The sequence below is a fragment of the Chinchilla lanigera genome, unplaced genomic scaffold, assembly GCF_000276665.1.
Source record: "Chinchilla lanigera isolate Chin_1 unplaced genomic scaffold, ChiLan1.0 scaffold00017, whole genome shotgun sequence".
Classification (NCBI taxonomy): domain Eukaryota; kingdom Metazoa; phylum Chordata; class Mammalia; order Rodentia; family Chinchillidae; genus Chinchilla; species Chinchilla lanigera.
In genome coordinates this window covers 1,923,379-1,986,256 of record NW_004955418.1, presented here as the reverse complement: position 1 = coordinate 1,986,256, position 62,878 = coordinate 1,923,379, and the positions used below count along the sequence as shown (strand labels likewise).

The 62,878-nt window shown below is 42.6% G+C and overlaps 2 protein-coding genes across 4 annotated transcripts in view; both read right to left on the bottom strand.

Annotated features, from left to right (window-relative positions):
* Positions 1 to 12,015: 12,015 nt before the first annotated feature.
* Etf1 (eukaryotic translation termination factor 1) lies at positions 12,016 to 43,024 on the bottom strand. Of its 3 annotated transcripts, XM_005382097.2 has the most exons (11): positions 42,838 to 43,024; positions 42,574 to 42,677; positions 22,853 to 23,028; positions 22,402 to 22,541; positions 18,964 to 19,102; positions 18,571 to 18,761; positions 16,886 to 17,015; positions 16,074 to 16,229; positions 15,629 to 15,693; positions 14,547 to 14,694; positions 12,016 to 14,291 (listed from the first exon to the last, which is right to left on the bottom strand). In XM_005382097.2, the coding sequence occupies exons 2-11, from the start codon at positions 42,657 to 42,659 to the stop codon at positions 14,209 to 14,211; spliced, it is 1,314 nt and encodes a 437-aa protein (XP_005382154.1). In that variant the 5' UTR covers positions 42,660 to 42,677; positions 42,838 to 43,024; the 3' UTR covers positions 12,016 to 14,208. The 3 variants fall into 3 exon arrangements, with proteins under 3 accessions (XP_005382154.1, XP_013368418.1, XP_005382156.1); XM_013512964.1 differs by lacking the exons at positions 42,574 to 42,677; positions 42,838 to 43,024 and adding an exon at positions 42,380 to 42,545; XM_005382099.2 differs by lacking the exons at positions 42,574 to 42,677; positions 42,838 to 43,024 and adding an exon at positions 37,194 to 37,217.
* Positions 43,025 to 55,239: 12,215 nt separating this feature from the next.
* Hspa9 (heat shock 70kDa protein 9 (mortalin)) overlaps positions 55,240 to 62,878 on the bottom strand; it is a 15,033-nt gene continuing 7,394 nt past the window's right edge. Inside the window, exons 9-17 of the mRNA XM_005382096.2 lie at positions 62,665 to 62,757; positions 60,692 to 60,901; positions 59,444 to 59,671; positions 57,949 to 58,053; positions 57,436 to 57,553; positions 57,121 to 57,215; positions 56,632 to 56,724; positions 56,329 to 56,469; positions 55,240 to 56,007 (exon numbers count right to left, since the gene is read on the bottom strand). Coding sequence (XP_005382153.1) covers positions 55,930 to 56,007; positions 56,329 to 56,469; positions 56,632 to 56,724; positions 57,121 to 57,215; positions 57,436 to 57,553; positions 57,949 to 58,053; positions 59,444 to 59,671; positions 60,692 to 60,901; positions 62,665 to 62,757 — 1,161 coding nt within the window. The 3' untranslated portion in view covers positions 55,240 to 55,929. The remainder of the gene's footprint in view (positions 56,008 to 56,328; positions 56,470 to 56,631; positions 56,725 to 57,120; positions 57,216 to 57,435; positions 57,554 to 57,948; positions 58,054 to 59,443; positions 59,672 to 60,691; positions 60,902 to 62,664; positions 62,758 to 62,878) is intronic.

The following is a 62,878-nucleotide window of genomic DNA, read 5'->3' as shown; positions in this document are numbered from 1 at the left end:
CCCACCGGCCCGGCGGAGGGAAACGCGGGACGGGCCGGCCCGGGAGTCCCTCGAGGAGGCCCAGTGCCTTCCTCCACCCTCAGAGGTCAGAGCCCCCCGCAGTGGTTTCATATTTTGCCCCATTTTCTCCCTCCCCCAGCGCAGCACGCCCTCGCTGGAGATCCTTCGGTGGCTCGCAGCTCGGGCCCTGTAGCTAACGCGGTGACAAACCCTGCCGCTTCTCGATCTACCCTTCCTCTTGTTGCATTTGGCAGATTGGTCTTTGGCGATGTCTAACTGCTTCTATTTCTCTCCTCCCTTCTTGCCGTCTTTCGTTCGTCCTTGCCCCTCTGACTCCTTGGAGACAGGGTCTCGCCCGATGGCCCAGTCTGGCCTCCAACTCGCCATCCGCCAGCTTCAGCCTCCTGCGTGCCGGGGTTGCAGGCTTGCGGCCCCGCGCTGGGCGGCTCCTCCTTGCTTTCACTGAAACTGTCCTCTGCCTCGAGTGCCTTTCTTACCTCATTCGGGTAGCATGAACGCATTTGCTGCTCATCCTTTACTCGGTTCAGACTTCCTGTGTAAATCACCCCACTTTCACCCTGCAGACCTGTGCGCCCTGCGGGCCCCGCTTGGTTTTGGGTACTCCGGGTGGTCTTATCTTTGCATACCTACTGCCCACTTGAGGAATGGTCACTGTTATGATTGGGGGTACAGGCACAGGACCCTGTTGTCAGGTCTCCACTGTCCTGTTCATGTGGGGCAGGGGCCCGTGACTCTAAATCTGGTCCTAAGCGCTCCAGGGGCCGTGGCACCCGGTGGCCTGGAGGTTCAGAAGCCCAGACCCCTACGTGAGTACTTTGGAGAAGCGGGGGCACAGCTGGGCCAGATGTTCAGAAGAGGTGGGACTCTGCCCACTAGATGCCCTCGGGGCACTCGAGTGTGAGCTCCTTCAGCCTGACAGCTCTGGTTAGTGCACCACGGCCAGAACCAGCAGCCGCGCGCTGCCCTCGGCTCCACCGCGTGCTTATCTGATCTGCCTGGAGCAGAGGTCGGAGAGGGGCAGCACCCGAGGCCACGCACAGCTGTCTTCAAAGTCCGACTTTCTGACAGCGGGCGAACAAAACCCAGCGTCGCCAGCCGGACGGGCCTGGAGCCCTGCTTGTTCCGCCTCTTTATAGCGGAGATCCCGGGAGAGACAGGCGCAGCGCTTGGGGATGCTGGGAGAACGTGCCAGAGAGGGGCCTTCTAGTGCCAGTAGACTCTGGGTTTGCTCCAGAATAAAATCACTCACAGGCGTTTGGTCTCCAATAGCTTGCACGCGCGCGCGCGCACACACACACACACACACACACACACACGGGCACGCGCACGCTTTGACTACAGATAGGAGCAACAGTTAAGAAACAATTCCTTCTCCTCTCGCGCCCCAGCCTGACCGAGTGCCTGTGCACAGGGTTCGTGGAGAGGTCGCAAAGGTCCAGGAGTCAGGAAGCCCTGGGTCGCAAGCTCTGCACCCGAAGCTTCCGGCCTTGCTTCCCTCCTAGGCCGCGGGCCCCCAGCGTCCGCTCCCGTGGCCTACCATCTAGGACTATGGGTAATGTAGTCCTCAGAGACGGGGTTCTCCGCGGTGCCTTCCGCCCTCTGCTGGCCGCCGCGCTCTCCGTTCCAGGCTGAGGGCAGTCAGGGTCGGGAGGCGGAGCTTGCTTGCGGGGCTGGGAGATCCCAGGCTGGGAACCCGCTAGCTATTTATAACTGAGCCTAGCGTAGGGGAGGACATGAAAGGAGGTGGGGAGCTCCTCCAGGCTGCTACAGAGCCTGCTGGAACCTCGGCTCCTGCTTGGGCAGACCTTCTCTTCGGGGTGAAGGGGCTTTGAGCCCTTGAAAGCCCTGAGGTGGCAGGGGTCCTGGGCTGCTCTGTGTTTTTTAAGAAAGACTACAGAAGCTGAACAGGAGACTGAAGTAGGAGGATTGCTGCTAGTTCGCGGCCAGTCTGGCCTACAGAGTGATAACCTGTAAGAGGAGTAAAGAGAGAAAAACCAAACGGGGTGTGATAGGGAACATGTGTGATCCCAGCACTTGGGAGGCTGAGGCAGGAGGATCCCTGGGATTTCAAGGCCAGCTTGAACTACATAGTGAAACCCTGGGGAGAGAGAGACACATAGAGAGACAGAGACAGAGAGATAGAGAGGCCAAACCTCTTTCTTATGGCACCAGTCGCTCCCTCCCAAGCCCGGACTGAGTGCCACTTTCATCCCTCCACCCCACAAAACTTGCGCAGGACTTTCTGCATTTCCCTTGCCTGAGTTGGCCACTAGATTGGTGCTCCTTTTTTTTTTTTTTCTTCTTCTGGAGCCGGAAATCGAACTCACGACCTTGCACTTGCCAGGCAGGCACTTGTGCTGCTGAGCTATATCCCCAGCCCTGGTGCTCCTGACTGACGTGGACTTGTCTGGCTTGGCTTACTGCAGTCCCATTTCGTAGCACAGTAAACCATTGTTGAGTGAATATAAATTCTTAATAGCTAATATGGTTTGTGGAGTGCTTGATACGTACTTCATGGTCATTTTTTGTTTTTTTGGGTACTGGGGATTGAATGGAGGGCCTTTGCACTGAGCTGCATTCCCAGCCCTTCTAAATTTTATGTAGAGACAAGGTCTTGCTAAGTCACTAGATTACTCAAACCGGGCTTGACTTTCTAGTCATCCTTCTGCCTCACCCTCTGGATTGCTGGGATTATGGTGTGTGCCAGGCCTCTCATTGTCGTATTTAATCAGTGTCATACCAGCAGCAAAACAGCTTTGGCCCGTCTTTCATGCTGATCTCAAGAGGCAGAAAGCTGTGACTGGACCTGGTGTGTGACATCAGAGTGGTGCTGAGCCCTGGCAGGTCCTGTCCTCATGCCCCACCTGCCTGACCCATCAGGTGTCAGGTGGGCGAGGGGAGCAGGCATGGGGCAACTTCGGGAGCTTCCCGTGGGCACATCTTGTGGTGTGAGTGTCCCCTGGCTGGCTCCGCGATGCAGATAATGCAGACAGCCAGGAGAGCTGCCAGGGAATCCTCTAAGAAGCTTACTGGGGAAGCCCTGCTCTCGTCTGCCAGCAGGGAGTCCTGAGGCTGTGGGGCCCAGCTGGCGGCCAGACTTGGAGGGCTGAGGAGCAGGGACTAGGGGTGCTGCAGCTGTTACCGGGGACTTGTGTCTCTCAAGGCTTTTTCATCTTTATCTTTCCTAATTCTTAGTAGTGTGCGACTTCTATGCAGTCATCTTTTCATGAAGCCTTCCACCGTGGCTTCCATATCTGTGCGTGTGTGTGAGTGTGCTGAGGATGGGACCCCCGCCCTGTGCGTGCCAGGCCCGCGCGGTGCCGCCGAACCACACCCCACATTGTCAAGTCTCAGTGGTGAAGTGCTGGTGTTCTTCCACCTCCCCTGCTGCTCTTGAGCCTCCTCTGCTTGGACATTAAGTATTCCTGAGTGTTCAGCTCCAGGCCCCTTCTCACACAGCACTGTGCCGCGAAGGGCCTCTTGGAAACGCAGGTCTGACACCAGCAGCCCTGCTCACGGCGCTCACATCTGGTTGCAGTCTGAAGTTCTCAGCGCTGGCTCGGAGGCTGTGCAGCTCCACCTCCACAGCCCCTCTGATCCCTGGGCTTTGTGCAGTGTCCGCCACCTACCTCACTGTGCTTACCGCACTCTGCGCTGCTCTCATCACCTGGCCTGCTTTTTTTTTACTAGTACTGAGGAGTGAACCTACAGACCACTGAACCACGTCCCTAGTCATCTTTTTGGTTGTTTTGAGACAGGCTCTTACTACATAGTTCAGACTGGCGATCCTCCTGCTTCAGCCTCCCAAGTACTTGGATTGCAGTCATGTGGCACCACACTCGGCCCTAGTCATTTTTATGTTGAGGTAAGGTCTTGCCAAATTGCCCAGGCTGGCTTCAAACATTGCAATCCTCCTGCCTCAGCTTCCCAAGCAGGTGGGATTACAAAGTGTGTGCCACTATGCCTGGCTGGGATGTTCTTTCTCCTGTCTGCCAGGTCAGGTTCCCTTGTGATAGGCCCTCTTGTGTGTCCCTCCTCCTGAAGTTAGGATTTCTCAGGCATGGGAGTGACCCTGTAGTGAGGAGCCCCTGGGGATAGGCCCGCCTTCTCTTTAACTCAGAACCATCTTCTTGGGGCTAGCACAGCATGGCTGTAGGAAGCACTTCTTTTATATAACAAATGAAATAGTCACTTAATTTATTTAATACAACTTAATTTATTTAATAGAACATTTAATAAAACTTATTTAGGTTTTTTGAGATTAGTTTTTTTGTAGTTTATGTCTAAATCTGAACTTAGACTGGCCTTGAACTCAAAGTCCTCTTGCCTCAGCCTCCTGTGTGCTGTGCCACCATCCCCTCATCTATTTTAAATTTGAAGAAACTGAAAGAAAAATACTATGCTCAAGGCCACAGAGCTAGTAAGTGGAAGAATTTAACTATTTCCCTAGACAGCTGGCCCCATGGTCCCTGTTGTTAAACTCCTGCACTGAATTGCCCCTCCATCCCTTAAATGCTTCTTGAAAAAGGAAGGATTGAGCCGGCCTGGTGGGCATACCTGTAATCCCAGTACTCGGGAGCCTGAAGCAGTAGGGGACTGAGGCAGAGGGAGAAGTGAGTTCAAAGCCAGCCTGAGGTGCATAGTGAGACCCTGCCTCAACAAAAGACAGTGCGTAAGGGACAGGGCATAAGCAGTTGACAAAGTCAAAGCATAAAAAATTCAAGGCATAAGCAACTGATAAAATAGGATGACAATTTTTGATTACCTAAGTGAGTCACAATCCAGAATCCAGTCAAAATATTTAAGGGGTGCCATGAAATAAAAGCAAACTCATAGCTCCTTCCAAACATCTCAGTGGGGCCTCAGGGCCAGGGATGTAGCTCAGTGGCACAAGCGCCTGCCTGGCAAGCACAAGGTCCTGCGTTCGATTCTTGGTACCAAAAAAAAAAAAAAAAAAGGCTTGGCTTATTGGGGCCTCCAAGATGACATAGGGGAAAAGCTAGATGCCAGATATGCTGAACTGATGTTCCCTGAAGTCAAGGAATGAATTCTCAGGAACAGTGGAGGTTAACAGTAGCAAAATGTATTGGGGAAAAGGAAGGGGGAATAGGAATAGCTCCTGAGACGGGGGGTCTGGGATGGGTGGCCACCCTGTCTCAGAACAACAGTAACAAACAACAGTGAAAGAAAGCTGTCAGGAAGGCAGAGGGGGCTATTGCTCTTTCCCATCATGGAAGCGCAAAGTTGGAGATCAGAAAGATCAAGCTTCACCAAAAAAGATATCTAAATTGCTAATAAGCATATGAAAAGATGCTCAATAGCATTCGTCATCAGGAACATGCTACTCACACCCAGAATGACACCAGAAATGAACAATCTGAAGAAGCAATTAAGAAAACAATTCCATTTTTAATACCATTCAGAAGAAAATTTACATAGGAATAAATTTAACCAAGGACGGAAAAAATTAATTTATACCCTGAAGACTACAAAACATTGCTGAAAGAAATGAAGGCCTAAATAATGGACAGACAGATTCTGTTCATGGGTTGGAAGACTTCATATTCTTGAGATGGCACCATTACCGCCACAGTCCGCAGTTAAGGCAGTCCCTATCAAAATTCCAATGACTTTTTTTGGCCGTAGTACTGGGGATTGAAACCAGGGTCTTCATACTGAGCACTGCCATTCTGTCCCTTCCATTTTGAGGCAGGGTTAAGCACTAAATTACTAAGTTGCCCAGGCTGGGCTCAACCTTTCCTCTGCCCCAGCCTCACAGCGTGTGGGATTGATCATGGTGTGGGCCGCCATGCTTGGCTCCAATGGGATTTTTTTTTTTTGCAGAAATGGAACAGCTGGTCCTTCCATTCATATGGAATGGTAGGGTGTTCTAAAGAGCCACAACAGTACTAAATAGAGTGACTTTGGAGGACTGGCACTTCCATTCGTTCCTGGAGTACTGAGGATCGAACTTTGTGCAGGCAGAGTAAGTGCTGTACTGCTGAGCTGTGTTCCCAGCCTTCTTTTCAGTTTTTATTTTGAGACAGGGTAGTCTAAGTCTCTAAGTTACCCATGCAATTCTTCCTCTTCCCTCTCCTCCTACTCTTCTTTTTTTTTTGCAGAGCCAGGAAACTGAACCCAGGGCCTACCCCGTGCTGGGCAGGTGCTCTACCACTGAGCTACATGCTCAGCCCCAGGAATATGACAGTATCTCAAGGCACTTCATCTCCTCCTCCCGGGAGCACCCTTATGGGGCCCACCCTCCAGGTGGCTCACCTTGTTCCCCTTGGAACACCCTTGCCTGTCTGGCTTGGAGACTCTCTGAAGTCTCTGCCCTCCTGGCTTCCCTGGCAGGAGGGCTGACCCTGCCTCTTCTTTGCGTGGGGCTGGAGAAGGGGCTGAGACCAGGCAGGTGTCTCAGCATCGAGGGGGAGGGCGCTGGAGTCGCCGGTAGCTGTCGGGAGCCCTTGCCTGGCTAGTGTGGAAGCCCAGGGTGGCAAGTTACTCTACACACTGAAGCCAAGCCTGACTCACAGGGATGACTGCAGAACAGCCTTCCTAACTCGCCTGGCTGGTGGCTACCTTTCTCCTCCCGGCTTCTGTCTTTGGCTTTAGGACACTCACTTGTTTGCTCTGAGCCTCCCTTTCCTTAGCCGTAACACTGGAGAGAACAGGGCTTAGGTGAAGAATAACGCGGTCACCCACGAGCACTGGTTTTGGCGTTAAACATCAGTCAGTCATACTGGCTCCGCTCATTTGCAGCATGAGCAGATTAGGTCATTCATTATGTTGCTTTCTGGGCTTCCGCTTTCCACTTTCTTCAGTGAGGCTTTTAGGATGAGGTTCAGGGCTTTTTTTGAGACAGGGTCTCACTGTCTAGTTCATGCTGGCCTTGAACACACTGTGTAGCCCAGGCTGGCCTAGTACTCTTGGCAATTCTCCTGCCTCAGCCTCCTGAGTGCTAAGATGACAGGTGTATGCCACCATGCCTGGCTTCAAGGCCCTTTTAGGGGCTGTGTTTATGATTCCTTAAAAAATGAAAACAGTAGGACACTGCAGAAAAGAGGTATATAAGGGTATGGCTGTGCAAGTCTAAGATTTAGGCTACAGTCTAAGACTCTCATCCTTTCTTATAGTTCAGGCTGCCCTTAAACTCACTATGTAGCCCAGGTTGGCCTCAAACTTAGGGAACCTCTTGCCTCAGCTTCTTGAGTGTACCACATCTGGCTGACTTTTATAGTTTCTGAGAATGGGCTCAAAGATCCTACGAGCAAGCTTTGCTTTCTTCCTCGCCTGCAGAGTTGTTCACCTTCTAGGGGCCAAGGGCCACCCAAGGAGCCCTTGCTCTTCACCCTGCCTTATCTCACCCAGCTCCAGACGGATCCCATGGCTGATTCTGTCTCCCGGCCCTGACTCCGGCTCTGCTTCCTTCCAGCCTCAGCCCCGAGGCCCACTGGTTGACTCAGAGTAGGGTTTTCTCCTGAATCTCAAATCCAACAGAAAAGACTAAAAGTTTTTTTAAATTTTGTTTTTGTCTTTTTGAGATAAGGTCTCATTATAGTTCATGCTGGTCTTGAACTATGTAGCCCAGGCTGGCCTCAAACTTGTGACAATCCTCCTGCCTCAGCCTGTCAAGTGCTGGGACTATAGGCATGTGCCACCACTTTCAACTATGACTTCTAAATACTGACCTTTGAGTCAAACCCAGATTGTGAGTCAAAACCAAACCTGCATGAGCAATCAAACCACAGATTTAAATGTCTTGCAAACCAGGTAGAACCCAAACACTACTGCACTGTTCTCTAATGTTCATGATGACCCTAAACTGTTCGTTATACAATGCTATGGTTTTGTTCTATATCCCTGACATTTCAAAAATTCAATGCATATGCCTTACTTATTTTGAATTTCCTGTTATATCAACATATATAAATTTCCTAAAGGAAACCAGTACTCTTATGTAACCACAGCAGTTGCCAAACACAGGAGATTTAACATTGATACTTTTTTATCTTTTTGAGACAGGGTCTCACTATGCAGTTCAGGCTGACCTTGAGCTCACTTTGTAGCCCAGGCTGGCCTTGAACTCACAATGATCCTCCTGCCTCAGCCTCAAGTGCTGGGATTACAGGAGTGCGCCACCACGCCCGGCTTAACATTGATACTTTTAATGTACAGTCCACATTTCAGTTTGGGGCACAGTAACTTGTGCCTGTAGTCAGTCCTAGCTACTTGGACGCTGAGACAGGAGGCCTGCCTGAGCAGCATAGTGATGCTTATATCTTAAAAAAAAAAAAAAAAAAAAAAAAAAAGGGGAGGACTGGGGATGTATCTCAGGGTGGAACACTTCCCTTGCATACATGAGACCCTGCATTCAACCCCTAGCAATGCCCCACCTCAAAGAAAAAAAAAAAAGGACAAGGACTGGGGATGTAGCTCAATGGTAGAGCACATGCTCAGTGTGCATAAGGCTGTGGGTTCATTCTCAGGACCACAAGAAATTAAATTAGCTCTTTGTAGTGGCACATGCCTGTGATCCTAGCTACTTAGGAGGCTGAGGCAGGAGGATTACCACGAGTATGAGGCCAGCCTGGGCTACATAGTAAGATCAAGGCTAGCATACACTACGAAGTGAGACCCTGTCTTAGAAAAAAAAGGGAAAAAACCCACCAAAAAAAAGCCAGGGCATACACTTTGGTATCTATAAAATTCCTTTGTACTTGCCCATTTCTCTGTGAAGATGTTGGAGAAATGACAGGGGCCCTTTCCAGAGTCCATGGGAGCACCTTCTGTCCATCCTCAACTATGGCTGTGGCTGAGCTAGGCTGGCCAGTGAAAATGCGTGTTAGAGGGACAGAAATGCTCATGGGCGCCTTCTGGATGCAGCCCACGATGCTGGTTGTCTTTGAAAGTGCTATCTGTGGTCGATAAGGCTAGTTCGCCTGTTTTATAACCCGTGCCAGCAACTGTTTTTTTGTTTTGTTTTGTTGTCTTTTTGAGACAGGGTCTCGCTATGCAGTTCAGGCTGGTCTTGAACTCACTTTGTAGCCCAGGCAGGTCTCGAACTTGCAACAATCCTCCTGTCTCAGCCTCTCGTGTGCTGGGATTACAGGCGTGCGCCACCATGCCCCACAGCAACTGTTTTCTCTGAGTGAGGAATGACCTGCATTTGCACTGGTGTTGGAAACAAATTGATTTGAGCCTCAGATTTTGCTACTTAGTAACTTGTGAACTTGGACAGGGAGATATGAACAGCATCTTCACCTCATTTAGTTTTTCCAAAGATTACAGAACCTTCAACAAATGTCAGCAACTATAGTTATTTTACAGATGGACAGCTGAACTGAGACTTCAGAGTGCTAACATAACTGGGCAGGGCTGACATGAGATTCCTAAACTGTCCTCTGTTCACTCATTCCTACTTTCTTAGGGAGACTGCCCTCTCCATTTCTGTAAAATTTAAGTGCAAAGCAAGTTGTCCTGAACTCCTCTTAGTACTTGTCAGAAATCTACCCTCCTAGCCTGCTGTAGTGCTACACATCTGTGGTCTCAGCTATTCAGGAGGCTGAGGCAGGTGGATCTCAAGATGAAGACCAACCTGGAAAACTTAACAAAACCTTCTCAAAAGAAAAAGCTCAGTGGTAGAGCACTGCTGGGTTCGACAAAAGCACCAGCCTTCCATTAACTCCCTTGTCCTCTGCAGCCAGTATCCTTGTGGTCTAGCACCACCTCGTGGTCATCAGCACAAACTTGCCCTGGCCTCGTTTTAGACACCAGGGTTGGTGCTAGGGAAACCCTATTAGGAGCCCTCACCAACTGGACAATACATTCCATATGCCATTCTCTAACCCTTACGGAGAAGGCATCATTACAGGCAGGAAAACTGATGTGCAGGATATGGGTTGATGTGTCGTTTTCCCAGCTAAAGCGAGCTTTTCAATCCCAGATGTGAAGCTTCTGCTTCCCACTAAACTAGCCTGTTAGCTCCACATCTGGACAGGTGTCCAGACTTTGGTCCTGACTTACAGGAAAATGGCTAGTAAGGGACTACCTGAAGTTACAAGCCCAGCTAATGGCAGAGCCAGACCCCGGCCCCTAGTAACTTACTGTCCTAAGCTCTTAGCAGAGCCTACAATAGAAGTTTCTGGAAGTACCCCTGGAGATGGCTCTACCTCAAACAGTTCACCAGACAGGGCTTACACTTACACAGAACGCTGGAGCTGCATTGTCTGCACGTGGACCTCCACGTTCTTGGTGACCTGTGGCACCCAGTCGGCAAGAAAACAAGTCACTGTGTCCTGGTCCACTCACTGGCTCTAGTGTGAGGCCTGTGCACCTCTTGGCTGGTCAGTTCCTATGTTACTCAAGGCAAAGTCCCATCAGGGTGGGACTTGGCAGATGGGAGTCCCAGCTGGCGCTCAATCAAATTGGCTGGGAGAGAGAAGCTGGCACGGGGCTCGAATTCCTCCTTGGCACTGGGCCCTGAATCTCCTGGACCTGTGTGGGAGCATCGTGGCATGGGAACTCCAGCCAGAGAACAAAAGATGGCAAGCACTGCAGGCCCAGGCAGGCCAGCACTGCACCCCGCACATCCGGCCCTCCTGTGCCACCTTTCAACAGTTTGGCTCCAAGAACATCACCCAGGGATGCACTAGGAAAACTTACACCTCTGCCTGCATAGGCATGCTTGCCCCTTTCCAGAGGGTGCATGGTCTCATCAGGCTATCTACTGGATCAGAGGAGAAAATGGGTAAAAAAAATGCTGAAAAAAGAAAGGACAAAAAAACCAAAACAAAGTGCCACATGGTTCCTGAAGTAGGCTTCCTAGATTATGGAATGTAGAGTCCAAGTGGGCTTCCTAGATTATGGAATGTAGAGTCCAAGAAAGCAACAGGGAGATGTCCTCTCTACCCTGGCACACAAGCCCTGTTCTGTGATACTCTAGGATGGTGCTGCTACTCCTCCCCAGAGCAGGGTACACAGGATGGGGTGGGGGAGCCTATGCTCTTTCATCTGATCCATCCTATTACAGGACTCAAAGGAAAGCAGATGTAGAAGGAATCAACTTTTGAATTACGCATGGGATAAACTTTTGGCTTTATGTTCCCTTTTTTTTTTTGGTACTGGGAATTAAAACTCAGGACCTTGTGCTTACCACGCAGGTGCTGTGCCACTGAGCTATAGCCCCAGCCCATACACTTGGCTTCATCACTTTTAAGCTGCTATTTAACCTATTTTTTTTTGGTACTGGGAATCGAACTCACGACCTCATGCTTGCCAGGCAGGCACTGTGCCACTGAGCTATGTCCCCGGCCCCTACTTAACCTATTTTGCTGTTTGAAAAAAAAAAAATTTTTTTTTAGTGATGTTGAGGACTGAACCCAGGGTCTCACACATGCTGTTAAGAGCTCTACCACTTAGCTATACCTCCAACCCTCACCACCTATTAGCTGGGGCTACAACATCTGAAATGTGGAGAGCTGTGAGGTAACACACTTGAAATACCTTTCTAAAAGAAAAGAAAAAGTTTCCTTTTGAAGTGCAGTGTGGAATGGGAGGACATACACATCAGTTTGGCCTCAGCACTTGGAGAAGTTTAAGTCCAGCCTGAGTAATTTATTGATTTACTGAGACCCTGTCTCAAAATTTAAAAAATAAATAAATAAATACAAAGGGCTAGGAATGTAGCTCAGGGCAAAGGCCCTGCATTCAGTACCTGGTACTGTAACAAGTCAAACAAACAAGCAAATACCTCCAAATCAGTTTGGCCCTGGCAACTGAACCTTTCCTCTAACAGAACCTTTGGATTGTGACCTTAGACATACTGTGCATAAACCCTGACATAGACGAGTGTGGTGAAAACAACTTAAATCTAAGGCCAAAAAAACGTATCAGCCGTGACTAATCTGACATTTGCTTTGGAGAACTTGCATTGTTCTCCACAGTTCAGACTTTTCTAGGAGCAGTCCTAAAAAATCTCAAGCACACAAAGTATATTCTTAAATATGGTTTAATACTCTTCTCCATCTCTGTACATCACAACGCCAAGACTTTGCTGCTTGGGAATCTCTCTGCAGAGGCTATAGAGAATGCGAAGGCTACGGTTTCACCCCCTTACTGTGTTTGTATGTGTAAGTGTAATACATATCAGTATATATTGATACACACATCAATATATAATGCAATATATATCACCGAAGAGAACACATTGATTAAAGAAATACAAAAATTTGGCATCATTTCCAAACTTAAATAGTAAAAATAAAAACTACAAAAGGAGCTGCATACCCTAAATGTATCATGTGTAACAACAAGCATATTCAAAAATGTAAATTTACATCCGATTTCTCTGGTCTTGTATCACATCAGACCCATTTACAATGGCAAAACCCTAAGGTACTGCTGTGAAGAGAGCATGTTCAATTGCTCTTGGGTGTTCTGCAAACAAACAGCAGAGCCCAAAGCAAAAGCCTGTTCTGGTGAAACCTCCCACGTGGGTGAACACCAAAGAATCCACTCTTCTCACTGGGGTTGAGACATCAGGTTACACATTGACAGACAGTAATTTGGACCTCAGAGTACAGTGTAAGAACCAGAAGCTTTACATTTAAGACATACTCCCTTCATTCAAGTGAAACAGGATTACTGGAACGATAGGCAGGTCTGTAACCTGGGAACAAGGAGCTGGTTCAGACCAGTAAAGCTACGAGTGACTGAGTCAAGTCAGTGAAGAACAGCAGTCAGGCACTAAAGTGTTCCAAGTACCCAATTTGAAAACCAAATACACCCCACCACCCTGCCGGTGTGGGGCTGATACCAACTGACTTTAAAAACCTTTGGTCCTTCAAAGTCCATTTGGTATGCACTTTTCCCTTGCTATCACTGGGGACATCCTACATGCTTTGCTCACTGTCACCACCTCGAGCACACCGTGACCTTGCACGTCAGCTGGTCCGACTTGTACCCAGCTGTGAAGCATAAACTTCAGGTCAACTTTTGGATCCAACACGGTTTTAGTCCATGGTGCCAGAAGCTGTGTCCCATCCCTTTCCCGCCCCTGCCCTTCCCACCCTCCTCCCGTCATTCTCGTATGAGAGGTGCTTGTTAAGTCCCACATTTGAAACAGATGCCCCAACCCCACCAGGGGTTCATAATCACATGCACAGTCATACATGTCTGTTGTTCTTGTGAAAAACCTTGTAGTTCATTTTAAAAAATCAAAACATTCACATAATCTCATGCTGCCCAACACAAGGAAACACGATCACCTCCCTTTTATCAAAGATACACCCAAGCAAAATAAAATAATCTTTAAATTTTTTTTGCTTCCACTTAAATTGCATGTTTTATTTCTCCCAATCCCAGTAATAGCACAGAAGCCCCATCATATCCATCCCAAACCAGTGTTTAGTAGGCTGAGATTATGGGGACCCTTGTCAAAGCAAGTGGGTGATACAAAGGGCTCCCAAATGCTGGGCACAAATGTGTCTGCCAAACAGATGGAAGTAAACAGTGCCCTGGCACCAATGCTTCAGGAGTCAGCTCGACACTGCAACACAATCTGCACCCTTGCAACTGACAGTCTGGGGAGGGGTGTGAGGGAGTGAGGTTGAGATTGCTTCCTATTAGCTCACCCATTCAACATCAAACAGAGGCCAGGAGAGAAATGGTTCCACATTTCACCACATATATTTCTTCTTACGCAGTCTAAGCTGAGAATGCCATGTAAATGGGTCACTGCGAATGCAGCAATTTAATTTTTCTCTAATCAAAATCAGAAACAAACCAGAATGATCTCACTTCTATTAACTTTTGAAGGTTTACAGCAGTTAAAGTATTTTTGCTTCTATGTATGAAGGTTAAAAAAATCATTTTTTTTCCATAAAATACAAGAGCAACCAATTTCACCATCAAGTAAAAGTAAAAACTGGGATTCTTTTTTAAATTAGTCCAAAGTGGCATTTAGGAACTTAGTTGTAGGCTGCTGTGCTGACACCATGACAAACCAAAGTGCAGGGCTGGGTCTGGTTTTGTTTCGGTTTTCTTTTCAGTATCCAATGCTCACGGATTAAGTTCTGGAAATGTTCCAATTGTAAGGCAGGGATCTATTTGGATTCCACCACGGGTATGCTCCTTGGGTTGGATGCTGGAGGGTGAGGCACATTTTGCCGGACCCATGTCGACTACCTAGTAGTCATCAAGGTCAAAAAATTCATCATCTCCTCCTTGGTATTCCATTCCCTGGAAATCTACTCGGTACCGCAAGATACCTGGAGAAATAAACCAAAGGGTAAACGGCTGTGTTCATGGAACAGAATGCGAAGGGGTCACTAGTAAGGGAAGGCTATTCTTGTGCAAAAAAGGAACCACTAAAAACTGGTCCAGATAAAGAAATGTGTAGGCGGTAGGCGTCTGGTGCTCTAACCACTTTAAGTAGAGGATGGGCACACCTCACTTAAGGGAACTTATTTCAGGCTGGCCCAAAATCCTAACCTAAGACCTAAGTTTGATGATATGCTTCTTACCTCCAATTCCACCAAATCCTTTCACAAACTGAGATCCTTCTTGTGACTTATCTGTGACAATTTCCAATGTTGCTCCAAATTTTTTATAGTTGTTAGCGAACCATTCCAGAAGGGGCATACTTTCAATCAGCTCATGTTCCTGTCCTGTCTATAGGAGACCATGAGATAAAAAAAAAATGGGATTAGGCTACATGGAGGCCTAGCCAGTCCTTTCAATCCCCTATCCACCATCACTCCTACTGTTCCACTCATACATGTGTGTACAATGAAGCGAATTCTGGTTTCTGATAAATGAACTGGAATAGCAAGATGAATTCTGACTGTCAACACTCTAGCCTTAGTAATGAAATGTCAACACACTGCACCAATGGTTTACAACTTATGATTCCTATTGTTGACTCCGGAAATCAGGCTGTTGTAGTGGTTCTGGGTAACACTCATTCAACAGCTCAGAAGAGACATGCTACATCTGCTTTTGGAAGCAGCCTCAACAAAGGACAAAGTCCTCCAGCCAACTCAGAATTTGAGGAAACTACCACTTAAAGCCATCTTGTATGGGATGGTAACATTTTTAACTGGTGATGGATTTAGACTAAACTAAGAGACACCACTGCGCTGGAAGAACGGAAAATGAAGAAAGCAGAACAGGTTCAGCACAGAAGCACTACTGAAACCTTCCTCTCAGTCAGGTATGGTCGTGCATGCCTGTCATCCCAGTTTGAGACCAGCCCTGGCAACCTAAAGACTCAGCGAGACCCTATCTTGAAATAAAAAAAAACAAACAAAAAACCAGAGGGACTGAGGCTGTAGCTTAGTGCGAAGGCCCTGGGCTCAATGCCCAGCACCACACAACCCCTTCCTCTCTATTATTTCAGTCATGAGAGTATTTTCAGGTTGCTTAACTACTTTAACCATGACTTCGCCTCCTTCCTCGGAATCAGGTCACTGAGTGGCACATAGGTGCTGCCCCCCTCACTAGCATGAGGTCTGGTTTTAGGCTGATCACTATGCTGCTAGTGCTCTAACACATGGACTTAATTAAGGCTTCTTGTATTTATTGTCAAACAAAAACAAACACATACCTCTTTGTCTGTAAAATGAGATTTATCCTTCTCTTGTTCTGGAGTTAAATAGAGAATTTTCTCCTCTGTAATATTAAAAGGGAAAAATGTGTTAACCTGGTTCTTATACACTAATAGGTAAAGCCCCGTAAGATTAGATGAGAAAGGTCGAGGACTCATTCTATCAACCCCCTTTCTACAACTATCTTACTTAGCATGCACCAACATCTACCAGGTACACTGCTCCCACTATAAGGAAACATCAAAGACACCAAAGATACAGTCCTAGTCCTCAGCAAATAGAAGACACTGAACAGGTCAAGCAGAAAAATCTATGCAGTTATGTCTTCCACACTACAGGTAGGAACGTGAGGGTGTTCCTGACTGCTCCTGAAATTAGCCAGCCCTCCCAAACGTCCACCCCAGGCTTCCCAAACACACAGGAACTGTATTTTCTAATTCTTACCTTCTGTGCCTTGGCAATGAAGAACGTATCTCATTATATCCAGATTTTCATAGACTATTAGAATCTCTACAGCTCCCATTTCCAAAGCCTTTAATGTATCTTCAACTCCAAAACAGTACTTGCCTGTGTCCTGGCTAATTTCATCAAAGTATCGTCCTATGATTAGGTGAAAGACAATATAATGGAGTTGGCTCTTGTATTCACAAATTCAGCCTACTATGGACTGAAAATATTCAGAAGAAAGGTCATATTTTGCTGATATATACTAAGTAGTTAGGCCCATGTTAGCTGCATCTGCACTGAACATATGCAAACATTTTCTTGATGTTACTCTCCAAACAATACAGCGATTACTAACATTTGCACTGTACTGGTATTATGAATAATCTGGAGATAAATACTACATTACTTTGCTTCAAAGGACTTATCATACATAGATTTGGATATTCACAGGACACTGAAATCAACCCTCTGAAGATACTGAGGGATAACTATTATATTTTCTCTTGTAGGCACACATTTATTAGAGCTAATGACTAAAGATTGAAAGTAATTCCATGGAGGCAGAAAATTTAAATTTTTTTTTTCCCTTAAGAAAAGGGCTCATGTAGTTTCAGGCTGGCCTTGAACTCAGAGTGATTCTCCCGAGTGCTAGGATTACAGGTATGTGCGACCATGGCTCACTAGAAAATTTTAATGAAAATGTTAAATCTGCATTTTAACTCTTCCACATCTGTTTTATACATATAATCATCTTCATATCTATATATACACACACACTCTTAAGTAAAATAGTTACATTTTACTGATACCTATTAATTTCTTCTCTTGAATGAATTTCACGTTGGAGAGTACTTCAGTAGACAACTCAATAGCTTGGTTGAATCCATTTTCACCACCATATGATATATCAACTAACTTTAAAACTTTCGATTGCAACCTCTGACACAAAACAAAAACAAAAACATCAGCAGTTCAGAACACCTTTACAAATACTATCTCTTAATGGCAACAAAGCTCAACTATATGATCACTGAAGTCTAAATGAGGAAGGAACCCAGTTTGTTCAAAAGCTGCTGCTTGAGTGAACAACACTACCACAGCACACTTTCACAGCTAATTATACCACACAGTCCAGCCGACCAACCACCGAAGAATTCATCACATGAAACAGTAATACATTTCCTCTGAATGAAATGGAGAGCAACTGGCTCTGGCCAATAAAGGGTTTGAATACTTGGGAAATGTGTTATGGCTGTGTCCATGTCATAAAACTGCTTGGCCATACTGCTAAGTGTCACTGCTTATTTATGTCCAGGAATAAGTCATCAAAGACAGTAAAAAACAACTTCTTTTTTCTCTGATACTAAAGCACTTTATAGCCAATTACAGTAATCCACTAAAGCAACTACCTCCGAAAGGGCCCATAAGGATCCCAACCTAAAAATGGCTGAATTCAAAAAAGGCCAAAAAAGCACAAGACAGTGTTCCCTAATGAATACCTACAAACCTACACAATTTAACTTAGGGCTAGGTTTTTATCCCCGCCCCCAGAGATCAAGTTTGGAGCCTTGTATATGCTAGGCAAGCACTTTATCACCGAGCTATATACCCTTGGCCTGAAGAGCTAGGTTTCCTTGGGATGCCATTACTATTTGGTTTTACTATGACCTACATGTAATTTTCATTTGAGAAACAGTAAATATATTCTAACTTTGAAAAGTAACGGATAAACTTTGATGTGCACTATACGGAACTAAGTCTTACTACTTTCCCCCACACCAGGGATCATAAACTCATTCCCACATTCAGCAGTCATTTATTGAGAGCTCACTATGGGTTAAGCAGAGTGGTAGGTATTACAGGCTGTCAATTGTGTATCTTCTAGAAATTTTATTGAGTGAAGCTTTTACTTTTAAATTTGGTTGATTTTATGACTCAACATAGACTTCAAACCAGAAATCCCTGAATGAACAGAAAAGACACAGATAATTATGATTAATTAATAAATTTTATACCTTTTGGGATCTGTATTTCAGTGTTCCTACAAAAGCAGTACCTTATTCACTATTTGAAATATTGTTATTGCAAACCAATTATGAAAATGACATGAGTGACTCTAGAGATGCCCTAGTTTTTGCTCAGATGTAAAAAATGAATACCTGATGTTTGCTCACCTATCTATACAACTAGCAGCATCTACAATTAAACACTTAAGAGCTTAGTTTTTTGAGACAGAGTCTCACTATGATGTTCAAGCTGGTGTTGAACTCACTATGTAGACAGGCTGGCCTCAAATTCTCAGTGATCTTCCTGCCTCCACCTCCCAAGTGCTAGGATTACAGGCGTGTGCTACCATGCCCAGTAAGAGCTTACATTTTTATCCCAGGGAGTCTATCAGTGTAAACTGGAGATATGCATTCCCCAGGGCTCAGACTAAGGACTGACTTTCTCTCATTTAGGGACTTATATAATAGAGCATCTACTTCTCACTTACCTGATCAAACATATCAGATTGACTTAGTTCAGTTTTAAAGTCAGCTGATCCAGCTAAAACAAGACCAGCCACATTCACTTTGTCCCCAGAAATAAACAGCTGTACAGCAGTCTCGGCTACTTTCCGAACATAGTTATGTCGTTTTTCCATTCTTAAACGGGCAAAACGCAAGGCTGACTGACCTCCTCTACCTTTGACACAAAAGTGGTGAGAGAACAATTATTAAGAAGACGTCTTGAGAATTAAACATAATCATGCATTAACGAAGAAAAGAACAAAGAAAAATCATCATCCCTTCAACTAAAAGTTTAGTATAAACTGCAACTTATTTTCAGAGACTGACTTTATTACTAGACAGAAAGTAGAAGGGCTTGAACTCTCCTCCCACCTTACCATGTTTCTTTGGAAGATCCACAGTGAATTTGTGCAGGACTTCTCTTGTATTTCCTTGGAGTGTGCCAAAAAGTGCACCACTACCATCTATTACAATGAAGCCAAACTTGCTGTCGTCTGAAAGTAGTGCTGTAAGAGCCTGAGAACAAACACAAGTACCACATAACAAACTCCAAAGCTCTGCTAAGATCAAGGCAAAACCCAAAAGGAAACAGGAGTCCTTATGCCCCACATACTGGAGAAAAGGCATTTTTTATGGAATAATACATAGAAAGGACTCTTACATAGAAAGGTGGTTGCCAGGGGCTGAAAGGAAGAGGGAATGGTGAACTACTTGTTTACCACATTCTCTACGGGCCCGCAATTTGTATGTCTCACTGCCAGGTGGCTGAGATTTGAATGTGATATATTTCTAGAAGCTTGAACTACTCGTGGTATGTGCATGACTGTCTTATCAGGCCACCTAGAAAGTATTAATGGGTAGAGAATTGTGTAAGACTAAGAGTTTTTGAGGTGGATGGTGGTAGTGACAGATTCAGATCTTTATGAATACCTTTAAAACCACTGAATTATACAAATACACATGGACAAACAAACAAACCCTCTCAAAAACTAAAACTCATTATCGGCTGAACTTCTAGTCCTTGCCTTGGATTCAGTCTGTGGAGTGTTACATTCAAATTAAGCATCTAACCAGGGCCTCACGAATGCTAGCAAAGCCTCTTGCAGAGTGACAACCCAGGTCCCAAGAGTTGGCATTTTGTTACATTTAATAACCCCAGCAGTATTACACAGAATCTATCACAACAAATTAGACTACTTTGCAAATTAAATCTCTAAGCGAGTACAAAACCCATAAAAAGTCTCTACAAAGATTTTCTAGCTTTGAAATATTTCATTTAATTCTTCTGGTCTTGAGCAATATTATTATCTGGATATAAAACTGTAACAAAGGTATTATAAGCAAAAATTCTGAAGGTATTATAAGCAAAAAATCTCAGCCATTTTTATCGAGAAAACTTCTGGGTTAGCAGTATTTCCTCATATTTCCACTTCTTCAAAGAAAAACATATTTAAAGAGTCCCTGGACTCACACAGATATATTTTCATGATGGATTCTAGATACCTGCAGATTACTAATTGCCAAGTGGCAATCTCTTTAGTACTAACAAATTATTACCTGTTCAATTTTAACCAATGAAGAAAATAATAGTACCTGCAGAAAAATGTCTAGAATGTGGATTAATCAACTAAGGATCCCTCTTTAGCCAAAGCGCGTTTGATAATTACCATTAAGACATAAGTATGTGAGTATTTGCTGGTGTGGTGGCACATGACTGTATTTCTAGCCTCTCAGGAGGTTGAGGCAGAGATGACTGCCTGAGCCTAGAAGTTTAAGGCCAGCAGCCTAAGCTGAAGACAACTTAGCGAGACTCTGTTTCAAAGAGAATTTTTAGCTGTGTAGTAGCGCACATCTATAATCCTAGCACTCGGGAGGCTGAGGCAGGAGGATCACCATGAGTTTGAGGCCAGCCTTGGGTACATACTGTTTTTTTTTAAAGGGATAAGGAATCTCCAGTACTGGGTGTGTGTGTGTGTGTGTTGGGAAGACATAAATATTACCTGTTTAAAATACAGCCGTAACTCAGGCATGGTGGTTCAAGGCTGAGGCAAGAGGACTGTGAGCCCAGGCCAACCTGGGTTACATAAGAAAAACCTGTCTCAAAAAGAGCAAAATCGCCTTACGGGGGTGGGGTGGGGGGTGGGGGTGGGGTGTGTGGCTCAGTGGTAGGTATTTTAATTATGCTTTTCTGGTGAGCACCCTTATCAATCTGGCGGCACTGGGGACTGAACCCAGTGCCTCAAGTACACTTCTTATTCTTCTTCTCTCTTTCAAGAATATGTGATTAAAAGCTGGTGTGGTAGCGCCCATCTGTAAGCCCAGCAATCTGGGGCTGAGTTTGAGCCCAGCTTGGGCTACCTAGCAGGACCTTGTCTCAAAGTGTAAAAAAAAAGAAAAAGACATGGGGATGTAGCTCAGAGCAAAGACTCTGGGTTCAATCCCCAGTACTGTTACCAAAAAAAAAAAAAAAAAAAAAAAAAAAAAAAAAAAAAAAGAATAATTAAACAGGAAATAAGGGCCAGGGATACAGCTCAGTGGCACAGCACCTGCCTGGCAAGCGCAAGGTCCTGAGTTCAACTGCCAGGGCCAAAACAAAATGGAAAATAAATGATATACTGACATCAGTGTAGCCAGCAAGATTAATAGGCACCTTGGAAGGGGACTTAAGGTTTATAAAAGCCAATGATTTTAACTTAATAAGTGAGCTAAAGCCAGACAATACGGGTACCCGGTACTGTCTACATTAATAAGATTCAAAACCGGCATTTCCTCCAACCAGATTCAGGTAAATGAAACAGAGTGGCTGAGAGTCTCCCTAATGAAGTTTCTGCCAGTAGACTGGCAGCTAAGAGAAAAACTGTGGATCATCCATGCAGATGACCAATATTCAACTGGAAGTGAGCTTCTTGTCAAGTCAGCAAAAATCACCCATTGTAAACTGTGTCGACAAATGTCAGTTCTAATTCTACTGTAGAGGTTTTCTCTAGGTCGATGAAAGGCAAGAGACTAAACTAGGAGCCAGCTGTGAATTCCTGATTGTTCTACTGTTGACTGATTTAGGTCACTCTAATGAGGTTTCCTTTCCATTAAAGTTCATCTTATGGCAGCTCTGTCACTCAAAAGTTTTCATGGTGAGAGGAAAAGAACCTCCTGCTACTAAAAATCTTACAATCTGAACTGAAAACTAAGGGTACAAAGAATATAGGCAAGTGTCCCTGGCAAACAGGAAGAAATGAAGATCAACCAGCCAATTAGTTCCTCGTCTCTAGATAGCTTTCCAAATTCAGTTTAGCACTTTCTTCAAACAATGACTAGCATCATAATAAATATAAGTTACTTTACTTTTTGCAGATAGTAAGCTATATAAAATGGTACCATTTCCCATGGTTTGGAAAACAGTGTGACAATTTCTCAAAAAGTTAAACATAGGTACTATGTGACTTAGCAATTCTACTCTTAGATTTAAGAAAACATGACCCACAAAAAAAATTGTAGATGAATGCTCATAACAACATTACTCATAACAGCCAAACAGTGGAATCAACCCAATGTTTATCAACTGTTGAATACATAAAATGTGGCATATATATACCATGGATTGTTTGGTAATAAAAAGGAATGACTGCTGATGGGTATGAGGTTTCTTTTTGGGATGACGAAAATGTCCTGTATTAGGGGCTGGGGATTTAGCTCAGCGGCACAGCGCCTGCCTGGCAAGCACAAGGTTGTGAGTTCAATTCCCGGTACCAGGAAAACACCAAACCTGCCCCACCACTGCCCCCAAAAAAGAAAATTTCCTGTATTTAAACTCTTACCTCTGTATGGAATTTGTTGTCACACAAATACAATGATGTATTAATTGGTTTGAAAGGCTCAAAGTCAATGTTGACTTTCTTTTCTTTTCCTTCTTCTGTTACAATTGTTCCACAGTAAACAACCAGACCATTTGGAGGTACTGCAAAGAACACAAATAGCTTCATTTTAAATGTTCCCACAGTCATAATTTAAACAAAATGGAAATATCCTTAAACAAAATTCTAATTTCTTTCTTTTTCTCTCTTGCTAATTTCAAAACTTCCTGAGGAGTTTATTCCTTTAAGATATGGTAGATATTTCTTTAAAAAAATGCTAACACCCAGGGTAAAGAGACATTTATGACAGTTGGCTGAAGAAAATATTACAAAATAAAGCACCGAGGCAGGATCAAAATGGAAAATATAACCAAAACAATGTGGAGAGAAAGAAAATGATCGAGTTGCAGATTACCTTTGTTATAAAGTTTGAGTCTCTGCTGTACAGATGTAATGGCTCCCAGGACTGAAAGGCGGTTTACTCGTGACTTAATGTTAGATGCAGTTCCAAACTCATCTGCTAACATTTTTGCCACTCGTGAAATCTGGTCTTTGGGAGGAATGATCAGTGATATCATGCTGGTGCCATTGCTGTGGAAGAGAGGATAACTTCTTAGAGGTTCAAACACCGCCTAAGTGAAGAATTTAAATTCATATTTATTCTTAGTAAAATGAATCAGGGTGAGAAGCCCTTTAAATAGAAAGAAGTCACTCTCTCTCTCTTTTTTTTTTTAAGAAGTCACTCTCAATATGATCAGGATGTACAGTTTCATACCTAAGAGCTAGGAAGTGTTCAAAATATAGTAGATGCTCAATTATTTAGATGAAGGGAAAAGCTATGATGAGGAAGGCCAACAAGTTGGAATTTGGCAGTGGCTGAAGCCCATCTATGCCAGAGACTTGGAATTTGGTGCCTCTTCAGTGGGAGATGCTATGCCAGGACAATACAATACATCACTCCAAAATTGAAACACAATACCAGTATTAGTTGGGCAAGGTGGTGCACATCTGTAACCCCAGCACTTGAGAGGCTGAGGCATGAGGATGACTGTGTGTTTGAGACTGGCCTGGGCTATGAGAGTTCAAGGCAGTCTGAACTACACAGTGAGACCCCGTCTCAAATAACAAAATACAAAACAAACAAGAATACCAGTATTATCTTTTTCTCCCTTTTTAATATTTTCAGACAGGATTTCACTAAGTTGCTAAGTTGCCCAGGCTGTGCTCAAACTTATGATCCTTCTGCCTCAGCCTCCCGGAGTGCTGGGATTATAGGCCTGTGCCACTGTGCGCAGCTCTTCCATTTCTTTTAATTCCAGGGTTAGCATGAACATTTATAAACACAAACTTAGTACCCCCTACGTGCTTTGATGATAGGAAATGTCAGCAGTGGGATCCACAGACATCCCAATTATGAAATCAATTTCTCTTCTTTCATGCTAAATAGCAATATATCACCCCACCCCCACCATGGGAACTCAAACTGACACTTCATGTGTGTTAGACCAATACTGCCACTGAGCGGCACCTCCAGCGCTAAACAACAATGTATTTTATATATCAAGCGCATTGATTTGATTAGAAAGACCAATGCACTCAGAGCCCTATCAACTCTGGGTGCCCAAACTTCAAGTTTCTAGAACAACAAAGAGACCAAATTCTGAAATATGGAGAATACCACTAATGCCCTGGCAGATCCCTTCCAGTGAGTTGAGCAACACGTTTTTTCCACTTGTACTCTTTCAAGACACTTATCACTGCTCTTTATATATCAGTGGGCTGGGGTATGGCTCAGAGTATAGCACATGATGAATATGAGCAAAGACTTGGGTTTAATCCCCAGCACAACCCCACAAAACAAGTGAAAATACAACCCACAGAAGGAGAGAAAATATTTGCAAATCACACATCTGATAAGGTTCATGTGAAGAATATCTAGAATATATATAAAGAACTCTCCTACAACCAACAGATAAATTAAAAATGGGATCAAGTCTGAACCGACATTTCTCTAAAGAAAATATAGACTGTGGAGAAACTGAAACCCTTATTTGCTACTGGGGACGTAAAGTGGTACAATCCTGTGGAAAAGAGCCTGGCAGTTCCTTAATTTTTAACGAAGAGTCACCTTAGAGCCCATAGGTATATACCACACATAGGTATCCGCCTAAGAGAAAAGAAAATACACGCAACACACAAAAAGTTGTGCCTGAAAGCTCAGTGACGCACTCATTACTCAATAAAAAGCAGAAACAACCCGTTAAGTGCAAGGAGTAAGTAGACAAATAAAAGGTGGTATACTCATATAGTGGGGTTACTCAGCAATAAAAAGGATGATGTATATGTTTACTTACACTACACTATGTAAAACCAGTGACTATGTAAAAGCAAATGACTACATTACTGTATAATTTTTAAAATTTTGCCTTTTTGAGATAGGATCTTGTTATGTAGGGCAGGTTGGCCTTGAACTCACTTATGTAGCCCAGGCTAGCCTCAAACTCATGGCAATCCTCCTGCCTCAGCCTCCGAAGTGCTGGGATTACAGACACACACCACACCTGGTGTCTAATTAATTAATTCATTCTATCCATCTACCTACCTACCTATCAATTAAATAATTCTATTTATATGAAATGTCCAGAATGGGTAATCTAGACAGATTAGTGGTTGCCAGGGAATAGGAAGAGGGAGACACAGTGTGACTGTTAAATGGTATATGTATGTAATTTCTTTCCCAGGTGACTCAAATATTTTAAAATTAGTGGCGATAATTGCATAGCTCTGAAAAATTGAGCAACTGGACACTATTTTTCTTGAGGTACTGGGGACTGAATACAGGGCCTTCACAATGAGCTATATTCCCCACACATTCTTTTGAGACAGTCTAAAATCATTAAATTGTCCATGCTGAACTCTTGAACTTGTGATCCTCCTGCCTCAGCCACCTAGAGTGCTGTGATCAAAGGTATTTACCACCATATCCACTTTATTTGTCTTTTTGAGAAAGGGTCTTGCTATGCAGTTCAGGCTGGCCTTCAGCCCTGTTTATAGCCCAGCCTGGTCTCTCGAATTTGCAATGATCTTCCTGCCTCAGACTCCTGAGTGCTGGATTACAGCCGTGTGCCACCAACCCAGTTTACACCATGCCCACTTTAAAGGGGGTACATTTTACAATGATATAATCCTTAGGAAAACAGCCTGGTAGTTCCTTAATAGTTTAAGCAAAGAGTTACCCTATGCGTTAATTAAATCTTAATAAAGGGGCTGGGGATTTAGCTCAGCGGCAAAGTGCCTGCCTGGCAAACGCAAGGTCATGAGTTCGGTTCCTGGTACCAGAGAAAAAACAAAAAACAAAAAACAAAACAAACAACAAACAAACAAAAAAATCTTAATAAAGCTGCTGTAAAAAAACAAAAAGCAGGGGCTGGGGATTTAGCTCAGTGGCAAAAGCGCCTGCCTGGCAAGCGCAAGGTCGAGAGTTCGGTGCCCGGTACCAGAGAAAAACCAAAAAAAAACAAAAACAAAAACAAAAACAAAAACAAAAAACAAAAAACAAAACTATGAATACACGCCTGTAATCCCAGCACTTAGGAGGGTGAGGCAGGAGGATCATGGTGAGTTCAAGGCCAGCCTGGAATACACAACACAGTGAGACCCCGTGTCAAAAAGACAAAAAAACAAAACAAAACAAAACAACACACACACCCACACACACAGTGGGAAAAATACAAACAGTACACAAAACAGAATATTTGTTAGGACTTCAATCTTACAAATTACTTTAGAAAAACCAAAGCATGTTTTCCTGAGAAATGTTTTCACTAATTACTGTAATATGGTATGTCATGAAAACTAGATTACTAATTTTTTAAGGAAGATGACTGGTGAGCAGAATCAAATCTTCAATACACAGAAAATTAAAAGCCCTCAATCTGCCCTGACCAGATATAGAGGCTTGCTTTTATTACAACAGCTATCAGTATACACTGAAGTGATTTACAGTTTGACGTCAATCTGATATGAATCAAAGCATGTTAAGAAAGTCAGTATCATAGCTGAGCATGGTCGCTCATGCCTTTAACCCGACCTACTTGGGAGAACAAGACAGGAGGACCACAAGTTTGAGATCCTGTCTCAACAATGGAGCAAGAGAGAGAAGGAACTGCCTGGTTTAATAGGATTTCACATATGGAGTCCAGTGAGAGCTGGCATGGAAAGATTAGAAAGCTAGGACTGGGCTGGGGATATAGCTCAGTGGCATAAGCGCCTGCCTGGCAAGCGCAAGGTCATGAGTTCGATCCCCGGTACCGCGCAAAAAAAAAAAAAAAAGAAAGCTAGGACTGTCAAGTGAAATGGGCTCATAAGCCAAGTGACCATAACACAGGAAAAAGCACTGTGAGAGAGAGGGGAACAATAAAAAGAAACACCCTAATACTTAGCTTTGTAACTGCAGTTGCTTAAAATCTGAATTTGTCTGAAATTAGTTCCTAAGAAAGACTTTTTGCAGACACGGTCTTCATGTAGCCCAAGATGGCCTAGAACCTATGACACTCCTGCCTCCTGAAAAACTGGGACTACAGGAGTATACAACTGTATCTGGCTAGATATTTTCATAGTAAAATCAACTTCATTCATATGCACCATTATGGTTATTTTCCTCCAGCATTTACATTAGAAAGGGATTCATTTATAGGAGATACTGCCTTGGGTGTTTTCCCCTACTGGCAAATCCCACAAATCCTCTAGGTTGAGCATGTATGTCTTTACAAAGTAGATAAACTTCAACCAAGCACAGGTGGCAAAAGTTTTTAATCCTAGCACTTGGGAAGCTGAGGCAGAAGGATCACTGAGTTGTTCAAGGGCAGCCTAACAACACAGACTCTTCCTCAAAAAAACCAAACACAAAACAAAAACCAGATACATTGGTTATCTAATGTTTTCACTTTAAAAATAATAAAAATAGTTACTCTGAAATTGTCAGCCAAATTATACTTCCAAAACTAGTATTTTTTGCTGGTTCACTTAGTCTAGAAGGCTAGTTCACAAACCTTCGTGATACTTTCCCCAGTAAAGTACAAGTTGATTAATATAATACACGGGAAGAGTATCATGTGTACTTTGCTGCCACCCCTTGGATAAGGAAGCAAATATTCTAGCCAAACCAGAGAATCAAGGACATTTATGATATGCAGCTTCAGCTGACATCACAAATATATGTATAAATTTCTAGAACAAAATTTCCAAAACTGAATTTCTGGAATCCTATGTCAAACTTTACAGACCAAGGAGGAGACAATGAGTCTGCCTCTGGGAATGGCTGGAAATACTGGGCAAGTGAGTTTAACTTCAATACCCTAGGAGCTGGGATACACCTCAAGGACCAAATTCATGTGTGAGGCGGAGAGTCAACGCCTAGCACGCAAACAACAGAACCAATCTAGACTGTAGATTCCTCCTGTCTTGTATGCAGTGGGGGTCAACTCATGTACACAGAGAATTCGAAGAGCGGACAGGCAAGTTTGAAATAGCAGTTTTACTGGCTTATGTTCATTTTCTGATGAAGCAGGGTGGAATTCTATCTTCATCCTAGGGGCTCTTGGACTCTTCTGGGGCCAAAAGAATCCTCTCTTAACAGCACGGGTACAGGCGTAACTGTTCCACCAGGCAGTCTGTACTAGTGTCCAGCCTGGCAGCGAAACACATGAATTATGGCACCATCATGAATGTTTAAAATAAGTTTCTTGGGTGTGGTTGTGCACACCTGTAATCTCAAATGTAGGGAGGCTGAGGCAGGAGACTAAGCCCAGTCTGGGCAACACAGTGAGTTGAAGGCCACCCTAACTATAGAGAGAACCTGTCGCAAAAAAAAGCTGTTTTTAAAAAAGCTAACATGCTTTGATTTACAGAGCAATTTCCTAGGAGACAGAACTGGCAAACAGGTGATCATAGGGAATGGAATGAGAAGGGGCTCTAAGAATAGCAGGGGCGAAGGCTCAGAGCTGAGGAAAGAATAGACACCAAATCCCAAAGGACTGGAAAATTTGAGGCTTAAAAGAATGTTAAAACAAATCAACTGAATGAATCCAAAATGCCTAAAGGCCATCTTTAAAGCAAGATGATGATGTGCAGGGCAAAGAAAAGATTCTAAGATAAACAGCTATTTGCTTTCCATTGCAGACAGGTTAAGAAGATAAACATTCATTAAACAACTTTTGATACAGCACAGCTGGGCAACTTTACACACACATATCCATGTACTACTGTAATTCTCCAGAGAAGACAAACTAGTGAATATATCCAAGGACATAATCTTGTTAAAGGATTGCCTTTCTTAAAAGGCTTGAAATGTATAGCCAGGGACCGTACCATACACCTGTAATCCCAGCTAATTAGGCTGAGGCAGGTGGCTCACTAAATTTGAGACGGGCTTGGGCAATTTAGTGACTTAAGTGAAACTGTCTCAAAATAAAAAGGAAAAAGGGCTGGGGATATAACTCAGTGGTAGAGTCCCCGGGTCCAAGCCCCTGTACCTGGAGGGTGGGGAGGAGAGGGCACAGAAAAGCTTTTTTTGATCCCAGCACCCAGAGGAGGATGAGGCAGGAGGACTGCTCTGAGTTTGAGGCCAGTCTGAACTACACAGCAAGACACTGTATCAAAAAACAAAACACACCCGCACCCACACCCACATACCCACTTTTCCCTAAAAAGTAGATTTCTACCAAGGTGCTAAATTTGAAATACTACTTCAAAATCTTGGACTTTTATTAATTTCTTTGCAGGTTTTTCTCTGCACTCCTGTGGGGAAACATTAAGTTTCTGAACCCATTTCTATTATAAAGTCCCTGACTGATGAGAGGAAATGCAGATTAAATACATGAGCTCTGTTTTCAAAATTTAAAGGCTACTTTAATAACTGATGATGTTTGTCTGTTAGGTTTAATACAAGCAGATTAAAGATTTTTGTTTCTAAACAAGATAAACATTCATTTACCCCCCAGGCAAGCCAATCTAAGTTGTCAGACCAGTTTCTGTAAACACAAAAATTAAGGAAGCTATGTTATGTTAAAGTAAAACCAGAGCCTTTCTGTGTAAAGTGATATAAAGCTTCAAGGAGCTACTGGCTACAAAGGCAACTTTTTACAACTTTTTAAACTTTTAGTAGTTTTCCTTCACTTTTTTGCTGTCATTATATTCTTATTCCAGCTGGGGGCAGTGAGTGGTGCACACCTGTAATCCCAACAGTTGGGAGGCTAAGGCAGCCAAGGCAATTTAGTGATTCCTTATACTGAAATAAAAAAAATAGGACCTACCCAGCACTCGGGAGGCTGAGGCAGGAGGATCGCTGTGAGTTCGAGACCAGCCTGGGCTACAAAATGAGCTCAAGGCCAGCCTGAACAGTATAATAAGATCCTGTCTCAAAGGCCAAAAAAAAAAAAAAAAAAAAAAGGACCTATGGATGTAGGCTCAGTGCAAAGGCCCTAGCTTCAGCCCCCGGTACGGTAAAATGACCTGGGAGGTTGAGGCAGGATGATTGCCTCAAGTTCGAGGCCAACCTAGGCTACATAGTGAGTTCAAGGCTAGTGGTCTGAATTACATGCCAAAACCCTGTCTCAAAAAGCAAGCCAGCAAGCAAACAACAAAAAGCACACCAAAATATGAAGGTTGATTCCTTATCCAAAATCAAAAGACCTCATCCAGAAGAGACAATGATCTGGGAACAGTCGTGTATGCATGTAATTTCAGCTACTGAAGCAGCTTAGGCAGGACAATTCCAAACTAGAGGCCTGCCTGGGCAACTTAGCAAGACCCTGTCTCAAAATAACAAAATTTAAGAGGGCTGGGGATGTGGCTCAGTGTGAAAGCCTTGAGTTCAGTTCCCAGTATTCCAATGACTGATATGCAGGTGGTAAAAACCACCATACACAATGTCTAACAATGTGTCACACACAGCTCCCAGAGGCCCCTCCTCTCAGATCCCCTCTTGTTCTCACTGGTGGAAGGTACTCTCCCTGAAGAAAGTTTCCATCAATCCTTCACCCAGAGGATTAGCTTCTGAAAAATCAAATAGTGCAAGACAAGAAGAAGATGTAGAGGCAGTTGGTAGAGTTTTTCTCTCTAGGACAGAGTAGAACTACCAACCAGTTACATATCCAAGGATTCATAGTCCCTGAATACTGTGGACAGGAAACATTTATGTGCTTAGCAAACTGGCAGGACCTAAACATCTCCAAGGAAGAAGAAAACTGGAGGCAATCAGAGCAAACCCTGGGATACAGTGGGTGTAGATATGTGTTTGAGTAACTTTTTAGGCTTCTCAGGGTCATACTTAAGAACACTTTAGCAAAGTAGATGAAAAAATGTGGTTCCTTTGAGATTAAGGCCTGACGAGGCTGCCTGGGTTGCTCTCTGCATCTTCAAGCTATCAGATAATCTCTTGGTCAGCGGAAGGTAAAAGTCTTCCACAGCATCACCCCTCTTCCAAGACAGGAACCTGCTTTATTTACTCAGTGCTATAGTTTGACTGTGTGCCCCCAAATTCATGTGCTGGAAACCTAATCCTCAATGCAATAGTACTGGGAAGCAGGGCATAACAAGAGGCATTTGTCCTGAGGGTGGATCCCTCACAAATGTATTAGTGCTACTTAAAGAAGGTTTTGTGAGGTATCTTTCTCTTCTTCTATGGGAAGAGCAATGCATTCTAGGTACCATTTTTTGTTGCCTGGTAACAGAGACCACAACATTCCAGCATCTTGATTTGGACTTCCCAAAGTCAAGATTCCAGAACTGCAAGAATATTTCTCTTCGTTATAACTTAACCAGTCTGTGGAACTGTTATATCAGCACAGACTAAGACAATCCTACCTATGCAGTACAGTTGACAACTATGGTGAACGGCCAGGGGTATAGCTCAGTGGCACAAGTGCCTGCCTGGCAAGTGCAAGGTCTTGAGTTCAATTCCTAATACCAAAAAAGAAGAAAAGAAAAGAAAATTATGGTGAATGTTTAAATAAAAAATATCACAGTAAAAGATACTGTCATTAATTCCCCTCAAATTACTCCCCTTCATTTCAAACATACTTATTTTGTCCCTGTCATTCATGCCACTTTCTGAAGCAGTATAAAGTCCTCTCTCATAAGCTATGGTCAAAAATACAGTGAATGCTGCTGCCCATTGCCATCCAATGGAAAGGCAGGCTTGTAACACTGCAGTGTGTCCTCATCACTATATTCATCCAATCTGGCACGGTGAGACTTCCAGTGCCTCTTCAAAATCAAAAGGACCAAACAAAGTAAATGTTTTCATGATTCAGGACATTAAGGCACCCAGGACAGTGCAACTGAAGACACTCTCAAAAGGAAACTTCCAGAACTGCTTCAGAAAGTGTCAAGAACAATGGTATGCATTTCAAGTGTGTTGGGGGTTATTTTTTTTTGGGGGGGGGACTAATGGCAATGTGTCTTTTGCTGCAAGACTTAAATTAACATTGTGCACTTTTCTATCACATCATGCACAATACCACCACACTGAGTAACAGCAGAGATGCCCAACTTTTATAAGTCAGAATCACATCTCACTAAATGCCCTGCTATGCAGCCCAGCAATTCAAGTAATGGAACTATTTTCAGGCTATTTTAGAGACTGCTTACTACAATCCCAAACTGAGATTTCAGTTTTCTTCCCAATGTTCAATAGTTGGGGTTACCTAGGATATATGGCCAAGGTTTTCACTATTTCACCTTCTAAGCTCACATCTACTCCTGTCTCACAAAACTCAAGTCAAATTTCAGCTAGATCACTTCTGGGAAAGTCACTAAGCTAGCTGGCTCAGAACCTGACAGTCAATTAATTCCTAGTTCTTATTTCATTTCCAAAAACTGTCCTTATTTGATTCTCTGTAGGATTTCTTTTTTTTTTTGCTCCCAAATATGAAAAAATAATAAGCCAGGTGTGATGTGACGGTGCACGCCTGTAATCCCAGCGTTAAACTAAGGCAAGAAGATTGCTGCGAGTTCAAGGCCAGCCTGGAATACACAGGTAAACCCTGCCTGAATAAAGGAAAACAAATGAAGCAAATATGAAAGACCACGTTTAAACTTTTAAAGTAATGCAATCTTTTTGATATGAGTTAAATACGGAACAGAACAGGCAGAGTACACATTTTAGACATAGGCAGTTAGGTTCACAACCTATTCTGTTACTTAATGGCTATATAACCTAAAGCAAATGCTACAAATCCCTATGGTTTGTGGTTTCTACTTATTTCACAAGGTCATGAAAAATTTTTAACATTGTATACGCCAAGTATACACCTTGAATAGCAAATAGTACATGATCATTAAATAGAAAATAGATGGTACTTTAACAATGCCCTGTACCCCCCCCCAACAGTACAAATGGGAAAGTAGCAGCACAACTAGAAATGGGAGGAGGAAGATAGTACCGTCAGGTGGGCTGAAGCCTTATTTGAATTTGAGGAAGCCTGAAAACCACCTTTTCTGGGTGTGGGAGCACTTAGCACTCAGGAAGCTGAGGCAGGAGGATTGTTGCATTTGAGACCAGCGTGGGCTACAAAGTGAGCCTCAAAGGCCAGCCTAAACTGCATAGCAAGACCCTGTTTCCAAAAAAAAAAAAAAAAAAAAAAAAAATCAAGCCCAGTCAGGGCACAGTGTTATGGGAATCCTGTCTCAAAACAAAAAATTAAGGGACTAAGCCATGTAACTCAGTCTGAAGTTGAGGCAGAAGGATCATCCATTTTCAAGGCTAGACTGAGCAACTTAAGACTGTCTCAAAATATACAATAAGAACTGGAGATGTAGCTCAGTGTGAAAGCCCTTGGTTCAATCCCTAGCACCAAAATAAACAAAAAATAAAACAATAAACAAAACCTCAAAAAACAAAACAAAGAACAGGCAATCAAGAAAAAAAAAAAACAAAATAAAACCATCTAAAAAACCATGCTATTCCTTAGAAAGAAACAAACCATCCTCAGCTTTTACTTCACTAAGTTCAAACTATCGCACTATTCTTTTACCATTAACAAACCAACACTTCTGTTTTTGTGAGACAGGTCTTGCTATACAGTTCACAATAGCCTCAGCCTTCTGACTGCTGGGATTATAGGCGTGTGCCCCCACATCCAGCTACAAAGCCAATTACTTCTTATACTGTCTGTTGTCTCACGTTACTGGCACATCACCTTTACTGCTGCTACTACCTCAGGCAGACTAAGAGGTAGATGGGGCTGCTCTTTATAAGAAGTCACAGGGGCTAGAAGCTACCTGAAGTCAGCTCGAACAACTGACAGTAGGATCAGATACTACTAACAGATGGGAGAAATGAAAAAATTTGAACTTACTGAAAGAACTCAAATATCCCAACATTTTTCAGCAAAAAGCTTCTCGCAAAGATCATTTTAGTGTTTTATCCTTAAATGCACAAGGACTGCTCAGTCATCTAAGACAAAAATGTAAGTATCTGGTAGAGTATTACTTATTCTACAATAATAGGCATCTACCAAAAGAAGTCAACAAAACTAACCTAGTGGAATATTCCATCACAGAACAGCAGAAGCTGGAAAATTTCTCATGAAAGTACAAAGCCAGTATTAGAGACTCACTACCAGGGTTTTACATAAGAGCCTATAAATGATAAAATCCCCTTTCTTCTTGACCACTATGGAAGTACTTCAAATAGAGCAAAAGCCACAGCCTTCCTGTTAATTATCTTTTTAACATACAAATGAATTTCTGGAGAGTTTTAGCAACAAGTTATTTTCCTCATCACCAACTTAATGAACAATAAATGTGTTTGAGCTGGACATGGTAGCTGGCATATGCCTGTAATTCTAGCACTCAGGAGGCTGAGGCAAGAGGATCACAAGTTTGAAGCCAGCCCGGGCTACACAGTGAGTTCAAGGCCAGCATGGGTTACATGTACAGTTAGGCCCTATCCCAAGAAAGAACCAGGCATGCTGTAATCCCAGCATTCTGAGAGGCTGACGCAGGGGGATTAAAAGTTTGAGCTCAGCCAGGATGATTTAGTGAGATCTGGTTTCAAAATAAAAGAGTTCCGGATGAAGCTCAGTGCAAAGGCCCTTTGACTGGTCTCCACTATTGGGGCAGAGACACACATGTTCAGTACCCCAGTTCTTTTGGTAGATGTGCGAACAGCATGTCTGTTTTCCTTCTATCTTTGCTCCTGGGTTTTAGCACACCTGCTCTCCCTAGAAAATTAAAAAGATTTCCTTGGACAGAGTTGGAGATGTTTCTCTTCAGCAAAAACCAGTGTAGTATAAGGAGACCACAGGCCTTGAAATCTAAAGTGGTAACAGAGTCTGAAGTGTATTTTACTAGGCTGTGATGTTGGGTAGCCACTTAACTTTTTCTGTACTTAATTTTTTTTTTGTACTTCAGCTTCTAACCATGAGCCCTTTCTATTTTGAGATAGGGTCTCACTGAATTGTCCAGGGGGGCTCAAATTTTGAGCCCTTTCTATTTTGAGATAGGGTCTCACTAATTGTCCAGGGGGGCTCAAATTTGCAAGACTACTGTCCAGCCTCCCAGAGTGCTGGGACTGCAGTATGCCTGGTGGTTCTTCTTTTCTTTTCTGGTTGGGGTACAAGAATAGAACTCAGGACCTTGTGCTTGCCAGGCAGGTGCTTGTGCCACTGAGCTGTATCCACAGCCCAAGTTCTTTTCTGAGACAGGGCCTCACTGTGTGATTAGTCCATGCTGGCTTCGTACTCACTGTGCACCCTAGGCTGGCTTCACACTGGTATTAAATCCCCTTCACCATGAACTGTGCCACTCTGTACTTAATATGAGGCTGAAAGCAGTAATAACTTTCCTCACAGATCTATTATGAGAAGTAAAAAATGTCTGCCATTCATTTACTTATCTTTGGAAAACTTAAGTTTCATTACCCGATTAACTCAAGTAACCTGTGAAAACACATCTCAGGCTGGGGGTGTGCTCAGTAGAGCAAGTGGTTGGCCTACTGGCCTATAAGAGGCCCTGGGTTCAATACCCAGCCCCCAAACAACAAAAACACAACTTAGAGCTAAACCTCTAAACCTGTGTCTTTATTAAGAACCCACTTTGCTCCATTAAGTTAGAATGACTAGAAGACACAAAACAAACATAGTCCAAAACTTTTCAATAAAAAACTAAAAATATCAGAAACAGTAGTTTGAAGGTTAATATAAGTACCTTTTTTCTGTCTGTTTTTTGAGACAGGGTCTTGTTATGTATTCCAGGCTGGCTTTGAACTTAGGGCAATCCTCTTGCCTCAGCCTCCTGAGTGTTGGAGTTACAGATGTGCACCACTACACCCTGCTAGTGTATTTTTATTTCTTGCAAGCTAAACTTTATTTAGGTTGAAAGGCACCCTTGTGTTGATATGGTCTTAAATTCTGTCATGCCAACCTCACCAACAAGGCACACGTAAGCAAAATGCACTGTTTCTTCAATATTCTGAGAGTTCACCAACAATCATCAGCGAACATAAAGCTTTTGGATCTAATTTTAGTCTAGTTTTTAATAAAAAATGGGAGGCTGAGGTTGTAGCTCACTGATAAAGTGCTTGTCTAGTAACACACCAGAGACACTGGATTCAATAGCCAGCACCGGGGCTGGGGATTTAGCTCAGCGGCAAAAGCGCCTGCCTCGCAAGCGCAAGGTCGTGAGTTCGGTTCCCGGTACCGGAGAAAAACCAAAACCAAAAAAAAAAAAAAAAAAAAAAAAAAAAAAAAAAAATAGCCAGCACCACCAAAAAAGGGAAGGAAAATGAAAAGTAGGTTGAGGATGGCATAGCTTAAGTGGTACAGTGTGTTCTTAGCATCCCCTGGGTTCAATCCTCATAGCCTACCAAAAGTTAGAATTTTTAACTTTCAAAGTTAAAATCAATTATAGCTCTATTCAACTACTGTATCAAAAAGATAGCCAACCATTACTGATGCCCAAAGTAATACTGTTTGATATTAGCCTTGTCTAGGAAATATGCTAACTTTTGTCTGACTACTTATACAATCTCTTTCTTTCTAAGGACAACAGACACTTCACTTAAAACCTGATCATATGCTTGTACTAAAACTTCTTTAAAAAAAAAAAATAAACTCCCTTTTATCATGAACTATGCTCTTCTGTATTTATTAACATGAGGTTGAAAATGGTTTGTTATCACTCCAAGGACGTACAGCAAATCATTTTCTCACACACTTCTTTCAAAATGCCTAGTGCCCAAATTACAGACATTTGATGAAGCTTTTTAGCTGACTCGTTAATAGTAAAAATGCTTTCATGGGTATCATTTTTCACATAAGCAGGTATGTGGGGGAAAATTTATGTTGGGTCACAGACACAGCAGGAAGGAGCTGGAGGTATAACTCAGTTGTACAGCACTTCCTAGCATACATAAGACCTGGGTTTGATCCCCAGCACCACAGAAACAAACACATATGGCAGGAAAAGAACCTTTTGCTTTGACCAAGATTATTTTTCTAAAGGAGACCTTAGAAAATCAAATGAAAATGTGAAAATAGAAATGTACAGTCCTAATTATCTGCATGGCAAAATCCAGTTGGCAGGCACCTGAGGAATATAAAGTGCTCTGAACCTGGCAGGAAGGATTTTGAGAAGAGCAAGAAGTAGGAACAGGTCTAAAATGCGGATAAGATAAAGCTGCCATCAAGGCAGTCTCATTGTGCTCGGAGAATTGTGCCCCACTGACACATCATACTCTCATAATTTCTGACCTGCTGGAAAAGAACTTCGAACCTTCTGAATCCCTTCTGCCTGTCACTAAGACAGCAGGCAGCTGAAGAATGCAGGGACACCTACAGAATGTATCCTAGGAGAAGGTTCTATTCTGAGATCCCTGGAGGATAGGATGGACTCAGGAAATTCCTGCTGTCCACGTTTTCAGTTGGGGAGACCCAGCAGTGTGAAGGCAAATTTTACTTTCCTACTCTTCAAATAGGATCTAAGACCATTTAGCCCTGCTGTAAAGCTGACAATTTTAAGCCTAATTAGACATGTTTCTAGCATACGGGACTATGTTCTGGTGAGCATATCAGTAATCCAAGTTCAAAGAAAAAGAGGCCTCCGTTAAAAGGGTGAAGCTGGTATGTGTGGGCAGGGCGGACAAGACAATCTACAACCTATTGCACTCTGCCTTAAATGGTATTCTAATTAGGTACTCTTGCTTACCTAAGAGTGTGTCCAAAGAAAGCCTTCCTTCCCTGGAAGTGTAAGTGTATCTGCTATTACAATGAGAAGTCTGTCAAGTCTTGAAATTCAAAGACAGTGATTGTTCATTAGGTTTACAGTGCACAGAACACGGCGCCAGACTACTACAGCTCTTTGGACCAGTTCTGAGTTGACACAGGCAGCCAGTGACACTTGAAGGAAAATGAGACACTAACACATCCTGGTTCAGATATACCGTGACAGCTGTATTCTGACCCCTTAATGATGTAATTATCAGATATTTCTAAAGAATCCATGTTGGGGTACACAACAGGAAAGAACTAGCATCTGTGGGAACACTATGGGACAAATGCGATACTAGATATTTAAACTCAAAATCATGGTGACTTATCATCCAAACAAAGATTATGATCTGTAGTTTATATGCGTAGAAACTAAAATTTGGAGAGAAACATCTGCCACAGTTCAAGCAGGTACAGGGCACTAAGACCCTATTAGTTGTTTATTCTAAACTCATCTTTCTCATATAACTTAAAATATTCTAAGTTTTGATTTCTCTCTTAGAAGGTGTTTTATCTGCCTCACCACCAGAAATGGAGAAGAGGGATCCAGAACAGAGGATGAAAAAAAAAAAGCCATCTTTATTTTTCTTGAGACAAGTCTCCCTCTGTAGTTGAGATTGGCCTTGAACTCAAGGGGATCCTCATGTCTCAGATTCCCAAGCACTGAGACTATAGGCATGCACCACCGTGCCTGGTTTAAAAAAAAAAAAAACAAGCTATCTTTACAAGCTTTAATCTTAAATGGCTCGATTTGTTTTTGGTGGTGGTGGGGATGTAACCCAGGGCCTAGACTCCCCCAGCCTATCACTTTAGGTATACTTTAGTTACAACCAGCCCTTCAAAAAATTAAGAAATAGGGCTGGAGGTATAGCTCTGCAACACAGCATTTGCCTAGAAATAACAAGACCCTGGTTTCATTCACCTATATAGGGGGACATTTTCTGAGAAAGTAAAAATAAAACTACTTGAAAGTCAGTGTTCTAAGAATATTGCTTTTACGACCAATTAGGGGATAAGCAATCAGTAGTGTTCACTTGGTACTCCAATGCATTTAACATACTTTAAACTGTGTACCAACTAGTTTATACTTGATATATATACAAGGTTCCTTAGCGAAGTGAAAAAATGTCCTAACACCTACAGATACAACTTAACCCAACTTCACACTTTCTTCTCTGTTGTCACTTTCACCACTGTCCTTGGCTAGAACAGGCTCTACTTATTTTATTGTCTGAAAGCTATCACGCTTCTAATACTATTTCTGGTGCTATCTCTTGCCTGCTTAGAAAATTAAAAACAAAACAAAGAAGCCCCCCCAAACTTAACCTACCTTTCTTTTAACTTATGTTCACCTGCTTTTAATTTCTTACTTGAAACCAACCATGGTTCAACGCACATGGCACTAGTTCCAGTTTTGGCTATGCACTCATTTGTTCTCATAAACCAACCATGGAGAATATTCCAGGAACAATCATAAATACGGAGGAACTACCATCCAGTTGGAGGCTTACAATAGCAGAATTGGCTGGTTATTTTACTAGTATGCATAAATGAACACCAAACCCTGATTATGTGAAACCAAAATAGGTATGTTCCACCCAATTTTAAAAAATCAGAAGATTAAGTATGATGCAGGATACAAAATAGCATGCAAGCAGATTCCCCATTTTAGTAATCTGGCCTTCATAAATGCTCTTCTACAGACATAACACAGTCTGTTATAGTTCAGATTACATTTTGGAAATCTAGTCTTGCATATTTTAGAAAACAGAAAATATATCCAGCACAGCACATTAGCTCAAGCCCTGGACTCTGCTACATTTTTACTCTCTGACATTATGCACAGTAAGTTATCTAACCTCTCAGCCTCAGTTGCTTTGTCTATCAAATGGTGGTGATATTTATTGCTACGAAGATTAAATGACAGTGTATTGCATGAACACAGTCTACAACATACTAAGTGCTCAGTAAATGATCTATGTATCTCTTTCTATTCAAATGTATTTTATTTTTTTGGTACCAGGAATCGAACTCAGGACCTTGTGCTCGCCAGGCAGGCACTGTGCCACTGAGCTATATCCCTGGCCCTTATATTTTATTAGTTAATCTATTTTATTGGTGGTTCTTTTAAAACTACATAGTATTTGGGTCGTGTCAAAAGATAATCAAATATTGACTATTTAAATATCAGAATTATTCTTATTGTAGCACTGCTTTAAAAAGTAGTGTTAAAAAAGAATCCTGGATCTTCACATCCAGAATTCTACATGGCTGCAGCAATTTTATTAAAAAACAAAACAAACTGTTAACCTACCACTAAGTTTCATTATCATGTGCTAATAATCATACTTGACTACAGCCCCAGTTTTCTGATACCTGTATGATGCCCCCTGCCCAAAAACCAGCACATTTTGCCAGTTTAATTTTTTAAAAGCTCATTACAATTATCTTAAAAATCTTTTTAGTATTTAGCAAAGAAAAAAAAATCTTTCACTGTATGCTAAGAAAATCTAGCTTGACTTTAACACAACTCATAATTGAAAATACAATCTTAAAAAAAAGAAAGAAAATATAATCTTGCTATTTTCCAAAGAAACCAGTATATACCAGGAAACTTGAGCCACACAATAAATTTTGTAATCCCTGACCAATGCCAGAGATGGCCAAGATTTTAAATTTTCATGGGATTAACATGCAACCAAGTCCTGACTAAAAGCAAATAGGACATGATTATGAACCACACTGTTTGTTTAGAGAAAGGGTCCCTAGCTATTTTAGACAGTTTAATCCTGTCTAAAATGTTCAAATTCTATTATCTGGAAGACAAGTTGTGCCTAAGAACTTTTTTTCAGTAGGCTTCAAACTTTACTGAACTTTGTTAACAAGAGGTAAAGTCTTCAAAAGCTTCAAAAAGAGCTACTTAAAAGGTAGCTGATAGAACTAGAAACAAACTCCCTCCTTGAGCAGCAGAAAGGAATGCTATTACTTATCAAGCAGTGTTATCAATTTTACCTCACTCAAATTAGTATATCCATCTTTTAGTCTGCATCAAAGAATGCATCCAAATTCTAATGTGTGAACCTGCCTCTAAATGAAAAGAACAAATCCACAGATCACTTCTAACTTTAAACAACAGGCAACAATCTATAAAAAGCAATACACAAACAAATCTTCCAGCAATACAATATCCTAGCAAAACAAAAGATCCTGGCAAATTCTTGGTACTGCATCATACCGGGTCATGAATATATGAATGTGTGTGTGTGTGTGTGTATATGTATATATATGTGTGTGTGTGTGTATATATGTGTGTGTATATATATATCCCTTCCTCCATTTTCACATTTTGAAAATAGTTTTTCATTTTATTACATGTTACAAGTTCCTATAAGACTAACAAGTAGTAAGTGTGAAAATCTTATTAAATCCAAAGGGGGGAAAAAATGTAAGGACTAAAAAGCTGCTACTTTTAATTCATATTAAGCTTTTTCAGCACTCCAAAGGAGAGCAAAACCCCAAGACATTGAGTAGGGCCAAACTTTCAGAAGCCTAATGCCAAACAGAACTCTGTTAATTAAGGACAAAAGCCATGGCACAACAGCAAGCTAACCCTGGGTTTTCAGCAGAGTCAAGCACAACCTACTTCAAAAACAAATAGTAACAAGGAACTTGGAGGGGTGGTCATCCTCACTGTAAAGTGTATTTGTCAGTGACAGGCCCAGGCTGAAACCCACAATATTTAATTCTTGTGCTGAAATTACTTTCCACAAGGACTGGGGCAAGCTTCTCTGCTATTCTAAGAATGTACAGACATACAGATATGTAATGTTCTATTTTGGGGGGTCCACTTCCGGTAAGTACAAAGTCTCAACGATTGGGAAAGTAATAAACCGAGGAAACAGGAATAACTCTGGCACACCTTCTTCAAGTGAGCAACGCTGAAAAAAAAAAAAAAGCACACACTGCTTCTTTTAATCTAGTTTACTCTTCCCAGAATGGACACACCTACAGTTTCTTATCAAAACTTCAAGAGATGACACAAAGCTCACTTAATTCAGTTCTGAATTTCACCAAGCACCTCTACAGTGATATCCCAAAAAGTTCCACGCAAAGTCAAGAACTCTATTACTATAGCTCCTATAAAGCAGCCCCATTCCCTGATTTCTCCCGGATATACACGTACAGATTTGTCAAACAAAGTCAGTCCCCGCCACCCCCAACCAGCACACGTTGGCATTTTCAGCGTATAGGCGGGTCCTGGAACTGCTAAAACCAGGAAGCTCCCGGCTAATTACAGGAGTTAGGGGAAGTCATCTTGGGAGAGGTGGAAAATCCAGAGAAATCAAAGGGATCCAGAAGGAGGACGTCCCTAACCACCTCCCCTACACACCCTATCCAAACTTCACCCACTCGGACTTCAGAAGTCCAGGAGGGGGAGGCCATTTTAACGAGGCCTGCCTGAGAATCGTGAACGGAGTGGAAGAGAGGAGACCAGGGAAGGGCGTTCGGAGAGGAAGCCCGAGTACTGTACCTTCCCCCAACAGCACCGGAGTCGGGTGGCAGCACCCAAAACCTAAACAGTGAGGAGCTGGAAGGGGACAGAAGTAGAGGCGGCTTATAAAGAAGAGGAAAGTCGAATGGCCTGAGCCCCGGGAGCGCGGGCCCCTTACCCCCAAGCGGGGGAAGGACCCCTTCTCCGGCCAACCGCGCCGACCCTCGCCCCGAGTCAGGGGCCTCTACCCAGACGTCCAGAAGGCGGGAGTTGGCTAGTGCCTGGTTCTCATCCTGCCATGCGGCGCGGGGGCGGCCATCCTGAGGGGTCCCGGATCCAAGAGGGCACGGGGGGGCCAGATGCGGCGCTCACCCGCGGGCCGCCTCCAAGCTCTTAATGAGCTTCTTGATCTTCCAGATCTCCACGTTCCTGTCGGCAGCACTAGGGTCGTCCGCCATCTTCTCGCCTCCTCCTCCCTAGAGCGGCCCGGCGGGGCCGGGAGACACCAAGACCACAGAGTTAGCGCCGCCGCTGGGGCAGAGCGGCCCCCTTCCTCATCACCCCCAAGAGGCCGTCCTCTCCCCGCCCCACGGAGCCAGCCGCGTCGGTCGCTGGCCTTTCCTTCCCCTGCCTTACCTAAGGACCCAGTCCTGGGCGGCAGCGACTGCTCCTCCCCGGCGGCGGCTCCGCGGCGGCGGCGGCTCTGACGTAGGACACCGGCTCCCTCTCTCCAGGCAGCTGCATGTGTTGCAATCCGCTCACATGGGGCCTGTGATATCACTTCCTCCGCCAGGGGCGGAGTGGAAGGCAGCAGACGGAAGGGAGGGGGCCGGTGCGGATGAGGAGAAGCTCTGCGCGCGCCGCGACTTTCCATTGGCTCTCTGAACCGCGGCCTACAGTGGGCCAGATGATTGGCTGCAACTTGGCCGCGCCGCCGTGTGAGGTAGGAGCAGGGGGCGGGACGTACCGCCTTCCTTCCGGCCCGGCGGGCTATGAGAAGGAAGCGGGCGGAAGCTAGTGGCTCTCGCGAGGGTTTATTCAGCTCCCGGTCAGGCCCGTATGGGGGTGCATCTTAAAGGGCGAGGTACCGGAGTCGTTGTCTTTTGCGTTCCTTCTCCGGGAACAGAGTGGGCCTCTGAGGCTCTATGACGCAGAACTTGGGCTCCGACGCGCTCTTTGAATGGTTCTTGAGAATCCTCAAAGAAGCGCCTCGCGCCGACCCACTTCATAGCTGACCCAGCTCTGCGGCCGGTGTGCGTCACACCTTTGCGGACTGATGTTTAGAATCCGCGCCAGTGGGTCCAGAGTGGGAGCCTCCCCAAGGTTGGTCTGGGAGTGTCCCCGGCGTAGGCGAAGAAGGCATGTTCCCTGTCGCTACAAGTACGGGTTCAGTTTGGGTTTGGAATGTTGTGGGGTTGAAGAAAGCAGGGGCTGCCTGAGGTTGGAGACCTGTGGACAAGGGGTTCACTGTGCTTTGGTCTGAGCTGATGCGTATTGGTGGGGAGAGTGCTGAAGCAAAACGGGCGGCTGTGTACGGTAGGACTTGTTCATTGGCTCCCTTGTGTCCCTTCAGTTCAGTTGGGTTCATTCAAATATTTGAGCACGGACCGTGTCTTAGACCCCGATTTCCTGAGGATACAGGGATCAACCAAACAGGTAACAGTGCCGCCCTAATGGAGCTTGCATTCTAATTTGGCTTATAATTTGGTTTGTGATTTTTTTATATTTTTGTGTAATAGTTGTCCAAATATTTAAGTACCTCAGGGTGCTCTGAGAGTGTATGACAGGGGACGCAGCTATAAAATGAGGTCTAAAGAATGAGGAGTTTGTCAGGAGGGAACATAGCACATTTGAATACAGTAACTACCGTGTGCCAGAGTCACGACAGGAATGAGGAGAGTGTTATGAAGACGCCATAGGGAGCCTCGGCCTGTTTTTGGCCCTACAGTATCGTATGAAAGATTGTAGCGTAGAAGAGGGTGGTGACAATGAAGGTGGAGGTGAATGGCTAAAAATACGGAATATTTGAGGGTTAGAATGGATAGCAGTGGATGATGGATTGGATTTGGGGACAAAAATGGCTCCCAGAATACTGAAATGGTGACATTTATACTGAGGTAGAACATATGAGGGCCAGGTTTTGGGGGATGATTGGGAATTTTATCTTGGCTTTATTAAGCCTGAGAATCCTTGGGGCTTGTGGTATAGCTCAGTGGTAGAGGACTTGCCTAGTGTGGATGAGACCCTGGGTTTCATCCACAGCACCACAAAACACCAAAAAACAACTTGGTAAATTTGAGATTGCTTATGAGACACACAAATAGTGATGTCAGTCATGCAGTTAATTTGTTTGGGCTTTGAATACTTTTTGCATATTTCTTCAGCTTCATCTACATTTTGGATATGGGAATGTCATCCACATTTCATACATGGGAAAACCAAAGCAAAGAAAGGAGAAAAGATCTTGCTCAGTTGCACAGCTAGTTTATGACTTCCTAACTCCTTGTTCAGTATACAGTGCATTATATGAAACATTGAACCTGGGACCAATATCTCCAATAGGTTGGAGACACAGTCAGACTTACGTAGTCTTCTCCAGAAAATGAGTTTGCAGGATGGAATCTCATTGGGTTCCATTTTATTTTCTGCACGTGTTCACTCATTATATAATATTGTATTCCTGGTTTGTGCTTGTCATTCATTCACTGTGCCTACTATTGGCATCTTGCTTTTTGTTTTTTGGTCTGTTTGAGACAGGGTTTCACTATGCAGTTCAGGCTGGCCTTGAAATCACTTTGCAGCCCAGGCTGGTCTCGAACTCACAGTGATCCTCCTGCCTCAGCCTCCCAAGCACTGGGATTACAGGTGTGAGCCACGAAGTCTGGCTGGCATCTCCTTTTTTTTTTCTGTGGTACTGGGGATCGAACTCACAACCTTGTGCTTGCCAGGCAGGCGCTTATGCCACTGAGCTATATCCCCAGTCCTGGCTGGCATCTTCTGAAATACTCATAAACACTGCTGACTTACTAGGAGCATATTGTGTCCCAGGCTTTTCTATACTTCATTCTTCTTGTCTCACTTCCTACTTTCTATATTAGTTCGCTTTCCTCTACCTTCCCTTCTCATTGATATGTTTGTGCTTGTAGTATTGCTTCAGGTCTATGCTTTAAAGTCTTCTCAGGCTTTTTAGACCACCTTTGGCTTGCATTTTTCTCTCTGATTCTTGGTGAAGTAAGGTTGGTCATACCTCAAGTGAGATTGTTTGTGTTTTTGAGTTCTTAAAACTTGTTTCTTAGACCCAGGCAGTTTAATAGTGGAGCCGCAAAACCTCTTTTGCCTCCTTCCTGCAAATTCATCATCTCTGCATTTAGAATTGGCAATCAGTTCCATACAGGCAAAGGCTGTGATAGATTTCTAGCAGAGGAGATTTGGGAGGAATGGAGCACGGATTCTAATCTCTTCTGGTGTGCACAGACTTTTTTCTCCCTCTATACTGGGGACTGAACCCACGTCCTTTGCATTGAACTACATGTCTAGACATTTTTTTCGCAGGTAAGGTCTCTCAGTAAATCACTTAAGTTGCCCAGGATGACCTTAACATCATCAACTCTGCCTCAGCCCCCTGAGTTCTGGGATTATAGGCATGTGCCATCACACCTGATACACTCAGTGTGGAGAAAAAACCTTCTGTGATACAGATTTTTCAAACTGCTGTATGGTGAGAATAGAATATATAATCTGTTTATTGAGTCTCTGGAAAACGTAGGAATTGCTTTTGATGATCTCAGAACTTTACTGCTTTCATGTTAGTAATAAAGTTAAGTATTGGGATATAGGTGACATTCCCAGCTAGTGAGTCAGGTGGGAAGGTGATGCAAGCACTTTACCACTGAGCTACATTCTGGGCTATTTAAGTTTTTTTTTTTAACTTTAGAACAGAATCTTACAAAATTGCCCAGGCTGGCCTAAAGCCTGAAATTTTCCTACTTTAGTCTACAGAGTAGCTGGGGTTTTAGGTGTGTGCCAGGTCTTGTGAAAATATTGGGTATTTATATACCTTAACTGTGGTTTAATATAACACATATTTGGTTCTAAACCCTTGGAATTTCCTGATAGCAGTATCTTCTGTTATTCATGAATCTCTTCTGATCACTCTAGAATTGGGCATTTATTTAGGAAAGTGGCCTGCAGAAATCCTCAGGAGGGGCCTGATCATTGGAAAAACAAGTAATTAGAGGATTGGAACTTTCAGCTCACCTACTGACCTCTGGGCGAAGGGAGACAGTTCCAGAGATTAAGCTATTCCAAAGTATGTAACAGCTCTTGAACTAGAAGATTTAATGAGCTTCTAGGTTGGTTGAATGCATGCATGTGCTAGTAGGGGTGGAGTACCTCAACTCTACAGGAACTGAACTTCAGCACTCAGGTGTCTCTGGATGTTGTGGTTTTTTTTTTTTTTTTGTCTTTTTGAGACAGGGTCTTGCTATGTAGGCTGGCCTTGAACTCACTTTGTAGCCCAGGCTGATCTCGAACTCAAAACAATCATCCTGCCTCAGTCTCCCAAGTGCTGAGTGGACCTTGTTTTATGTACCTTTTCATGTGTATCTTTTATAATATCCTTTATAATGAATGGGTAAATGTAAGAAAGTGTTTCCCTCAATTTTGTGGGCCACCCTGACATATCAAACCCAAGGAACAGGAGTTATAGGGTCCCTGATTTATAGCCGGGTAGTTAGAAGCACAGTGTAATACCTGAAACATTTTTTTTTTTAGACATAGTCTTGCTTGGTAGTTTAGGCTTGTCCTGAATTCACTAAGTAGCCCAGATTGGCCTCGTACTCACAGTAATCCTCCTGCCTTAGCATCAAGTGCTGGGATTATAGGGCTGTGCCACCACACCCAGCTACAATTTTAGATTTCTGATTGGCATCTGAACTAAGGGGAAGTTTGGCTATGATGCTGACTCTAAGTAGTGTCAGAACTGAATTGTAGAATCCTCAGCTGGTATTCGGAGTTAGAGAATTGCTTTGTGTGGGGGAAAAACCCACGACATCTTACAACTGAAGTGCTCTGGGTTGAGAATATATAAAGAGACTGGTTTTCTTCATTAACTATATTAATAAAATGAGTAACATTTTCTAGATGTGTTAATAGTGATATGTATATTTTGTCTGCCCTGATCAAGGAGCTTTATATAAGACTGTTAAGGGCTGGGGTGTACCTCAGTAGTAGAGTGCTTTGATTACTACTACAGAACTGGGGTATGACTCAGTGGTGGAGCAGTTGCCTAATATGTGTGAGGTCCTGGGTTCAAGCCTCAGAGCTACAAAAAACTAATACACACTATTAGGGGCTGGGGATTTAGCTCAGCGGCAAAGCGCCTGCCTGGCAAGTGCAAGGTCGTGAGTTCGGTTCCCGGTACTAGAGAAAAACCAAAAAAAAACCAAAAAAAAACCAAAATACACACTATTAATACTAAAGAATCAACTCAGGCCAGGGATATAGCTCATTGGCACAGTGCCTGCCTGGCAAGCATGAGGTCCTGAGTTCAATATCTGGTAATAAAAAAAAAAAAACAACTCATTCTGCAAGCTAGTAAATAAAAAAAGTGAGCATTTAGCTCGTTTTTCATATAGGAGCTGTACTTCATGGTAACATGGTACTTGTGAAAAAGGGAAGCCTCAAAAATTAATAAAAAGACACTGGGTGTGGTGGCTCAAGCCTGTAATCCTGGCATGTGGGAGGCTCAGGCAGGAGGATCATTGAAAGTTTGAGGCCAGCCTGGGCTACAAAGTGAGTTCAAAACCAGCCTAAACTGCATAGTGAGACCCTGTCTCAAAAAGACCAAAAAAACCAAAACAAAACAAAAAACAAAACAAGAGCAGTTTCTCCATATCCAAGTATTCCAACTAAATATTAGAATAGTATGTTCTTAGTGAAATTATAGATCTAGATCATAGTCACCAAGACCTGCTAACATGACTTATGGTGTAGATCTAAAATGTTCCCTATAAGTCTCATGTTTGGAGGTGGGGCCTGGTAGGAAGGGTCGGGTCACTGGGGGTATGATTGGAAGTATGTATTCCTGTCCTTGACTCCTCCCCTCCCTCTCTGCTTCCGGGCTGTTATGCTGAGTACCTTTGTTCCTTTGGGTCCTTCCACTGTTCTATTTATCCCTTGGAGCCAGTTGACCATGGACTGAACCCACTGAAACTGAGCTAAAAGACACCTTTCCTTCTTTAAGTTGTGGGTATTGGGTATTTTGACCTAGCAACAAGAAAATGACTAGTAAAGTGACAAAAGAGCCAACCAGAATTGTGTACCTTCTGATGGAAGTATATACCACCTACTGTAAAAACCACAAGAAACCAAAAACACAAACCAAACAGAAGTTGAATCAGAATAAGAAGCAATTCAGGAACGTGTTAAATCACATCACAAGCAAGACCTACAATATAGGACATACTATAGAACTAGTGGTCTAATTTCTTTAATAAGTAAACTGCAAAGGGGACTGGAGGAAAGAGGAGGAATACAACAAATTAGACTTGGCTGGGGATGTAGCTCAGTGGTGAAGTATTTGCTTAGCATCTTCAAGGCCTTGAGTTTGATCCCAGGATCATATTAAACCAAGAAACTTTAAGGAGATATGTAGCAGCAAACATAGATACGATTCTTGCTTGGTTCCTGACTCAGATTAACTTTGAAGTTAGGAAACTTAGAAAAAATGGAATACTCAGTATTTGGTATTAAGAAGGTATATTTTTATAGGGTAATACTTTTTTTTTGTACTGGGAATCAAACTCAGGACCTTGCACTTGCCAGGCAGATGTTTATGCTGCTGAGCTATATCTCTGTCCCTACAGAATAATTCTTTTTTTTTTTTTTTTGACAGGATCTCACTGTATAAGCCAGGCTGGCTTTGAACTTGTGGTGATCATCTTGCCTCAGCCTATGGAGGGGCTGGGATTACAGGTCTGCACTACTATGCTTGGCTGTAGAAAATCCTTTTTGGAGGTTTGTACTAAAATCAGTAAAAGTATGGTTTTTGGAATTTGCATAAAAATAAAGGGAAAGTGAGAGTAAATGTAATAGAAGAGTTGCTGGATTAAGACTTTGAAAAATATTAGTGTAAGAATTTGAATTAATTCATGTGAGCTTAGTGGGAAGATCTTCATGGAGGAGGTAGATAAATGCGTTGACATGGTGGCACACACCTGTAATCCTAGCACTTGGGAGGCTGAGGCAGGAGGATCGCTGTGAGTTTGAGGCCAGCCTAAACTGCAGTGAGACCCTGTCTCTAAATAAATAAACAGATAAATATAAAATAAAAAAAAATGCATTGACAAGCTGGGCACTTTGAGTTCATATTTATAGTCTGAGCTACTTGGCAGATTGAGGCAGAATGGCTTGAGTCCAGGAATTCAGAGCCAGCCAGTACAATAAAGAAATGCATAGACAGGATAGAGGGGATGGCAGATGGGGGAGGAGCAAGGAATAGAAGGGTATGACTTATATTTAGGCCAGTTAGGCTAGTAAGGTAGATTGATTTTTGTAACAGGAAATCTATGGCTCTTAAACCCATTTTAGGTCATAGTGTCAGATATGGCACATGCATGTAATCCCAGCCACTAGGGAAGCTGAGATAAGAAGATTGCCAATTTAAGAGGCTTGCCTGGACAATTTAATGAGATCCTGTCTCAAAAAATAAAATGGGCTGGGTGTGGTGGTGCATGCCTGTAAGAAGGAAAATGATCAGGGCATGGTGGTGCATGCCTGTAATTCCAGCACTGTGGAAGGCTGAGACAGGAAAATCACAAGTTAAAGCCCAGCCTGGGCTATTTAGTGACAGGGGCTGGGGATGCAGCTCAGTGTGAAGGCCCTGGGTACAGTCCCCAGTACTGAGAGGTTGGAGAGGGGTGGATCAAAGAAATGGAATGAACTGACATCTATTCCTCCTGAGATTTGGTATGTTGATAAGGACACAATTTTATGTAGGATTCCTGCTGATAGTGTATAGTACAAGGAAATAAACAGCTGATTCAACGGACTAGATCCACACCACACAAATGATCTGTAGCCTTCAAAATGTCAGTACCAAGGGAAGACAAAAGTACAACCAAAAAAAGATAAAGGTATAGCCAGGAAAGGGGATAGAAGCCTGTAATTCCAACACTCTTGGGAGACTGAGGCAGGAGGATCACAAATTACCCAGCCTGGGTAACTTAGCAACTTAGTGGGACTCTGCCTCCAAACAAAAATTTAGAAAGGCTGAGGCTGTAGCTTTGTGTAAAGGCCCTCAGTTTAATCCTTAGTAGCACCACCAAAAAAAAAAAGGCAAAGGAACCATCACATGAAAGATACAAAATTGCCATACTGTTGATACCAAAAAAATGCCCGTTATCTCTGATTTGATCCTAGATGGAAAATGAACTACTGGAAAAAAATAGTAAACTAGTGGATATTGAGACAATTAGGGAAAATGGCATATGGACTATACATTGTACTCATAGCTTCTCTAAGAAGAGGTTTGAAAAGTAAATTGAGGAAAAATTCTTTCAGATAACATAAATCTTTTCAAGATCATACAGAAATCTGCTGTGGAACTGACCACCTTGCTTACCTGTGAATTATGAGTTAGTGCTGTAATTTGAATGTGTGCCTCAAAAAGTATGTGTTGGAAACAATCTCACTGCGGGCTGGGGATTTAGCTCAGCGGCAAAGCGCCTGCCTGGCAAGCGCAAGGTCGTGAGTTCAGTTCCCGGTACCGGAGAAAAACAACAACAAAAAAAATCAATCAATCAATCTCACTGCAAATCTTGGGAGGTGATGCTAATGGAAAGTGTTAAATCCAGACCATAGGACTGGATTCATGGGTTGTAAAAAGGCTTGAGGCTGCAAGTTCAGTCTCTTATTTTCTTGCCCAGCTTTGTTTGTTTTTTGAGACAGGGACTTGCTCTGCAGTCCAGGCTGGCTTTGAACTCACAGTGTAGCCCAGGTTGGCCTCAAACTTGGGGCTATCCTGCTTGAGCTTCCTGAGTGCTAGGATTACAGGCCTGTGCCACCACGCCTGGCTGTTGCCCACTTTTTGCCGGTCTGCCTGGGACACAAGGCTTTTTTTTTTTTTTTTGATACAAGTCTCTTGCTAGGTCTCAGCCATTCTTGGACTTGCAAGCCTCCTCAGTTGTGAGCCAGTAAATTTCAAAAATTTATCCAGTCAAGTATCTGCTTAAAGCAGCACAAAATGGACCAAGATAGGTTTGCTATTTATTTTGGTCACTCCCAATTCCATTTGCTACCCAGAAAAACCTTGAGCTATTTTTGGATCTATTTTTTTTGATTCCTTTTCTGGGAACTTTTGCTGAGTGCAGTGAGTGCTGAGTCCTAAGTACTCCTGAGGCTGAGGCAGGAGGATCACTTAAACCCAAATTTTGAGAGTAACCTAGACAACATAGGGAGTTCAAAAATTTAAAAGAAAAATCCACTTTCATCAGTTAACTTTATTTGCTGGGTCTGGTATAGACTGGACACATACACACACACAATGGCAGATGAACATATAATTTATATTATTAATTTTAAAAGAACTTGAATCTCTGTAGTGGAGAGAGCATATGATCCAGATCTTTAGACAGGAGGATTGTTGGGAGTTCAAGACTAGCCTGTGCTACAGAGTGAGCTGCTTGGTCTCGAACTCCCAACAACCTTCCTGCCTCAGCCTCTTGAGTGCTGGTATTACAGGCATGTGCCATCACCCCCAGCAACCTGTGCCTTTTAGTTAAAACACTTATGTACAGATGAACTCAAGACTGTCAAATGACCAAGTGGGAGTCCAGATGCAATGCACAAGTAATATATGACACTTGCTAATGAACAGATGTGGCTGTATCTAATATGAATCTTCATGTGTGGTAGTGGATGTACTACTGAAACTATTCACGTGAAATGAATATTTTACTGAATTTTGATGCCTGCAATTTTGGTCGGTTGTGTGGACCATAATTTTGTTTTTTTTTGATACTGGGAATCAAACTCAGGACCTTGCACTTGCCAGGCAGGTGCTTGTGCCACTGAACTATATCGCCGGCTCTGGACCATAACTCTTAACTGTCATCATTTTTGTTGCCACTCCTGTTTCCTAAGTCTTCAATTAATACTGATTTAATGGAAACTCTGCAAGGACTAGCCTGCAAAAGGTTGTGATTTGAAGAATTGATGGGATAAAATTACTGACAATTGTGTTGACAGTGCATTGCGAACACTCTACATGGACAAAGAAGTGTTCTTTAAAAAAAAATTTTTTTTTTAAAGCACTCATTTGGCTGGGGATATAGCTCAGCTGTACAGTAACTGCTTGGCAAATGTGAGGTCATGAGTTCAATTACTGGTAAGACAAAAAACCCAAAATAAGTGCTCACTAAAGGAACATTATTATTGGATGTGAGATATTAGGGCCAACAGTGCTACAGGAAGCGGAGTTGCTAGAAATTAAGGATGGAATCGGGTTGGGTTTGGAGATAGAATGTTCTAGATGATATGACTATATTCAAGTAAGTTGTACTTTTGTACATGAAGACTGTTGTATATAAAAACATAAGACCTAGTCTTATTTTCAGGGAAATACGGTAAAAAACAGTAGGCAAGAACAGACTTAGGAAGGGCTAGTTAACATTTTATAACTCTTGTTTAAAAACAGGTTAGATGGGCATGGTGGCACATGTCTATAATCCCAGCACTTGGAAGACGGAGGCAGGAGGATCTCTGAGTTTGAGGCCAGCCTGGGCTACATACAGTGAGTTCAAGGCCAGCCGGAACTACATAGCAAGAACCTGTCTCAAAAAACCGAAAGAAAAAAGGCGGCAGGTTCATGCTGAGACTGTCTAAAAAAAAAATGTGAAGTGTAGAAACATGCAGAATAATTAATGTAAGTGGTAATTTACAATAAAATAGTGAAGATGGTGATTCTCCAGGTACTCTGCTAAAATTTGTTGGCTTTTTTTTGTCGTGCTGGGGATTGAACCCAGGGCTTTGTGCCTGTGAGGCAAGAACTCTACCACTGAGCCACATCTCCAGCTCCCGTTGTTTTTTGTTTCAGAATCATAAGCACCACACCTTTACTTTGGAACTAGAAAGATCAAGAAAAGTAAGTTGGAGTAAGAGGAAAATGAAAGTTATTTCTGGGATTTTAACAACAAAAGCAGTTTTGGTACCAGGAATTGAACTCCAGACCTCGTGCTTGCCAGGCAGGTGCTGTGCCCCTTAGCTATATTACTGGCTTCTAAATCAGTTTACCCTGGGGCTGGGGATTTAGCTCAGTGGCACAGCATCTACCTGGCAAGCGCAAGGTCATGAGTTTGATTCCTGGAACCGGAAGAAAAACAAAAACAAAGCAGTTTAACCCTACCAAAAAAAGGATGGGTATCATCTAACCAGACAAGGGCCCAAACAAAACATAAATAAGCAAATGAAAGTTGGAATTTTCTGCTTGCTTTACCTGGAGCATGAAGTTTACACCTTTGGTGGTTCAGCATCTCTAGCCAGTAACATTTCACAGGATCTGTAATTGTTAAGTAATTTCTTATAGTGAATTTCACTCTGTTTTGTTTTTTTGGTTTTTCTCTGGTACCGGGAACCGAACTCACGACCTTGCGCTTGTCAGGCAGACGCTTTTGCTGCTGAGCTAAATCCCCAGCCCTGTTTTTTTTTTTTTTTTTTCTTCCAGTACCAGGCATCGAACTTACTACCTTGAGCTTGCCAGGCAGGCGCTTTGCCACTGAGCTAAATTCCCAGCCCCTGTGAATTTCACTCTAAATAATGCCCTAGCAGTAGCTTCACAGGAGGTCCCCTGCTTAGGATGTTTGGCTTCTCAGATACCTAGGATAAACCTGGACTACATTCTGCTTCTCAGTTGGAGTACCCTGGAATCTTGGAGGGTATTTTCAGCAGCCATACTGACTGGGGCACAGTAGAGGAGTTCAGTTGGCAAAGGCCAACCAGAAATGCTAAGTATCTTCCAATGCACCACAGGACAGTCTTTTATAATTGAGAATTACTGTAAAGTTTTCTCCTCAAGTGTTCGTGTAGCTAAAAATGAGTCTTGGTTGTATTTTTCACAAAAATCCCAAGATACTTTCATACGGGCATTAACAGACACTGAATTTTCCAGGAGTGTCATCACCATATATGGATGTGAACCACTTTCTTCAGAGAGCATCACTCATTTCTTAGGTTGACCCTAAAAAGTAGGAATTGCATTTCTCAATACCATTACAAAACATTAGAGATATGCCAGTCTAAGCCTGTCTTCTCAAGTGTCCATAAAACACAAAGGGAAGTCTAGAGGGAGACTTGGCAAATATCTGATCATTTCATGGGATGTTATGATGTGGTCACGTTTCCAGTTTAAGGCATCAACACTACTTGAGAAAGCTGGGAGAAGGGGGTGTAAAAAGAATGAACATGTGTTATGTATACATACAAACTCCCCATAACAAATACAGTTATATACTGCAAATATGTACTGATAAAAATAAAAATTTTGAAAGAAAAATTTGGGGCATGCCAAGGAATTAAGGGTCCTCTTATCTTTGAATATCTTGTCACTGAATATCTTGGGACTTACTACTAGGTAACATTTTCTTTAGCAGAAGCCAGTTCTGCTTTGTTTTTGCTGCAGCTGAAAGCAGCCTGCAAATGGCAGCCTTTGTTTTCATGCTAAATAAAAGTCTTATAACCAGATTTATTTATTTACTTATTTTTGGAGACCGGGTCTCACTATGTAGTTGAGGCTGGCCTTGAACTCAGTGATCCTCCTGCCTCAACTTCCCAAGTTGCTGGGACCACAGATGGCACCACCACTCCTGGCCTTGTAACCAGATTTGCCTATGATGGCGCATTGTACAAATCCTTCTAAATCTCGCAATTTGTGTCTTTAGTCAATGTTACAAAATCCTCTGTCTGCCTCTTCCCTTGGGAAATCTAGGAAGTTCATAGTTAGTTCCTCAAACTGATTGCCTCACCCCTCATAAACAAAAGAGATTGAGGTGCTTTTCATGTTTATTTAAAAAAAAAAAAAATCCAGAATGGATCAAGAAGAATCAAGGTGCCAGACATGCCAGCAGACAGCTAAAAAAAGTATGCCTTAAGAACATTAGGGACTTCATCAGTGCCTTGTTTTAAAAGCTATACCTAACAAATAGCTTCGTTTTCTATTGACCTAGCTTCCTTTGCCCCATTCACATGGCACAAGTACCTGGCTTGTCTGCAAGGCCTGAGCTGAAAGACTCCATGTACATACAACTTCATTCCTTATAGTAGTATTGTGAGCCAACAAAACCAATCTTCATCCCCATATGGCATTCTTCCAGGTCCCAGTCCATCTTTTCCACTGAATGTGAGATGGTTTCACCCTTCAAAAATATGGCTGCTTCAGCACAAACCAATGCTAACTCATTATAATGATCAGTAATAATTTGTCCTACTCCCCTTTCACATGCAACTGAAAAATGACAGGCTAGGGACAGAACACTGTGAACTCTGTACTGTCAGAATTATCCATTAAATGATCATTTGCTAATGGCCACTACATTTACATATTAAGGAAATTATATATAGGATACTGCAAAAACACAGTAAAGACTGAAGTTTGCCCATTTCTGCTCAGGAAGTCCCTCTACTCCCAAGCTTCATAGTATGCTGTCCTTCTGACTCCAAAATGTACTGCCATTATTACTGTTTCTCTTCCTTTTGATCTTCCTTTTGTTCCCCAGTGCCAGAACTTCCAGAGCCTTCTCTTTCAGATGCCATCTGGTAAAACATTTGAGAAGCACACACTTAATATTAAGCAATAGTTTGCTCTCTGTTTAACACCAAAACATAGAAATATATACTTAATCCAATTTTTTTTTCTTATTTTTTCTTCCCCACACTCCCCAGCCCTAGAGTATTGATGTTTTGTGGGATGACTTCTCTTTTTGACACTCTTCCCACACTCAAAGTAGAGTCAAGAGAGCAAGAGGGTATTTCTAACTCTAATAAGCTCTTAATTCCATAAACAGTTATAGAAGGAGCGGGAGCAGTTACAGTAAAATAATCAAATGAGGACCAACACATCCTTCAGCTCTGTACCTTTTTGTATGCCATTTCGAAGAGCTTCAATGATGCCTGCTGGAGAGAGGAAGCTGCCTGCCTGATGTTTTCTCCTGTTTCACTGTCTTTTCGAGCCAGGAGCTCCCTCATTTTGGAAATCTCTTCCTTTAGCTTGTTGCACTTAAAACAAAACAAAAATGCTCACTTTTCCAAGTCTATCTCATTACATGTAGCATTATTAGAATCAGTATCAGAATGTTTTAGAACCTCAATCCTTATGTCAAGATTCACACAAAAATGAGTTTCATTGATGCTTCTAATTTCCTGAGTTTTAAAACTCACCTCATCAGCGGGCAATTGGTCCTTGAACTCTTCCATCTTTGTTTCTGTGTCATGAATTATTCCTTCAGCCATATTAACTGCTTCAACTCGTTCCTTAGAAAAATTAGAAGTTTAATATACATAAGTGACTTTGCAGTCAACCAGTTTGCTGAATGTCCATGCTGAGCAAGACAATAAGCTATCCGCTGCACAAGTAAAATTAGTGAAAATCACTGGTTTGAAGGTAGTATAGGATAGCTTTGAGCTAGAGTCTAAACGTATGAAGACTAAACAAAAACATTCCATGCCAGGTGCTGTGTTATACTTGGGAGGATAGAGCAGAAAGATCACTTGAGCCCAGGACAGTCTCACTGACATAAATCTGTCTTGGAAGAGAAACAAAGGGGAAAGAAGGGTAGCTTTGGAGAAAATATGAAGATAGTACTATATCCAAATTCCAATTTCACACCCCAGCTTTACTAAGATTACAAAACTCAGAGGCAAAATTACCTTCTTTCGCCGGTCTTCCTCAGCATACTTCTCTGCATTTTTAACCATATTTTCAATATCATCTTTGCTTAAACCACCAGAAGACTGGATTACAACTGTAAAAAAGCCATCTCATTAGTTTTTAGATAAAATGGTGAACTGGGCTTCCTGTCTATTGTAACTTCAATCCCAACACTTTTTGTTATCTGTTTGGTTTTCTGGCCCATACATAAACCCTACTTACAAAAAGCAATTCTGACAACTGAAAAGAGGCAAAGAGAAACCCTCCCTTCAGAATGGATATAACACAAAAATGTCTAATAAATGAAAACTTACTCTGCTGCTCACGTCCTGTACCCTTATCTTTGGCAGAAACATGTACAATCCCATTGGCATCAATGTCAAATGTAACTTCAATCTGAGGCACTCCACGAGGGGCTGGGGGGATGCCAACCTAAAATAAGTAAATATCCTGAGTAAACTCCTGACAGAGGGACCCAATGCCATTGCTATCAGACTGATATGGTTGTCAGGTGAACGAATCACTTATTGCCTAGGAAGAATAAGTGATATTTTCATGTAATGTACAAAAACACAAGTTTGTGAGGGTAGAATTTTCATGAGTTAGCACTGTTTGTGAGCATTTAGAAATTTCTTGATGAAGTTCTTAAAGCATAAGGCATAAGCAAACTTTTCATGTAGAAATGAAGCCAAGAATTCATCTGCATAACTTCCTTGGAGTAACACAGTATGCATATATATATACCAGCAATCTATGGGTATTGGAATACTGTCTAACTGTACAATGAAGAGCTTGTGGAACAATAAATTAGAATTCACAATACTTACCAAAGTAAACTGTCCAAGAAGCTTGTTGTCTCCAGCCATCTCTCTCTCACCCTGACACACTTTAATCTCCACTTGTGTCTGTCCATCAGCAGCGGTAGAAAACACCTGAGGAGAAAGAAAACTTCCCGTGTTGGCAATCTGATTAAACTGTTTTCTTTATAAAGAAAAGAAAAACAAAAACGTTCAGATCCCAGTACTGGGAAGGGTCCTAATGTACATTATGCTCAAAACAGAGGTTTATGTCTTTACAGGGACTAGGAGTAGGACTAGTACAGCGAAAAGGCATACAACAGCTCTTGTTTCAATGAAGCAAATGCCCTGAACAAAGATGCAGCACATGTACAAAAGGGACCAAGACAAGGAGCCAAAATGTTGAAGCCTAGTAATCCGGGGAAACAGGGATCAGTGGCAGATGTATTTTGTGCTCAGTCATAGAAGTCATCACATTTTTTTTTTTTTTCAGAATGATGTGTTGACAAATACATCACTGCACAAACACAACTACAGCCAACATTCAGAAAAATGTCAAGATTGAGAAGGTCATGAAATAATTCCTAATCCAAAACCAAGCCAGGCACAAACAGCCCTGCTTAGTATCTCAGTACTCAACCCAACCCCATCATTTCTCAGAAGATGGGTACAGTCCCATTGCCCCAGCCAGGCTTTTCTGCTCAAGAAAAGACTGCAGTGAAACTGGTACCAAACAAGGAGACATTTTAGAAGCCAAAACTATTAACGTCCTCCCTAAAATCATCACTGCAGACATAAGAACTCCTCTAGGGAGCCAGGGATAGCTCAGTGGCATAGTGCCTGCTTGGTAAGTGCGAGGTCCTGAGTTCAAGTTCCGTACCAAAAATAAAACAAAACACTCTTCTAGGAATAATAATAAAAGATACGATTCTTAGCCAGGCATGGTAATGCACTGGCGTGGTGGCGTACTCCTGTAATCCCAGCACTTGGAAGCCTGAGGCAGGGAGGATCCTTGCGAGTTCGAGACCAGCCTGGGCTACAAAGTGAGCTCACTGCTGGCCTGAATTGCACAGCGAGACCCTGTCTCAAAAAGACAAAAAAAAAAAGAAGATTCTTAGCCAGATGTAGTACATGTCTGTAATGCAGCACTTGAGAGGCTGCAGCAAGAGGATTGATGTGAATTAGAAGCTAGCCTGTGCTACATCTACGTAATAAGTTCAAGGCTAGTCTGAACTACCTAGCAAGACCCTGTTCCAAAAAAATCAAAAATTAGACAAGATTCTCACCACCCAGTCAACTAGTGTGGGCTCTAAACATACAGTAACTTTTTTGTGTGTGTGTTTTTGGTTTTGGTTTTTGAGACAGGGTCTCAGTATGTACTTAAGGCTGGCCTTGAACTAATGGTGATCCTCCTGCCTCAGCCTCTGGAGTGCTGGGATTACAGGCATGTTCTACCACACCTGCAATCACACCACTCACAAACCCTAATACTTATGTGATGAGGCGTGGCAAGAACGGCACTTACCTGGCTCTTCTTGGTTGGAATAGTGGTGTTCCTGTTAATAAGTTTGGTAAAGACACCTCCTAGAGTCTCAATACCCAGCGACAGTGGAGTGACATCTAGTAGCAGCACATCTGTGACATCACCAGCCAACACACCTCCCTGAATTGCAGCTCCAATGGCTACAGCCTCATCAGGATTGACAGCTTTACTTGGAGCTCGGCCAAAAAGATCCTGCACGGTCTGCTGCACCTGAGCATTAAGGAAAAGGAACCTGTTACCCAGTACTTAGGACCAAACTGCCTCCGGACAGATAGCATGTCCTAAGACACCAGTGAGATTTCAAGACAGGTTGGTTCAGATCCAAAAATGTTTACTTAAATTTTTATTTCACAGTCAAATTCTGACTGATCTGAAAACATGCTCTAATCACTGCCTTTTTAAATTTGGAAAGCATTTGCTTAAGTTTTCTTCCCTGTTTTCCCACACATCAAATTGTTTTAGACAGTTGACAAGACAAGAGGACTTATAAATTTTGTAGCCTAAGTCCTATTATAAACATCATCAACTGAAGGCCAATTTAAATAAGGCAGCAGGAATAATTCAATACTGTTGGGGCAGCACAGGGCATATTCTTCCATCCTGTTTATTAGTGCTAAAGGGCTGGTTAGCATCCTGGATAATGTTAACATAATTTTTGTCCTACTGACCCAGAGCCATTTATCCCAGGTTTGTTCTGTGCTCATTTCCCCATGCATTTCAGTGGAACAACTAAAAATACCAAAGCCACTACTCAGGCACAAGATAATTCTACTCAGGCTGCCAAGAAGAACAGCATCTTCAACAACATTATTTTCATACATCCGTACTTTCAGAATGTGTTGAATAAAATGCATCAGTGCACAAATCTTTGTTGAAGATAGGTGAAAAGAAACCACAGGCACTAGACTGTTAGTATAGATGTTTTATATTATCTTTGATCTAATGATTTATTTTCATTCCTAAAACTTTACAAGACTTGAGTTCAGGATCCTTCCTGTTAATGCCGCCAAAGATATTCTGACCCTCCCCTAAATCTTTTCTCTGATACCCTTTAGTTAAAAGAATAAAAAAATTAAAAACTATTGAGAACACAATCTTACCACTCTTTTAAGTGACCCTTTGAGAATGGGCCAACTATCTGCCCACGTACCACATACGCCATCGTCCCTAAGAATGCACTGTGTGTTGGTTTTCTCTTTCCTTCCTGACAAGAATTCTGGAAGTCCTTACCTTGGGCATCCTAGTCATGCCACCAACAAGAATCACTTCTCCTATGTCACTCTTGCTGACTTCCGCATCCTGCATAGCTTTCTGGCATGGAGCGACAGTCCTCTTGATTAGATCAGTGACAATCCCCTCAAACTGAGCTCGGGTCAGCTTCATATTCAAATGTTTGGGTCCAGAAGCATCCATTGTAAGATATGGCAAGTTAATGTCAGTCTGCAAAAGAAATATTTAAAAGCGTGGGTGCCACGGATATAGCTCAGTGGCATGGCACCTGTCTAGCAAGCACGAGGTCCTGAGTTCGATTCCTGGTTCAAAAAAGAGAGACTATTCCTTCTAAATGCATGTGAGTGGGGAGATCAACAGTAGCTGTAAGTTCCACAGGTATTAACCACTTAGTAGTTCAATTATTTAAATACAGGATGAACAAAAACTGTATTTTGGGGGTTAATTTTTGTAAGGTAGTAAGAAATATAAAAATGACAATTTTATCAATACAAAAATCGACTGTTTGAAATAACACCTGCCTAATAAGCACTGGTTGGGTAGTCAGTACGTAAACAAACGTGTTGCCTGAGTGCTGCATGGAGTAGACTATTAAGTGGTTGGTAAGAATGGAGTAGAAAAGCGGGGTGGGAAGGAGGGGAGAAAATCCTTATCCAGGAGACAATCGCTGTTCTCCATTTAATACTAACAACTGTACTACTGTTTTCCTTCACCAAGTTTAAAAAATAACCCCATGTACACAAAGATTTTAAAAGTACGCTCTCATTCAAAAACCCAATACCAGTCCTAGGCTTTATCTATTCTAGGAAGCTTATAAATTTAAGAGAGCTATGGAAGTACTCTCTGCACTTATTAGATGAACAGAAACTAGTATACCATTACATCCACAGAAAGCTAATGGCCTCACTATTCAACATCCAATATTTAATAATCCTAAACCCTGATATGACATGGGGTCTTACGTGTAACTGAGACTATCCGATTAAACAATTCCCAAAGTATCCTGGTTATAAAAAATACCTGTCAGGTTCCTTCTTGTGTTATAAACTTAATTCTTTTTATCAGTTGTTACACTGATAGTTGTTTATTCACTGTACACCACCCTAAGAAAATTATTAATTTGGTAATCACAACTCCATTGGGGAAGGTACAATTATTATTCTTATTTTGTAGCTATGAATACTCAAATGTTGAACGATTTGTAAGATCACATAGATCATTAAGCGATGAAATAAGGAACCCTAGCAGTGCTGGGGGCCTCATGTCTGCTGTCAGTGAACTACACCTCCAGCCCGAGAAACACCACCCTTAACCCCTATTCTGTTCCCTTCTAGTTTGACATTTATTAATGAATGTCCACTTCCCTAAACCTCATGGTCTAGACTGGTGATTGAAATTATTAAATGAAGAGCCACTTAAGAGATTCACAAGGTGTATTCAATTAAGTAGAGATAAGTTTTCTAAGCTAGTAATTCCAGTTCTGTGCACTGCTACTTATTTGGTGCAGAGGATTGAACACCGGACCTTGTACATACCAAGCAAACACTCTACCTCTGAGCTACACCCCCAGCCCTAGACTAGATTTTTAAATCTGCCCTGGGCTGCAGGTATATAATTCAGCACAAAGCCCAAGTTGATTTCTAGCACCAAAAATAAATGTCTTTTTGTTTTTGAGTGCTGGAAATCAATCCAAGGCTTTGCACATGCTAGGCAAACACTACTCTGTTTATACACTCAGCCCTGTCATTCAAATCTTACTATCTGACTGCAGTACAAGAACTTCTGATTTTGGTGTTTAAAAACAAACTGATGACTACATCACTACTCCTTTACTTTTGTGGCAAAGGTTCTTACTAAACCAGAAAACTAGAAGGACTGCACTACCATTAGACCAGTTAGAATAGGCCATTCAAATAAACTCAGGCTAATAATAAAATATCCATCAAGGCTTCTGGGAGTTCTCGATGTCTTACCTGCACAGATGAAGAGAGTTCACACTTAGCCTTCTCAGCTGCTTCCCGCACCCTTTGAAGTGCCATGTTGTCTTTGGTCAAATCCACCCCGGTCTACAAAGTGAAGACACAGAATAGTAGCAATCAGTGAGGTGGTAAGTGCTATTTAAATTGCAGTAACAAGGCAGAATACAAAACAGAGCTATTACTTTTAAAAATCTATAGGGGGGCTGGG

Excerpts from the sequence above, each read along its gene's own strand:
- Etf1 (XM_005382097.2), bottom strand. The coding sequence starts at position 42,659 with ATGGCGGACGACCCTAGTGCTGCCGACAGGAACGTGGAGATCTGGAAG. Across the intron at positions 22,542-22,852 it reads ACTCAAACTTTATAACAAAG|TACCTCCAAATGGTCTGGTT; the intron begins GTAATCTGCAAC and ends TGTTCTTTGCAG. Across the intron at positions 18,762-18,963 it reads GGATCTTCCAAAGAAACATG|GTAGAGGAGGTCAGTCAGCC; the intron begins GTAAGGTGGGAG and ends TTTGTGTCAAAG.